The sequence below is a fragment of the Lycium barbarum genome, chromosome 11 (genome assembly GCF_019175385.1).
Source record: "Lycium barbarum isolate Lr01 chromosome 11, ASM1917538v2, whole genome shotgun sequence".
Taxonomy (NCBI): Eukaryota; Viridiplantae; Streptophyta; class Magnoliopsida; order Solanales; family Solanaceae; genus Lycium; species Lycium barbarum.
The window spans coordinates 79,767,727-79,839,815 of NC_083347.1; the positions used below are offsets into that span (position 1 = coordinate 79,767,727).

The following is a 72,089-nucleotide window of genomic DNA, read 5'->3' on the forward strand; positions in this document are numbered from 1 at the left end:
AATTTTCGGGAGAGCCCGTACTTGAATCGAAGGGTAATACAGCATCCCCAAAGGGTAGGTTTATTTCCTACCTTAAGGCAAGAAAGATGATAGCTAAAGGCTATATTTATCATCTAGTTCGGCATCATGACACCGAGGCAAAGTCGCCAGCTTTCCAATCTGTTTCGGTAGTGAATGAATTCCAGATGTATTTCCAGACGAACTACCAGGTCTTCCTCCTGAGAGGGAAATTGACTTCACCATTGATGTATTGCCGGACACTGAGCCTATTTCTATTCCTCCTTATCGAATGGCTCCGACAGAATTGAAAGAGCTGAAGGCACAGTTGAAGGACTTGCTCGAAAAGGGGTTTATAAGGCCCAATTCATCGTCGTGGAGAGCACCAGTCTTGTTCGTGAGAAAGAAGGACGGATCTCTACGGATGTGCATTGATTATAGACAGCTGAACAAGGTAGCAATAAAGAACAAGTATCCCCTCCCCAGAATTGACGATTTGTTTGACCAATTACAGGGTGCTAAGTGGTTCTCCAAGATAGATCTGAGATCTGGTTATCATCAAGTGAGAATTAGAGAAGAAGATATTCCCAAAACAGCCTTCAAAACGAGGTATGGCCACTATGAGTTCCGAGTGATGTCGTTTGGGTTGACAAATGCCCCGGCAGTGTTCATGAATCTAATGAATAATGTGTTCAGGCCATTTTTGGATCTCTTCGTGATAGTATTTATTGATGATATTCTAGTGTATTCTCGCACAGAAACAGAACATGCAGGTCATCTAAGAATTGTTCTTGGCATTCTTCGAGCTCGGGAATTATATGTAAAATTCTCAAAGTGCGAGTTTTGGCTAAATTCTGTGGCATTCCTAGGTCATGTTATTTCAGATGATGGCATCCGAGTTGACACTCAGAAAATAGAAGCTGTGAAGACTTGGCCAAGGCCTACAACGCCTACGGAAGTTCGTAGTTTTCTGGGTTTGGCAGGTTATTATAGAAGGTTTGTAGAGGGATTTTCATCTATTTCAGCTCCATTGACGAAGCTAACCAAGAAGTCGACAAAATTTCAGTGGAACGATGCATGCGAGCGTAGTTTCCAAGAGTTGAAAGACAAGTTGACCTCAGCTCCAGTACTAACACTTCAAGAAGGGCCAGATGGCTATGTTGTGTATTGTGATGCTTCTGGTGTGGGACAAGGATGTGTATTGATGCAGCATAGGAAGGTGATTGCATACGCTTCGAGACAGTTACGGAAACATGAGAAGAATTATCCAACCCATGTTCTCGAATTGGCCGCGGTTATTCATGCCTTAAGGATATGGAGGCATTATTTGTATGGTGTGCACGTCGATATCTATACAGATCACAAGAGTCTCTAGCATATCTTCAAACAGAAGGAGTTGAACCTGCGGCAGAAGCGGTGGTTAGAATTGTTGAAAGACTATGATATGGACATTTTGTACCACCCCGGAAAAGCTAATGTAGTAGCCGATGCGCTTAGCCGTCGATCAATGGGTAGCTTATGTGAAGTTCCTTCAGAAAAGAAGGAGATGGTTCGGGAGCTCCATCGATTAACAAGTCTTGGAATATGTGCAATTGATTCGGGTAGTACAGGCATCAGCATTAATGACCCCACAGTTTCATCCTTGAATATAGAAGTGAAGGAACGGTAATATGAAGATTCTCAATTAAGCCGATACCGAGACCTATCTCGTGGAAAGGAAAAGTCTCCATTTGAAGTTTCCATAGATGGGATCCTTAGATATCGAGGCAAGCTATGTGTACCCGATGTGGCAGAATTGCACCAACAGATTTTGGAGGAAGCACACTATTCTCGGTATTCTATTCATCCCGGTGCAACTAAAATGTATCATGACCTCAAATTGATATACTGGTGGGATGGCATGAAGAGGGACATAGCAGATTTTGTAGCACAATGTCTGAATTGCCAACAGGTAAAAGCTGAACATCAGAAGCCATGGGGCTTGTTACATGCAATAGAAATCCCTACGTGGAAATGGGAAGTGATAAACATGGATTTCATCGTGGGATTACCCCGTTCCCGTGGCAGGTATGACTCTATATGGGTGATCGTGGATAGGCTGACGAAAGCAGCCCATTTTCTTCCAGTCAAGACCACGTACTCAGCAGAAGACTATGCAAGGTTATATCTCAAAGAAATTGTACGACTCCATGGAATCCCATTATCTATTATCACAGATAGAGGAGCACAGTTTACAGCTAAGTTCTGGAAGTCTTTTCAAGAAGGTTTGGGCACGCAAGTGAGGTTTAGCACAGCATTTCATCCGCAAACTGATGGGCAGGCCGAGCGTACTATTCAAACCTTGGAAGATATGTTACGAGCATGTGTGCTGGATTTTGGTGGGAGTTGGGACGATCATTTACCCTTTTTTGAATTTGCATACAACAATAGCTATCATTCCGGTATTCAAATGGCTCCATATGAAGCTTTATATGGGAGGAAATGCAGATCTCCAATTGGATGGTTCGAAATAGGAGAAGCACAACTAGTGGGCCCTGAATTGGTCCAACAAGCAATAGAAAAGGTCAAGGTGATCCAAGATCGGTTGTTGACAGCCCAAAGTCGCCAAAAGTCCTATGCGGACAATCGCCGACAAGACTTGGAATTTCAAGCCGATGATTGGGTGTTCTTGAAAGTGTCGCCAATGAAAGGGGTGATGAGATTTGGTAAGAAAGGAAAGCAAAGTCCCAGATACATTGGACCCTACAAAATCATCCGCAAGGTGGGTCAGGTGGCCTATGAATTGGATTTGCCTTCGGAGCTTGAATCAGTCCACCCAGTTTTCCACGTTTCGATACTCTGCAAATGTATTGGAGACCCAACAATAATAGTTCCGGTTGATGATGTGCAGGTGACAGAGAAGCTGACCTATGAAGAAGTACCTATTTCTATTTTAGATAGGCAGGTGCAGAGACTTCGAAATAAAAAGGTAGCTTCGGTTAAAGTCTTATGGCGGAGTAGCAATCGGGAAGAGATAACTTGGGAAGTAGAAGAGAGCATGAAGTCCAAGTACCCACACTTATTCCAACCCCTGGGAGAGATCCAAGACTAAAGGCCGACGATATGAGGTATGTACGCTTCATTTTCATGCTTTTGGTCGTGTGTGGCCATGGATATGTTGATATTGTGATGTAGCCCTGTGAGGCGATGATATTATGGGTTGTTGTGACAGGTTGGTAGTGTCAAATTACAGGGGGAACTCTGGCAAAATTTTTGTAGAATTCCGAGTGTTTAACATTCGGGGACGAATGTTCCAAAAAGGGGGGAAGAATGTTACACCTCGGAAAAGTCCCCGTACATGTACACTGAGTAGACCAACGAAGGGCATAAGTGTGCGATGTCTTACTAAGTAGGGGATGACGATTCATGAATTTTTGGAAATAAGAAAGTAGTAGAATTTCATTTCAGCCAGTGGTCGTAAAATGGAATACGGCCCGTAAAGTGATTTACAGACCGTAAAATGCCATCGTCCTTCAACATTTCAAAAAATTCAACTTTCTGTCCAAAGCTTAAATGGTAAAACACGACCCAGTTTACGGACTATAAACTGAAATACGGCCCGTAAACTGTGGCCGTAAACCATCATGATCTTCAGCAAACCTTTCTGTTTTGATATGCTTAAATACGACCACGTTATACAGCCCGTAAACTAGTATACAGTCCGTAAACTGTGGTTTACGACCACTATACACCCCGACGACTGTTCATTAAAAATCAGATTTTGTGATTATTATAAGTGACTTTCTCATTCATTTTCATTCATACTTCATCTATAACCTTCAAGAAATCTCTAGAACACTCCAAACACTTCAACCACAAGAATATCAAGGAAATCAATGATCATCAACACCAAATCTATGAAACAAAGTGTATGAAACCTAATTGGAAGTCATCTCCTTCAAGAAATTCCAAAAGAAGTGAAGAAGGGTTTTGGTGCTAAAGAAGTGATTCCACTCTAGGCTTGTTCCACCATCATCTAAGGTATGTTTCATGACTTTATCATGTTATTTAAGGTATTGGAAAGCTAAGATGCTTGAAATGTAGAGGAACATAGAAAATGGGCCATTACTGAGTGAATAGTGTCACATTTGAATGATAGTTGAATACAATCATGAACGTTGATATGTTGTGATGATGAATACGTTATAAAAGGCGTATAGACCATGGAATAGGTGTGAAGTAAGAAAAATTATGATGATGAGCTAAAACCATTAAATGTGGAGAAATTGGAGAAAAATAGTGGATTTTGCAAAATATAAATAAGTGATGAATGTTGATACGATATTGGGAGTGTTGTTGTAAATGTTTGGGAGTTGAAATAGAACATGAGAAAAGCAGTAGAAACAAAGGAAACGCTGCTCAATTTTCTCTAGAAATAACGATGCGTTCTTATGGTTGATTGACTAACTGTAATGCGTATTCTCTCGTGAAAGTAACAACGTGATATTGAAGGAGAACAAGTGAACGATAGCTTAGCTACACGACAAAGGTATGTCAGGCTAGTCCTTTTCTTTCTATGGCATGAATCCATAATATGATTCTTCTCCCTTTTCATGATTCTCCTACATCCCGGAAAGCCAAGAGCCTAAGATCATGCATAGCTACATGAGTCAAGATATATGATGTGACGTTCTTATAAAGTAAATGATGTTGTTCCTTGTATACACTCACCTTATATCCTAATCCCTTCAAGGTGAGGCAGAATGTTCATAAATGCTTATAATGGAATCGAGGGTTCACGACCTTACGTCACCTCGATAGAATGCAGTTGTTCTAGAGTCCTTGTGCATGTATGATGATAAGTATATTTTGATAATCATATCATTATAAATATTTTATGATGAGCATGTCATGATTGCGTCACACCGGGCCTAGTTGGCCGGGCAGTCACCGCGAAAGCGGGCAGCTATACGATACACCATGGCCAGTTGGCATGGGCAGACACCACTAGTGGGCGGCATGAGATAGTACCCCGGACGCGGGCTAATGTTACTGATTATCACACTGCACCTATATGGTCTGGCAGTTTAGGTATATATACATATGATATGCATACATGAGATGATGATAAGCATAAAAGTAAGTCAGCATGCATTACTTTTCATATGATTCCCGGTCAGGTATAGTTGCTCCATAATTGATGCCTCCTTTACTTTCTTGATGTGTTGTTTTTTTTCATGCCTCTCATACTCAGTACAACATTCGTACTGACGTTCGTTTTCTTTGGACGCTGTGTTCATGCCCACAGGTAGACAGGGAGGCGAGCTCGATCCGGATTTTCTAGGAGTTGTCAGCTGATTGAAAGCACTCCATTGTCCGGAGGTGCTTATGATTATCCTTTCGGTACATATGTATATTTTGGGCATGACAGAGTCTTGTTCCGTCTGCTTGTATTGTATGTCAGTAGAGGCTCGTAGATGCATAGTGTGGGTTAGATGGTCTCACAAGTTTATTACAGCATGCATGTATATATTATATATATTATTTTGATGGCCTAATGAGGCATTTGTATATATATATAGACTAATTGTGTTTTCCACCCAAAAATGATTTTCGTACAATCATAAATGATAAAGAAGCATAAATGACTATGACAAGTGAGGAAATAAGGGGTGCTCGGTGGTCAGCCTTGGGTACCCGTCGCGGCCCCTAGCTGGGTCGTGACAGGCCACATCATTTCAAACCTTGGTGCAAGCACGGATACTAGGAAAGTGGAAGCTATGTTAAGTTGGTCTACCCTTAGAACCATAAAAGAACTACAAGGGTTATTGGGCTTGACGGGCTACTATCGTAGGTTCAATAAAGGGTTCGCTTCAATTAGTAAACCTTTAACCAATTTGTTAAAAAACGGGGCGTTCAGTTGGAATGAAGAGACTTCTATGGCATTTGCGGAGCTCAAACAAGAAATGGTCCAAGCTCCGGTGCTAGCATTTCCAAATTTTACATTACAATTTATGGTTGAAGTCGATGCAAGTGGGAGAGGCATTGGAGCAGTCTTAGCCCAAGGGGGAAGGCCCACAGCCTTCATTAGCCAATCACTAAGCCCAAAACATTTGAGGCTCTTAACATATGAAAAAGAGTTAATTGCATTTCTCTATGCAGTGGAGAAGTGGCGCCATTACTTACAACCTAATCACTTCGTGATTAAGACAGACTATTTTAGCCTCAAATTTCGGAAAGATCAACGAATTACAACGTCATTACAACATAAAGGGGTAACAAATATATTGGGTCTTAGTTATGAAATCCAATTCCGTAAGGATGTTGAAAATGTCGCGGATGATGCTTTATCAAGAAAATTTGACGAACCTGATTTTAATGGTATTACAACTGTGCAGCCCTGATTGTAATGGGTTGGTAGTAATGGACAGATTCGACAGAAATTGATCTCGGAGTTTCATTCGACTCCATTGGGGGGGAGGTCATTCAGGGATCTTAGCTTCTCAACATAGAATTAAAAATATATTCTACTGGCCTAGGTTATTACAAGATGTGAAGCGAAAAATCAGATAATGTGAAATCTGCCAACGCAACAAGGATGAGAATGTATCTTACCCAGGCTTATTACAGCCTTTGCCGATTCCAATAAGGGCCTAGGAGCATGTAGCAATGGACTTCATCAGTGGCCTGCCCAAATCCAAAGGTAAAGATTCAATCTTGGTAGTCATTGACAGATTCACTAAATTCTCCCACTTCTTTTCCTTAACCTACCCCTACACAGCCCTACAAATCGCCCAGTTATTCCTTGATCACATATGCAAATTACATAGCCTACCCAGTTCCATCATTTTTTACCGCGATCCTATCTTTGTTAGCAATTTTTGGAAAGAATTATTTAAAGGTTTACAAGTAACTCTCAAGCCTAGTTTTTCCTACCACCCCCAAACTGATGGTCAATCGGAAAAATTGAATTGTTGCTTAGAAACTTACCTCCTTTGTATGACCACACATAAACCATCAGATTGAAGCAAATGGATGGCTCAGGCAGAGTTCTACTACAACTCCAATTTTCACAGCTCCTTGGGCATGTCCCCTTTCAAGGCACTTTATGGATACGACCCGGCACAACCGACCTTTGAGTTGGTGACTCCAACCACGCTTGACACCGTAGACCAAGTACTATGTAATTGTCAATTGATGGATCGAATATTAAAGTACAACTTAGTCAGAGCCCAAAGTCGGATAAAGCATTATGCCGACAACAAAAGGAGTGAAAGAGTGTTTGAGGTAGGTGACTAGGTATTTCTCAAATTACAGCCTTACTGCCAGAGCTCGGTGGCAATCCGTCAGAACTTGAAGTTGTCAGCGAGATTATTTGGTCCCGACGAAGTTGTGAGAAAGTTGGGATCAGTGGCATACGAACTGAAATTACCGGTTGGGTCCAAAATTCACCCATCTTTCACGTTTTTCAACTCAAGAAAAAGGTCGGAGACCAGATCTTAGTGTCACAAGACTGGCCATACCGTGCAAATGATGGGTGGATATTGATAGAACCCATGGCAGTGATCGATAAAAGGATGATACAAAAGCGTAACCGTGATGTCGAGCAATGGTTGGTGCAATGGGCAAACCTCTCGCCGAAGGAAGCAACTTGGAAAGACCTGACCTTACTCCGGTCACAATTCCCAAATTTTGAACCTTGATTTTTCATTTCTATCAAGGTTCTTTAAGGGTGGTGAAGAGTAAGAGTCGGGTCGGGTGGTGAAGTGTAAGAGTCGGGTCAGTCTTTGGCCCTTTTATAATTAATTGGGTCTTGTCTTTTTTATTACGAATTAGGTTTGCTATGCAAAGCCTAATTCCCTTATTAGTCTGATATTATGGTCCATGTAGACATATGTCTAAGGGCCTCAATAATTATGTAGGAGTCCACGTGTCCCGTGATTAATGGTTCTATTATGTCCTTTGTTAGGTTCATTTTCTTTATATTCCAGAAGGTTGTACACATGAGGGTGTTGAGTATTGAAATGCAATTTTAATTTTCTAATTCTCTTTTGATTTTACTATTTTGTTGGGCTAGGTTTAGCTCAATCGTTACATAGCTACTCTATCTTATCTAAACAACCTAAACATGTCAGTTTCAGCAGAAATAAAGCCCCCCAGGAAAAGAACTCTGGCAAAGAAAAGCCTAGGGGTCCCTAAACACATATATAAATTACAATGAAATCAAGTAGTTCCACCCCCAACTAAAAAAATATGCACTACCCCCAGTGCATCAATGTGAGCATAAAAAAAATAAAGGGTTAGGACTACCAGAAGCTCTCTAGGGGCAGTGCTCATCCTGATATGCACCTACCGCATCAGTACCGGCGGGTGCTGGATCAATAGTGCTGCTAGGGGCCTCTGACTGACTCTGTGGGAGTGAGTCCTTTGCAAGGACAGTAGTAGCGTCTTCCTCAGGTATCACAATGTTGGGCACCGTCTGCTCGACAGGGGGAGCTATACTGGTCGATGCCCTCGTGAAATGGTAGTCAACAAAGGACAGCCATTCGGCTCTCATCATCTAGCGTTCCTCTAATTAACTTAGATCCAACCCCTCACTATCATCCCTAAATCTCGGTCTCTTGCCTCTATCCAGAACTGAGGGCTCTTCTCTTGACAGTCGCATCACTGGCACCAAAGATGCTAAATCTATCGCCATTACTGGCTGAGGAGGGTCTACAAACACTCCCCCCTCCTTCACCAGTAGCGCAAGGACCTCGTCCTTTAGTTGCGTAATATTTTTCTTCACTATTTTCATCTCAGTCACCGACGACACCTTCTCCAACTCAAGGACTCTTCTCTCAATACCATCAATTTTGGAGTGAATCTGATGGTGTGAGTGGGTGATAGATTGTTGTAGCAGCTCCATCTCCATCCGGATTGCCCGCGCTATTACCCCTTCTAACTCCTCTAACAAGCTAGCAATCTATCTATCAGCTCTGTCTGCCTTGACATAGGAGTCATAGAAGTTTTTCCTGTTAAATAGAATAATGACACCCCAAGAAGTGTTGTAGATATGGCGGTGACCCTAGGAGCAGGCGGGGACCTCGTGGTAGTAGGCTCAGTAGTAGTCTCAGGGGCTGCAGAAAAGGTGGGACCCGAAGAGGATACGGGGACATCTGTGGGAGCTGGTGCTGCCATGGTGGTAGTCTCAAGGCCCTCACAAGTCTCCTCAAGTGTAATGCCCTCCTCCTTATTCCGGTGGGATTCATACTACATATGTGCTGGTGCCGCCACACCACCTCGGGCTGCCAACAACGCAACTTTAACATATTTATCCTTGCTCTTGGTTAAGCTATAGAAATGTTTCGCCTCAAGTCTGTGGTCCTAGTAGGAGAAGTTCTTAACTCTGGCCTTCAAACAAAGACCCGTAATCAAGCACGAAAAGACAAAAGAAAGCCCAGGCTGGGTCACCCGTGTACGAATCTCATCTGCTATCAGCTTTCTTATATCCACTGCATACCAGGACATGATGGAAGCCACTAGCATTACCCATTCAATAGTAAGATGATTATCCGCCTGAGTAGGGAAGATTCTGTTTATCAAGACGCTCCACCAGAAATTGGCTTCAACTGAGAGACCTTTCTTTTTAATTCGCACACTAGAGTTGGTACGCTACCCGGGGTTATCTCGTGCAATCATTAAAGCTATTCATGGCAATTCATTCAACTGATCAGGTCTGTTTCCCCCCATTCTGTGGTCCAATTCATCAGTGTTTGCTAGTGGTTCATAGTTATCCCCGAAGTAATACCGGTTGATAGCTTTGCTGGAGAAATCAATCCTCAATCCCCTAACAGTTACTTTCAGAAGATGTATGACTGTCCTAGCTTGTTGGACTGGCATGTACCGGTTGTTTAGCTCTGTTGCATAATTGGCATAAAACTCTCGCACAATAGCCAGTATATATATGCCGGGGGGTGACTAAGGAAACCCCATCTATGGTGATCAATGACAGCCTGAATGTTAGGGAAGTGGTCCACCCCATCAAAACTGATCTGCCTCTCCTCATAGATTCTCAACCGGAACCCACGTCCTCCTTACTTGGACTCTAGCCCTTTCTGGTATATCTCCTTTAACCCCTGCACCCAGAACTGAACAGCATTCTCAGACCTCTCCTTCATTCTATTTTCATTCTGTCTTACTGCTTCCTCAGCATCAGACTCCTCTGGGCTAGTACTTGCCTCCTCCTGAGTGGGTATTTCTAGAGAGCTAGAGGATTGCTCTTCATCACTATTGAAGTTGGTGTTACTTGATGAGGACCCTTCTTCAGACTAGGGGTTGCCCGGGGTTTGGGTTGTTTTGCGCTGCCTCGTGAGTCGGGCTAGAGGGGCGTGATCCCCTTCATTCGAAGGGTCAGGAGACTGATCACAGAGTCTTATTCTGATTTGTGTCTGACCTCGTCCCCTGCTCTGTCTTGTGGCCTGGACACGATCCCGTCTAACAGTGTTTTTCGGAGTCATACCTGTGGAGTACATATTAGTATATATAATAATGAAGGTAAACACAAGGATATAATGCTCCAAATACAACAGTGATGTATTGGTGTGGCCAGGGTATTTTACGGTGAGGTTTGACGGTCCGTAAAAATTCTACGGTCCGTAAAAACTACCGTAAATTGGTCATAGAAACTTAGGACCTGGGGAGACTATTTTACGATACAAGTTACGGTCTGTATAACTTTTACGGTCCTTAAGTTTTATCGTAAAGTAGGAACAGTTAGATTTGCTATATAGAAGAGCATTCTAGGACATAGATTTATGGTCTGTAAATCCACTCGTAAAATGCCCTCTATATAACAGTTCAAGACTAATTCCCAAGTGACTTCCCTTCAGTGCCGAGCATTCAACAATGATTAATTCTTCATCAAACCCCGTTTTTATCCTCGTATCATGTCGGGGTTACTCAGACTTCACCCCAATTCATACTTTTCTTCATTTAAGCATCTTATCGACAGTTGGTGGGCATAACGAATTGTGATATCAACTTTGACATTGACAATCAAAATGTCGATCGACTCAATGGGGGTTTCGAATACTCATTCCCCATGAGTCCAATGTTTGTGCACAACTCAACCAAATCCCCTCCCCAACTAAATTCATAAGTCTATCCCCCATAAGATGAAAACACATCAATCTGCAAGCAAGGTCATCGAAGGAAGAATATGTGTTCGTCCATCTTGCCATTATGCACTACTATGTCACAACTAGGGCATGAAAGAATCAACAAAACTTAAAGAAACGTTGGTGATTAGATGAAATAAGAAAAGTACAATTCCAAGAATTCTGCTTCCTTCACTTCAACTCAGACAGGTATGTGTTATTGGTGTGGTGTGGTGATTGTGAGGGTGAGTAGTGGTGCTTTTATGTGGGAGAAAGAATATGTAACGGTGGGATAATAGGAGTAAAAGGTGGAGAGATTTGTGGGATGTGTTTAAGTGGTGTGTTTGAATTGGAAGATGAGAGGGAATTGTTTGAATTTGAGTTGAATTGGGAATAGGAAAGTGACGGGTTGGCTTGATTTTTACCCTAGCCGTGCATGTTAAACAATTACCCGAGAGGGGTTTTACGCCGCTTGTTTTACGACCATAGAATTTTTATGGTGAATTTTATGGTCACTTACCTGGGGTCATTTTAATGACATGGAAATAGATGAGACTTCTCAATCTATGCTTCCATTTGCGGTTCGTAGAAAATGTATGGACCTTAAATCCTGCAACGGTGAATTCATCTGACGATCCTTGGTTTACGCCTCAATTTATGGGCCATAAATTTTGTACGGTCTGTGAGTTTTGGCATAAATAAAGAATAGAGAGATACTTTACCTTGCCCATAGTCTACACTTCCATCTATGGTCCGTACAAAATATATGGCCCGTATATTCTGCTGTAAATCATAAATAGTGACTCCATCTTTTTGCTACCTCAATCTACGCTTCCATCTACAGTCCGTAAAACTTTTATGGGCCGTAGATTCTGGCGTAGATTGACTTCAGTTTCTCCACTTTAGCTTTTCTCCAACCTTGGCAAAACCTGGCATACAACAGAACATCAAAACAATCTAAGAACATAAATATCGCAAAAAGTAAGCATTGGTTGCCACCCACGAAGCGCTTGATTTAACATCGCGGCACAACAGTGCTGCCTATTTACTCCGGGTCAGGAGTGTAGCCATGCTTCAATCTGTGCTGATCCACGATCTTATTACCATCAATGCAACCATGGTAGTGCTTCACCCTCTGGCTGTTGATACGCTCAAATTACACCTATTAATGATATAATGCGGACGATGTCAAATATAGTAACCCAACTAGGTTGGGGTCAAATCCCATAGGGAATATGGTGTGAAAAGGTTACTAAACTCGTAGAATGCTTAATTTAGGTCTAATGTATTAATCCGATGATTTTTGTAAAACTTGGGTTTTTTTTTTTTTTTTTGTTTTTTGACTAATTGCTTACTAATTGTTTTGGGTTGTAATTTATGGTAAAAGAAACAAAGGTTGTGTCCCCTTCAGATAAGGTGTATGATCATGAGTATTGATCTTTATATACTTCTAATGGATCATTATATAAATGCACTTAACCTCTATACGAATCTCTACTATTTCCCAATAACTAAAGATTATCTCTTTCTATGATTTTCCCAAATATAAGAAAGTAACTATGAAGAACGATTAATTATGCCAAGTAAATTCTTCTTATTCCTAAGTAAATTTAATAAACAAAGTTTAAAGCTTTGAGTCCTTGTTATTTATTCTTACCAACCCTAATTATTTTCCCAAATAAATCAAGACTTATGGCTTTGATCAATATTTGCAACCATTAATTATGAATGAAGAATGAAGAATAAATAAACCTTAATAATTCATTATGTGTATGTATATCAATGACAAAACACCCATCATTGGGTTCACAACCCTAGTAAGGGAATTTAGCTACTCATAACAAAAAACAAGAAATAAGAAATTGAAGAATTCATAATTGCTTACTTTGGAAGAAAAGAGGAATTGATAATACTTGAATTGATGTTTGAGTCTTCAAAAACTAGAGAGTATTTGATGTTCTAAGTCAAGAGACAACAATATAATAACTGATAACAATTAAAACCCTACAATGAACTATTTATAGGTTTCAAAACATGAAATCACAAAATTTGCACTTAAGTCCCAGGCGGCACTTATACGGTCCGTATAACTTCTCACGGACCGTATAACACTTATACGGCCTTCATCCTTGTGTCTACAGAGAAAAACACGAACTGGCATTACACGGTTCGTATAACTTTATACGCCTTGTACAACTTGCCCGTGAAACTTCTTCAAACCTTTAACACATCCACTTATACGGCCCGTATAATATTATACGGTCCGTATAAGTGTTCGTGTTTCAGCATCTCTCTACTGCGACATTCTGTTGCTTTGCTTACTTTTGTATGACCACAGGTACGGTCCGTATAATATTATACGGACTGTGAAAATTAATCCTCAGTACAAAATTTCTGTAACTTCCAATTCTTGAACCCGAACTTGATGATTTACCTGAAACATGACAAAAACACATCAAAACAACACATACTTGCCTAAAAACAAGTAAAACTTCTCGTAAAAAAGTATCAAATGTGCCATAATTCCTGGCACATCAGTCGCGGGGCTGTCCCAGCCAGGGGCAAAGCCCCTGCGGTAGGACTGCAGTGAGAGAGGTCTCCATCTCCCGAGCCCGAGTATCAGCAAGACAGAGACCAGGCCACAGAGGATGGTGTCGCCCCAGCACAGACACAGCCTGAGGTTACTTCTGACCAGGCCGTGCATGGCACTATGGCCAGGATTCTACTTATCTTGATACCCAGTAGGCGGCAGCCGGTGTTACTACTCCCGGTGGGGGTTCACAGACTAGGGTTGGGGTGCAGACCCCTGACCATCGACCTACGCGGGCAGCATATCCTGCCGCAGCTATGGCTCCTCGCATTGATGCGATACTCGTCCCTAGTGAGGATATTAGGCCCATGAAGGGCGCCGTTATGACTGCTTCTGATCAAGACCATGTTGGAAGATTCAGGAAGTTAGATCCACTGAGGTTCTCCGGTACTTCGTCTGAGGATGCCTATGACTTATTCTTAATATGCATGAGTTGCTGCACCGTATAGGGATAGTGGAGACCCACAGTGTTAATTTTATATCTTACCACTTTCGCAGCGACGCAAAGACGTGGTGGAGGTATTTCCTGGTGTGCAGACCTGAGGGTTCCCCTCCTTTGACTTGGACTCAGTTCTATCGGGCCTTCCTTGAGAAGTATGTGCCTCGGTCTTTGAGAGAGGTACGTAGGGAGCGATTTTTACACCTTGAGCAGAGGCGCATGTCTTTGGAGTCCTATGTGACTTATTTCCTTTATCTGGCCCATTATTCTACTCCGTTGATCCCTACTAAGGCCGATAGGATTAGGCGCTTTGTTGGATGACTAGTGGGCTCTCTACAGATTCCTTATCTTAAGAAGGAGTCTATGGGGGCTTCCTTCAAGTCCATTATCGAGCATGTTTCTATGGTTGAGGGCACCAAGTCCCGTGCATTTGGTGGTGGTGACAAGTGGCCACATCAGACTGGCAATTTTGGGGGTTCTGGTTTGAGGGGCGCCGGTCAGTTTTTGAGGCCACCTCAACCATATTCCGACCGTCCCGTGCACTCAGCGTTACCGGCTTCCTCTAGTGAGCCACCTAGGCAGAGAGCTCCTGAGAGTTCGTTCTCCGGACCAGTGGACAGGGCTGCTTCATCTGGGTCTTTAGCTTCCATGTTTTAGCATTCGACTCCTCTTACCTGTTATTCTTGTGGAGAGGTTGGGCATGTTGCTAGGAGATATCCCCGACTCAGCCAGAGTTTTAAGCCGCCGAGGACTCCTACGTCATCTGGTGATCGCGGTCGGACTTCTCACAGGTTCGGTGCTCAGTCAGGCCGCGGTGCTTCCCATCGTTCTACAGGTGGTTCCCAGCCAGCTAGAGGTGGTTCCCAGAGTACGAGAGAGGGATCTCAGACTGGGCATGATGGAGCCCATTGTTACTCATTTCCTGGTAGGCCCGAGGCAGAGGCCTCGGATTCTATGATTTCAGGTACCATTTTTGTCTGTCATAGAGCAGCATCTGTGTTATTTGATCCTGGGTCCACCTATTCGTATGTATCTGCATTTCATACCATTGGTTGGGACTTGCCTTGTGATAGCATAGATATACTTGTTCATGTGTCTACTCCGGTCAGAGATTTTGTGATTGTTGATCGAGTCTACCGGTCTTGTTTGGTTACTTTTATGGGGTATGACACTTGGGTAGATTTGATGATCCTAAATATGATGGATTTTGATATCATATTGTGGATGTCTTGGCTTTCTCCCTGTCACGCGTTCTTGGACTATCATGCCAAGACGGTCACCTTAGCCATGTCGGGCACTCCTAGGCTTTAATGGAGGGGTACTCCTAGTCCCTCTTTGAAGAAGATCATTCTTTTCTTCGGGCGAAAAAGTTAGTAAGTAAGGGGTGTTTATCTTATTTAGCTCATGTTCATGATACGACTGTTGCATCTCCACCCCTTGAGTCTATCCCTATTGTGAGCGAATTCACGGAGGTATTTCCATCGAATCTTCCGAGTATGCCACCCGATTGTGACATTGATTTTTGTATCGACGTGGATCCAGGCACTCATCCTATTTCCATTCCACCGTATCGGATGTCACCTGCTGAGTGGAGGGAGCTTAAGGAGCAGTTACAGGATTTGTTGAGCAAGGGGTTCATTAGACTGAGTGTCTCCCCTTGGGGTGCTCCTGCGTTATTTGTGAAGAAGAAAGATGGGACCATGAGGATGTGTATTGATTACCGCCAGTTGAACAAGGTCACTATTCGGAACAATTGTCCTATGCCTCGTATTGATGATCTGTTTTACCATCTTTAGGGTGCTTTGGTGTTTTCAAAGATTAGTTTGCATTCCGGCTATTACCAGTTGAAGATTAGGGCAGAGGATATTCCGAATATAGCATTTCGGATAAGATATGGCCACTATGAGTTTCTAGTGATGTCTTTTGGGCTTACCAATGCCCTGGCTGCATTTATGACCTTGATGAATGGCATCTTTAGACCATTTCTTGATTCTTTTGTGATTGTGTTCATTGATGACATCTTGCTGTATTCCAAGAATAGAGAGGAGCATGAGAGCATCTTCATTCTGTCCTTGGGTTGTTCAAGAAACATAGCCTGTTTGCTACGTTTTCTAAGTGTGAGTTCTAGTTGGAGTCTGTAGGATTCTTGGGTCTTAGGGTGTCCAAGGAAGGGATTATAGTTGATCCACAGAAGATTGAAGTTGTGAGGGGTTGGGCGAGGCCCACTACTATTACTGAGATTCATAGTTTTGTGGGTTTGGCCAGTTATTGCCGTCGCTTTGTGAAGGGTTTTGCTGCCATTGCTTCGTCTTTGACCATATTGACCCATAAGGATATTCCCTTCCAGTGGACGGATGATTGTGAGGCGAGCTTTCAAAAGCTCAAGCTTGTTTTGACTACAGCCCCGGCCTTAGCATTACCCGTGGAGGATAAGGATTTTTCTATCTATTGTGATGCCTCCCGTCTGGGTTTAGGCGCTGTGTTGATGCAGGAGGGTAGAGTGATAGCTTATGTATCCCGTCAGTTGAAGGTTTATGAGAAGAATTACCCTACCCATGATTTGGAGTTGTTGGCCATGGTCTTCCCTTTGAAGATCTGGAGGCGTTATTTGTATGGTGTTCATTGTGAGGTTTTCACCGATCACCATAGTCTTCAGCATGTGTTTACCCAGAGAGATCTCAATTCCAGGCAGCACCGATGGATGGAGCACCTGAAGCACTATGACATCTTTATTTTGTATCATCCCGGGAAAGCCAATGTGGTGGTTGATCCCTTAAGTCGCAAGGCAGTGAGTATGGTGAGTCTAGCTCTATTGATTATTTCTAAGTGTCTATTGACCATGGAGGTTCAGACTCTGGTCAACAGTTTCGCTCGTCTTGATATTTCAGCCCCAGGCAGGATTTTGGCTTGTACAGAGGCGAGGTCATCTTTATTGGATTGGATCATGACTCATCAGTTTGAGGATGCTCAGTTGAGCAAGATTCGAGATAGAGTTTCGAAATATAAGGCCAAGGAGGTCGTGATCGTTTCTGAGGGCATTCTAAGGATTAGAGGACGTGTGTGCGTTCCTCGTTTTGGTGATTTGGTTCAGTTGATCTTATCTAAGGCTCATAGCTCTAGCAATTCCATTCATTCGGGGTCAACTAAGATGTACTGTGACTTGATACAGTACTATTGGTGGCGTCGGATGAAGAGGGATATAGCTGATTTTGTGGCTAGGTGTGGGAATTATCAGCAGGTAAAGTATGAGCACCAGCGACCCGGTGGGGTGCTTCAGAGGATGCCCATTTCCGAATGGAAGTGGGAGAGGATTACCATGGATTTTGTCATGGGTCTTCCAAAAACCCTTGGCAAGTTTGATTCTATTTGGGTGATAGTTGATCGGTTGACTAAGTCCGCTCACTTTTTCCAGTTCAGGTTTCCTATACCTCGAAAAGGTTAGCCAAGATGTACATTTAGGATATTGTGAGATTGCATGGGTTTCCTATTTCTATTGTATCTAATCGGGGTACTATTTTCACTTCTCATTTCTGGAGGGCGTTTCATGAGGAGTTGGGTACCCGATTGGATCTTAGTACAACTTTTCATCCCCAGACCGATGGTCAGTCCGAGCGGACCATTTAGTTGCTCGAGGACATGTTGAAAACGTGTGTTATTAATTTCGAAGGTCATTGGGATCAACACTTACGACAACAGTTATCATTCGAGTACTGACATGGCGCCTTTTGAGGTGTTATATTGGAGGAGATATAGATCTCTAATTGGTTTGTTTGATGGATTCGAGGCTCGACCTTGGAGCACGGATCTATTGAGAGAGTCCCTTGATAGAGGGAGAGTTATTCAGGCCAAGCTTTAGGCAGCTCAGAGTCGACAAAAGATGTATGCGGGCCGGAAGGTCCGGGATTTGAAGTTTGCTATTGGTGACCAGGTTCTGTTGAAGGTTTCACCCATGAAGGGTGTTATGAGGTTTGGTAAGAGGGGCAAGCTGAGCCCCAGGTATATCGGTCTGTTTGAGATTGTGGACTGTATCGACGATATAGCTTATGAGTTGGCATTGCCGCCAGGCTTGGCAGGAGTTCATCCGGTTTTTCATGTTTCAAAGCTGAAGAAGTACCATGCCGCGGTACCTACATTGTCCGTTGGGATTCTATATTGCTTGATGAAAATTTGACTTATAAGGAGGAGCCTATAGCGATCTTGGATATGCAAGTTCGAAAGTTGAGGTCAAACGAGATTTCTTCCATAAAAGGTGCAATGGAAGCACCGTCCTGTTGAGAAGGCTACTTGGGAGACCGAGTCCGACATGAGTAGCTGATATCCTCAGTTGTTTACTGATTCAGGTATTTCCCTGTTTTCTTTATTTTCTTCAATCGAGGATGAGCGACAGTTCAATTAGTATCTGATGTAATGACTGTTATACCCCATTTTAACCGGGTTAAATTAGAGTACAACATATTGGTGATTCCTATTTATTTTGTTTTAAGGAGTCGCCACCTAATTAATTTAACGGTGAATTAGGACACCTAGATGTTAACTAAGGTAAAGTTAAAACTAAACCTCTGTTAATAGTCTGCTTAACCAATGTGGTTCTAGGTAAGGGCTCTATATTATCCTAAATGGAAGGGGTTAGGCATCCTTTAGAATCCGCTAACTACGGTTATCCGACCAAACTTAAGTTAATTAATTGAGGCTAAATATAACACTTAAATTTTAAGAAAATGGGTTGCAAATGTTATTAAGGTTTTAAAGGAAAACATAGTAATGTTATTTAGACTAACTTGAAGAAATACATGGTAGTCCACTCAAAAATAAAACTTATAAATGTTGTTAAGCTTTAAATAATAATTTTATTTTAAAAATGAGACTTGCAAAATATAATGATTCGTATATAGATAGAAGCTTTTTAAGAGAAATCTAGACTTATATTTTTAATAAAATGCAAAAGGTAACAAGTTTTCTTCCTCTAATTTTATTTGGTTGTATTCGGCTAAAATATGTATAATTGGATGAATCTTGAAAACAATGTTTATAAAATATACTTGAGTTTATATTTGCGTATTAGTGACGTTTTGAAATGTATATGATAGAATAAAATATGATTCCCTTTACTTAAAATATATAGTCTTATGGAATTAATTTTAGTCTTCCTTAAACTAACTACCCATTTTACTAAAATCAAACCCATTAATTTCGCTAACTTCACTACGGTTCATCTAATCTAGTAAGACAAAATAAAACGTTAGTCATACAAGGCAAATAAAATACACAACAATAAAAATAAGGAAGAGAGTAAAGAGTGAATGGGCTAGGCCCATTTTCTCGGACTGCTGCTGCGGTCTGTTTTGCTATTGGGCTTTGACCCATTTATTAAGACCCGAATGCTGCGAACTGTTCATGCTATTGGGCTTCAGCCCAGATTTTGTTTTCTATCTATGCTGCGGCTGGGCTGACACAGGAGGAGAGTTTCGTTGGGCTTTTAGCCCAACGCCGAATACGGGAGAAGACGAGTCCCCTCGGACTCGTAAGCGATGTTCATGCATAAAAAATGGAAAGAAAAGGATTAGTATCTAATCAATGAAAAAGTTACGTATATAAAAAATGTAAACTTAAGGCGATTCAATAGATTATGTACATATTGTGTATATTCAAGTATACTTCATGTATACACATTTCACATATAGGAATACCTACTGCACATGAATTCGGAAATAAACATAACCCAAATTTAAATGAAACTGGACTGTACATGGAATCTGCCAACGCATGTTTCACTCCCACGATGATGCACATAATATAGACCAAGTATATTCACCATATTCAACCATTTGAATAATTTAAATAGGGCATTTTGCATATATGGCACAGGCAGAGTTTTAAAGAAATGCACTAGCAACACACAGCGGGTACTGAGTCTAAACATGGTAGATTTGCAGCACAATATCATTCCTGCCAATAGCTAGTAATTCTGCTCGACTAAAATACAAAGGGGTAATTATCCTTTTCTCTCCAAAATACAGATTTTCAGCCCAGCAGTACCAGTTCCAATTTCAATCAACATAGCGCATTATTCGAACACAATATTTAATATATCACGGGATATTCCAACAGAAACATGAACTATACCAGACGTAACTTGGACCAAACACGGCACTTAGGCAAACATTCTTAGCAGGGTTCTAAGCCAATATTCAATCTAAATTCGAGCAAGACAGAACAGTAGATCCTAAAGGACCAGACAATCACTATGCAATCGCTAACCGATTCACGACACACAACAAATTTTAAATGCAACTACTGTTTTCTAATCCCCTTTTCTTGTTTCAAAACTTCATACACTTAATGAAACATCATTCACGGAAATTTCACATTAGGCAGAGATTTCCCAAACTCGAGGGTCAAAAGGGAATTCATTCGAGCATTGACATAACATGCCAAACAAATAAAAGACTTCATACCAAACCTGGTAATTCAAAACAGGGATAAGATGATGACCAAAGGGGGAACAAGAAAGTAGAAGTAACACTTTCTCTTTTCATTTTAAGTGTATGAAATGATGACTGACTTTTGAACTGCAATTACTATGATAACTATAGAATCTTTCCTTTATCACATATTAAGTAAGCCAAATAGAGGAGAAGAAGATAAGCATAGTTTATACGGAATCGCGAAGTTGAAAGGTTGTGATCATACTAAGACCAAAGTTAAAATCAAAGAAGGACAGATCAAACTGATGCAAAAAAAAAAAAAAAGGAAAGCATACAAGGACACAAGTGATCTATTCATTTTTAATTTAAACTAAACTGGTGATCTGTCTCATTTTCCCTTTTTTTTATCAACATACCAGCAGCTATCTAAAAGAGGAGAATAAATAAGACACAAAGCAGAATCTGTATGCATTTTAAAAGCTGGGAGATATGGTCACACAAGGGTTTTAATTATTTAGACCATTCTTAGCTTTCTTTATCAGGAAAGAACATGACATTAACTTCTTTTACTTTTAACAAAGCATAGGATGTCGCACACATACATAAGCTAAGGAATTCCATCATCACAACATGGCACCAACAAACAGAGTGAAAGCTACACAGTTGAAGTATATTTGGGCAGAGAACTTCTTAAATAGATTTGACTTTACCAAACAAACTAACTACTTCACATCCACATTTTGTATATTCCCCAGGGCTCAAACAAACATTTGGAGGCAACTTATGTGAAAAGATGTAAAGAGATTCAACTTTCATAGATAACAACTGAAGTTGGGAAATCTAAATTATCAAGTGAAGCATCTCACTCAGGCAAATCAGCTGCTACTTATTATCACTTCAAATAGAGAACATCCCAAAGGAGTTTTACAATTAATCTTGTTAAAGTATGGATAAGAACTAAGAAGGAAACTTAGCTCCCTCCTACCCAGGTTCTAACAAACAACTTTTAGGGAAGACAACACACAGACTAACACCTTAACCTCATGCTCACAATATCAAGCTAGTACTTCATTGGATACTTAAGCACAATCCATCATTCTTATCATAATACAAACTGATATGCTTCTCTATATTACAATTTCATATTTGAATGAGTACTCAAATATCAGTCCATAGCTCATTTTAACCAATTCTCAGACATCATCGACAGAGGATTAACTAATCTAACGGAGACCAACAAATGCTACAAATCATACATGGTCCAAATAATCGACAGCCAGGCTACTCAAATAGACATTTAGTGAAAGAAAGATTGATTAAACAGCATGCTAAGGACTCCCAGTCAAGTTTACCAATAACACTCTTATAATTTTAATCAAAATGTCACAATCTTGTTAGCATATTTTACCATAATCATACTCATAATATTTGACTAATAATCTTGGTTTAAAAATATCGGCATCCTAATTATCTACTAATCCCTTTGACTAAACTAATGACATAATTTCAATCTTTAACCATACTTACTACTATAATCAAAACAACATAATCATCCTAATCATACCCGCTGCTAACAGAAAATTAAACACGCTACATAATCAGTATAACAACATAAATAAATGATTGAACAAACAGAAATAATTAAAGGAAATTAACCGACCTTTTTCGAGTGCAGCGAAATGGGGCTCGATCCTTCGATCTACCCTCGAAACTACCAAATCCGAGCTTGCGAAGCTCGAATTCATAGCAACAACAGAACAGACGAAAAATTGTTTGAGTATTTTTTTATTCGATATTTTGAACTATCACAACGAGTTGCAAATTTGATTTTTTGGAAAACTTTAGGTGACTCCTAGATCGGTTCTGAGAGCCCCCTTATTCGACTAGCAAAACGATTATTTATAGGATCCCTTCGAGTTTGAGCTAGGGTTTTCGTTTTTGAAGAAGAGAGAGAGGAGCGGGAAGAGGAAAGGAGCGGGGGACAGAGGGAAGTGGGGGACAGAGGCGTGGGGGACAGCGGGAAGTGGGGGAAGAGGAGCTTAGGAGAGAGATGATGGAGGAGAGAGACGAGAGAGAAGGGAAGAGCGAGAACGAGGAAGGGTGGCGACTAGAAAGGAAATGGAAACCTAAACCTAATTTCCTTTTCTTAAACAAACGGGTCGGGTCAGGTAAAAATGATTAATGTACTGGGTCGGACTCAAAGGGGTAATGGACTGGGTTGGCTGAAAATATGGGCTGGGTTAATTAAAATGTGGGCTGATTTTATGAATTGGTCCGAAAATAGTATGGGTTGATTGGGCTACTACATTTAAATAAAAGACTTATTTAAATAACTCTATACTAAAGTGTGTTAAAATATTACTTAATATAAAATATGCAATTATTCATGCTTAGATAATAAAATTATATGCCGTCGTAATAGCCGTGCAATAATATTTCGAAAATCCACAGTAAATAAACACTATTATTTAATTATTCGAAGATAAATGCGATGCGTGTGCGTAACCTGGTAAAAAGTGCTGAAATGACACAAATGTGAATTATAATGGTACTGGTAACATAATAATAATAATAATAATAATAATAATAATAATAATAATAATAATAATAATAATAATAATAATAATAATAATAATAGCTAGTAACTGTAATACAATAGTGAAACGCCGGTATTGATAAGAGGCTAATAATTATAGTAAAATATAAATATATATTTTTAATTTGTCAAAAATATTAGAAGCGTAAATAGGTATTTCGGAGGAGAGGCGGGACAAAATTGGGTGTCAACAATGACCCGTTAGGTCGTTATAGTCTTTTCGGTATTTTTACCTTTTTTCGAGCATTGGCTAGCACATTTGACCCGAAGTTGACTTTTGACTAAACGGACCTTTTTTGAAAATTCATCTATTTCGAGAGATCTGGATGGTTGCTTATAACTTGTGTGTATTCGGTTCGGTACCCAATGCACTCAGATGCATTTTGGGACTTGGGTTGGGAAATTGGAATTAAGGCGTCGGGGATTGACTCGGTCCCAAGACCTCCGTTGGAATTTCAAGGCCACTAGCATGTTCGAAGCGTATTTTTGTGTGGGTCTGTGTATGTGGTTTGTGAGTAGATGGCCTCGAGAATGGCTCGGGATTTCGATTAAGACTTAGAAAAATTGGAGGAATTCTGGTACCTGGTGCCCGATATGGCGGCACCATTGGGGCGGCCATGTGTATGTTGGCTAGACTGCTATGGCGGCCTGATGGGCGCTATAGCAGAGTCACTAGTGCTGCCCCATTACCGCCGTGACGGTAACAGGTCTGTTATTTCATTAAGTGTGATTTAAATAACCCTTTAGACGCTCATTATTTCCCATCTCGAAATTAGAGCTTTGGGGAACAGTTCTTGGAGATATTCTTAGAGGTAAATCTTACTTATTCCTCTACTCTTCCTTTAATCATAATCATCCTAGATTTCCCCTTTCCCTTTAAAAATCCCTTAATGATGGAAGTTGGAAGAGGGTTTTGATGAACACTTTCTCTAGGCTTAGAAATGATAAATTGATGATGTTTATGTTAGATTTTGATGAATCTAAGCTTGTTAACCCTATATCTTCCATTTATAGTGTTGAATTTCGGAATCAAAGAGTTAGGGTTTATACCCAAATTGGGAGTTTTGCTTGAAATCAGAATTTAGGCAAATCCTTAAGTTGAATCAGCAATTAGTGGTTGGGTTATGATAACCTAGTGCCTAATTTGATATTTTGCTTCTGAATTTCCCGTTTTGCCCTTGTGGGATCGTTTCCCCAATTTCTAGGGTTGGAATTAACCTAAATTAAATAGTAGCAATATTAATATCATTCTTCATGATTTTTAATCTAGAATTCGATTGTGCTTAGACTACTTTGGTTCTATGGTTTAGCGGAAAGGCAAGGCAGAAGAGTGAGTTGTTGGTGTTGCGGTTCGGCTATCCAGGTAGGTTATGGCTTACCTTTGGTGAGACTTTGTATAGCAAAGCGCATATTGAGATTATATTGTCCGAGACAGCATGTGAACCTTCGGTATGAAGTTGGGTTGGATATTGCCTTAGGTTGGGCCATGTTGTGTGTTGGGACTGGCCACCCCGTTGTGTTGTGTATGATTGTTCTATTGTGTTGGCTTGATGCCATGAGTCATCGGTAGATATTGGATTCTGTTTTATCCTCTTGATTATGATATGTTGGCATACCCACTGCTGGTAATTATATTCGGATATATTATTGGCGTACCCGTTGTTGGTACTTGTGATTAGGTTATATTACTGGCATACCCACTGTTGGTATTTGTGATTCATATACATTGTTGGCGTACCCATGGTTGGTACTTGTGATATTGAGCATGATTATTGATGATATTTGAGGAAATACTTGACGAGCTGGGATCAGTTTTACTTGAGTGACGTGAGATGACTGATGTCCGATGTTCATCCCGAAATCATTGATTGTGTGAAATGGATACTTGATGAAACTCTTTTACTTGAGTGATGTGAGATGGCCGATATCTAATGTTCATTCTGGAATCGTTGTTGCATGGCCGATTTTCGATGTTAGTTTCGGAACGTTGATAGTGCATGGACTCCGTGGGTCCTATGGGGTGGTGCTGGTGAGAACTCCCCGTGGGCAAAGATCCGGGGTCCCGTCTGTCTGTTGGGCAAAGATCCGGGATGGGTGGCACTTAGACTTCGCGAGTCACGCTGGGTTGTGCTATCGAGATGTCGATATTTCCGTCCGGAGTACATGTGTACACCGCATTTGCATTGCATTCATACATTATTGCATTGCATTGCATTATGACTTAATTGAGATGTTTGGTGTTGTATTGTGATGTTGGATTGGATTGGATATATTCAGACTTGGCTATTAGGGATTAGATGTTTTACATAGGCGATGACGGATACTTGGAATTGATTACATTGTCTCATACTTGTTGGTTTATTTGCTTATTTGCTTTATTATCTAAGCCATGTTAGCTATGCTTAATCGGCCGATGATGCCTACCAATACTGTTGTTTGTACTGATCTACACTTGTTGCATTATTTTATGAATACAGAGTATCAGGTTGGATCCAATTCTGTGACGCGTGGCTGATAGTCGCTTCAACTCTATTCTTAAGTTTCCACAGTGAGCATGGCCATCCGCTGCCTTGAAGACTTTCTTATCTTTATGTCCTATTCTATTCAGAGACATATACACTTTATGTATTAGTATTCCATATTGTATTATTTCCCTTTTAGATGCTCTTGTGTTATTCAGACTAGACCCTGGGGGTGTTATCGTCATTATGCACTATTCTACTACTTATATATATCGTGAGACTTATGTATTTATTCTATTTCGTTGCTTAATTTCATTATTTACGTATTTATTCATTGTTGGGTTGAGGGTTCGCTTAACGAGGTGGAAAGGTAAGTGCCCGCACGACTTAGGCAAAATAGGTCGTGATAATAGAACCTTAGAAGATTAGGCCTTTTGAGGTGTCTAGACCTTTTGGAGACCCGGTGATAGCTGACGAGTATACATGAATTATGTAGTTATCGTCTGTAATCGTCATACCGCAGCAGACTTGATTGAGTTGGATATGGTGGACTTTGATGCTATTATAGGTATGGACTAGTTGGGTTCTTGTTATGCTTACGTTGATTGCAGAACAAAGATGGTTCGGTTTCAGTTTCTAGAAGAGGTAATTCTGGAATGGAAAGGTAATACAGCTTCGCCGAGAGGTAGGTTTATTTCCTATCTCAAGGCGCGGAAGATGATCGCAAAAGGTTGTGTACATATGAGTATGGCGAGGCCCTATCCCGACCTTGTTATGTCATGCACTCTATTAGAGGCTTGTAGACAGTTATGGTACAGTTAGACATTGTATGGTCCCCTCGGCCTATATTTTGTTGTATAATCAGCTATGATGGCCTAGTCAGCTTGTACAGTTTTTTCCAGCATATTTATAAAGTATGTCCTTTTCGGGCTCATCCCTTTCTAGCATATGTCTCTTGTGATCTTCCAAATTTCCATCTGATGACCCTTGAGGTCCACCCGTGTTTATGATTATGATATGAAAGCATGATTCGTGGTGCTGGCATGTAGGGCCCGGGTGCCCGTCATGGCCCTAAGGTTTTGGGTCGTGACACCGAGTCTTTCGGGTGTGATTTGGATCGTTGGTTGAAAATCTAGTATTTTGAAGAATTGGAGTTGACCTTGGTCAACACCGGCTCAAGATGACCTCTGTTGGAAATTCTGAGTACCTAAGTAGGTTTGTAGTGTGTTTTATGATCAAAATGCATATGTGTTCGGGAGGTTCCGGATGAGTTTCGGGTGTTGAATCAAAGATAGGAAGCGTATTTGGAATTTTCTGGTGTTTGGTTTAAAATTGTGCTTCGTGATCGCGACCTGGGGTGGCGATTGAGATGAAGAAATTTTTTAGGCAAAAAAAAAATTGCCTTCGCGATCGTGATGTGGAAGTTGCGATCTCGATGAAGAAAAAAATGTCTGGATAGTGTTTTAAAAGCCATATCAGGATTTAGAGTATTTTGGATATATTTTGAGTTCTAGAGCTCCATTTGAGGCGATTTTGGTGGCTAGATTCTCATCTTTGAAAGGGGGTAAGTATCTAACCTTTATTTTGGTGTTTTCGCATAATTATTTCTACTGGTTATCATTTTTATCCGTGTTTGGGTTGTAGAAATTGGGGGTTTGAGCCCTAAAGTTGGGAAATGATAAATCATTAATTTAAGGGTAAATTCATGGATGAAATTGGTTGATTTTTTTGATCTAGAACCTATGGGCTGTGGGTAAATCGATTTTTACAATAAAATTCCAGTTTTGCCCTTGTGGGCTCAGGGTTGGCTTTTTGGGTTCGTTTTTGCATTCTGAAATAATGTATATCAATATGGGTATCGTTGGACTCGTCTAACCTCTTATAATAACATTTTGACTATATTGAACTCATTTGGCCAATTTAGATGTGGTAGAGATTCTGGAAGGCTTATTCTTCACTCGGATCGAGATTGGGATTGTTTGGAGGCATGGACGAAGAGAAATCCATTCATGAACTACGGGACTTCAAATATAAGGCAAGTTGAGACTTACTAGACCCTTTATGTAGTGTTTTGTGTTGGTTAATTAAATTAAGGGGCTTAATGGGGAATTTGGGGTCCCATACTCGTGAGGTGACAAACACTTGTGCAGGTACCGGTGTATCTGTATGGGAAATTAAAATATAAAACTACTGTAATTGTGACGAAGACTATGTGTTTAGCCTTCGAGCCTTGTAGATGATGTTTTAAATCCATTTAGGCTGGTATGGTTGTTGACACCCAATTTTTGCCTTACAAAAATTCAAATTGGCTGGTCAAGCTTCTTGAATCGCAAACAGATTAAAAGAATTATTCAGAAAATCCAAAAATACTTTTTAAAATAGCTTTTGGTGATATTTTTCCATTTCATTGGCAAAATACCATAATATATATTATATATATGTTACATATAACTTTTAAGTATAAATTATGTCGATTTTTTCAATTCAAAAATCAATTTGCACAAAAACAAGGTTTAATTAAATAAGCATTTTTATTATCAATTTAAAGTCAATATTTTATTTTGTTAAAGTAAAGAAGCTTAATTAGTTAGTTGAATAATTAATTTAGCTCAATCTTATTTCAAACCGTTTTGATTTCAAAGAAGGATTTTAATTGACATAAGTTGATTTCAAATTGATTTAAATTGGCTACGGATTTAATGTTTTGGTTAAAATTGGAATGAAAGGGTCATGATCTAAACTCACCCTTAGCCATCTTTTAACTCCAAGAAAGCAGCCCAAAGTTGAGCCCAATATCCCCAATTCGCTCAGCCCACAATAGCACAACCCGACCAATCATTTTAAATGCCCAAAACATATCGATCATCCCAGTTAGACGAACCCAGAAAACACCTAAGTCTCTGATTTTCTCTAGCAAATTAACAGCTCACTTTGGCATGTGGTATTCTCCTTTTGGCGAGATTGCCATGCGCTTTCTACCATATCAGGTCTTGTGTGTGTTTAACCTTAAAACGGAGAACAATTAAATTTATGCGTGATGCCAAAGATATGTGGATAAATTCAATTCAAGATTAGATGGTGAGATATATAAATAAGTGAATAGAGAAGCATATCTGACCAACTTGTTAAGTGTGTCTGGCCTCGGGTATAGATACCGAGGTCGATACCCTTTAATACGAATTTACACGAGGTATAATAAAAATGAACTTAAGAACAGATGGGAATGGGTTTAATAGGATTCTTATGATTGTTAATGTAAACTATTTCTCTCCTTGTTATTGCCAACCCCCTTCATGAATGATAACCTCCCCCTTATATAGTAGAGAAGTTTCAACCCTAGTACAATTCTAAATAAAGCAAGTAAATCTGGTAACAGCTGTTTTGCCGAGATCGACGCCGAAATATTCGGTTGAGGACAGATATTTCGGTCTCCCGCTGATGGCAGTCAATCGCCCTTCCTTTATCGCCTCATCCCGGCTCGAACTCGAAGCCTCGTTCCCGGTGAGACGGTCGTATCATGACCGAGCATAACAGTAACAACGGGAAACCGAGCATGCCTGTATCCTCGGTTTTACCCGTATACAAATAGTTCCCCCATTTCCCGAGGTACAATTATTGATGGTGGGGAATTGACCCAAATAAACTGAGCAGCCGCCTCCAATTTCCTAGGACAGGACCTTTAAGTCAAACCTCACTCTGCCCGATGCTAGGTCATTATTACCCAGCCACCAAATCATTTTGGGGAATCCTCCTTGTATCAGAATCCTTGATACGCTACAAGATCTCTTCAATCCCTTTCTATATAAAGCCCATGTCTTCTTTCTTTTCCATGCATCTGCACTTCTTCAAACCTCACTTTGTTCCACCTTAAAACCTACTGATATTCCTGCATTGAGCCCATAATACTCTTCAGATCTTCAATCTTCTTGTTCCAGGGTGAGAATACCTTTTGTTAAGGAGGACCTTCTAATCATGGTTTACGTACCGTTGTTGACTCAGGGTGAAGATCAGCATTCGTTCATGCCATCGACTAGAGCCGCTGGCTCTGATAGGGACTTAGAATCTATTGTTGCTAGTATTGTTCTGTCGGGTTTTATTTATACGAATGACTGCAAAGTCCTTCACAATCTTGACCTGGTGGAAGATTTCGAATCTTGTATCGGTGATAGCACCATTACTACGATCAGGGAAGATTGCCATCTAGGCACAGACGTCGATCTTCTCCCCGTTGGGGAGGGTGTGAAAATAAATCATCACGTTGCCGGTTACTCGTTATCATACACTTATCCCTTTGCCATAGGGTTCACCTTCCCTGTTCATAGAATAATCGCGGACTTCTGCCATCGATATCGAATATGTATCGGGCAGATCGCCCCGCAAATTTGGAGGCTCGTGCTCTGTATTGAGAAGTTGGCCAATGCGGACGGAGTCGCTTTTACCCTCGATCATTTGCTTCATTTATATATACCTCGGGTGATCCGAGGGGGAATTATTCAGTTGCTTCCCAGGGGAAGCTGAAGCCTAATCGACCCCGAAGACGATTATGATCAAGGATGGCTTTATCGATTCATGATGATACACACGGTTCAACTTCACTGTCAATCGTCTGTCGATTTTCCCGAAGTGTGGAACCCTTCACCGGATCCAGTTGAGCCCACGCTTGAAACTGCTATTTTTGAATGGGTGATTGCCCTTCTCCGGGCTTCTCGTAACCTAGTCCGTTTTTGGAGAAGAATGACACCTGAATGGTGGAAAGGCAAAGACCATGGTAACTTCTTAATCTGATCGTTTCGATCCTTACTTCCTTGTATTATATCTTAACTCAATACCTTTGGTTTCCAGGACTTCGGACGAGTTCCAAAGGAAAATCGGTAGCCGAGGACATAGTTCGGGGAAGAAGAACACCCGCTCCATCGAGGCCACCTAGACAAATGGAGGCCAGAAGTTTTCCCATTGTGCATTCGGGGGTTGAATCTCGAGTTGGAACTCGCCATATTATAGGGACCCGTCGGGAAATGCCTTCGGGTGAAACTACACCAGTGATTGTGCTCGATGAAGAAGATTTACCGGGATTGGATATCCCTGGGTCGTCCACCTATGGTGCAAGTCACGGGGACATCTAATCGGTATCACCCGTCATTGCCGCATCCCGTGGATAGACTCGGAGATCTCATCCTCCGAGTTGTTAGGTTGAGTAAGGGTGTGGCTGCCTTACTTTTGTTTTCCAATTACTAGTCGTAGAATAGGGTTTCTTCTGCTTTTTTTGATGTATTGATGTATCCGGCACAGTCGGAATTCTATGAAATGGAAAAAATATTTAATGGAATCTTGCAAATTGGTTGTTATTGGACTTTATTGAGCATTCCATGCGTATTGTTTGTACCCAAACCTTCGTATATGCCCTTGTTATATTCGATCAGTAATCACTTATTCCATAATCCGAAAAAACCCGACATGTTTTGCTACCGGCCACCGTAATCGAGCATCTTGTTGTTAAACTCGGCCACGACTGGTTTGAAACAACATCCTTTGTGACATATTCGGAAGCTTTACTCGATCACGGAGGTGTTCGTTCGAGGTCCCGATCTAGGTCTCTTTGGAAGGTCGACCCGTTTAAGAACGATCTGTTGGTTGAGTGGATGCCCCGTCTCCTTCTCGTGTATGCTTCCCATGATTAGATAGGATCAAGGTCACATCCATCACATCTGTCTGACATCGACACGTGTCGAAGCGCCATTGGCTCTGAAGCTGGTTGCGGAAGGTAAAACGTCTCGGTCCCACTCTATAAAAGCAAGTTTTCCCCTTCTTTTTTCACTTTTCGACTTTTACCAAAGGGAATTTTTACCTTCGTGTGTTCTGAATACGTTGATCTTCATATCTTCAAACCTTCATATCTTCATATCTTCATCCTAATTTCCTGTTCAATCTTCAAGCCTTTATTTAAACCTTCTTATCTTCATACTTTCAAAATGACGAGCAAATCTTCAAAGGCTAAGGTCGGTGAGACGTCTTCGGCTCTTAAACCAGAGCCACTGCTGACTGATTTCGTTCCTCAAGACTGTTCGACCATTCGGGACTTCAAAGTCGAGAAACCTTCTCAACAGGGGGATCGAGGTGTCGAAATATCAGCCTATCTGTGCACGATACCCCCGAATAAACTCTAACAAGTCAAGGAAGATTGTGGTTGGAAAGGTAAGGAGGTCGTTATTCCCGACCAGGTTGAAGCCATATCGACCTACGTGGAAGGGTACTTAAATGTTTATACTTACCCTTTCACGTTCACCACACTGGACCCTGTGGTTGTCGATTTCTGCAAGCGGTACGAGATCATCCTCGGCCAAATTCACCCGTCATTTTAGAGGATTGTTGTGCTCCTCCGTTATTTTGCTACAAACATGAACATTCCGTTCACGGTACACCACCTACTTCGACTATATAGCCCCTGTGTCTTCAGAGGGGGAATGATAAAACTCTCAAAACGAGCTAGAAAAGAGCCATTCTTCGGTCTGGACGAAGATAGAGACCGAGACTGGCAGGGCAGGTTTGTCCGAATCAGGACAGCGGGTCTGATTCCCGCTGATAAATTATCGTTTCCCGAGAAATGGAAACCAAAACGTAAGTAACTTTATGTCGATGCGATTCGGCCGCATGACTGCACCGATACTGAACCTTTTTTATTTATTCGTGTGTATACAACACTTATTCGAACCCTTGGTGTGGTTCCTAACCTCGACCAGTGGATTGGGAAAATATGTTCCAAACTTACTTATGCCGAACGTACCTGGAGGAGTTTGTCCCGGTCCCGTTGGGAGGCCGGGACCCATGATAAGTCTTCCCCTTAGAGCGTCATCCTTTCTATTCTGTGCAATATGCCACGTTAGTTAGGTAATGACTGTTCCTCTTTTTGCTTCACAGATTTGTCAAAGGCCACCAGAATTCGGGGCCAGGAAACTGCCGAGACCTCAGCTGATGAGCAGGATATCGAAGCTCCCGGTCAGGGAGACCTAGTCGAAAGGAGGAAAAGAAAATCCTCTGAATCATCTCGAGCTCCTTCCCAGTATAGGAAACGATCGAGGGTCGTTATTCGAGAGACCTCGTCGGAAGATATCTCGGCCCGTGCTTTGGACGCTGAGGTTGTTGGTCAATTATTGGACCATTCTGACGACGACGATCAGGCGTTGGGTGAGCATGATTTGACCGATTCTGTCGCAATCACTCCACTATTGGTGGAAAGCTCAAGTCGAATTCTGGCTGGGTCGACTGGCATCTCGAGGACGACGGATGCAGGGATCATCGGATCGAAAGTCGGGGCCTCCAATCATACTTCTACTCGAAGTGCTGAAAAACTGCCAACCGCAGTAGCTGGATCGAAGGCAACTTCATCGGTATCAGGCTCTAAGGTACCTACTATTCTTCCTTTGTACGGTATTGGTTTCGTCCTTCCGATACAAGCTGTGGCCTCATCTGAAATGATAATTTGCATACAGGATTCTCCGCCGCCATTAGTGGATATTCCTGCCGATGACGAAAAACCCAAAGGCAAGGTGATCGAGCAAAGGGCGGCCGGTCATGAGGGTTATGAAATACCCGCTCCGGGTATGTCGGGTTTCGAGCATTTGCCCATCCCTGTAGCCGACCGTTTCGGGGTTAATTCTGGTCCCAGGTTGGAGAAATCGTTTTCTGCCCCTAGTATCGATCCGAATCGGAAGAGGCTAATCACTTTTAAGGTGCCGGCTGATATGAACATGTTATCGGGTCCTGCTGGGGTGTCTAGCTATCTGTACCCTCTGGTGTCCCAAGAGGACCGTAAGAAAATGGCCGAAGTCAGCGAATCGTGCCTTTTCAATGAGGCTCAGCATGCATTGAATCGGGTAAGTCTCGTCCTTATGTTCTTTTTACTCAGCTTTTAATTTCATGCCTCATTTTAATAACTGTTCCTTTTTCCCTTATAGGCTTCTGTGCTTCATCATGCAAGCTTCGATTGGCTTAGGCATGAAGTGGGCTGACTCAAGGAGGAGCTCAAAAGTAAGAGTCAGGAGGTGGACGAGCTCATGAATCTATATGAGCAGAAGTTGCGATATATCTCGTCTCTCCCTGATCTTTCTATGCTTAAATCGGATTTAGCAGCGGCTCGAAACGAAGCTGCCGAGGCCAAACGGGAACGTGACCAGTTGGCAAAGAAGGTAAAGGCTTTTGAAGTTTACAATAAATCTTTAATAGCCGATGCTAAAGCCCTTGCTTCTCAGGCCCGAGCTTATGTTGGCCAGATTGATCAACTCCGGGCAGAACTTAATGGGATCAAGCCCGAGTTTGATGCCCTCCATGAAATGATCATCGGTGTTGTAGCCGAATGTGATGTTCTCCGGGAGCAACTTCGGGCGTCAGTGGAACAAATGAATGGCCTTAGCTCACCACTTGCTGCAGCCAAAATGGTACGGGATCGATTGAACCGGGTCATCACCGATATGCAAACTGAGCATGGAAAGGTTCTTAACCAGATCTCGGGTTATGACGACATGTTAGAGCAGTACAAGGCCGATGTCACTGCTGTCGAAAAGGCCAATAATCTTAGAGATGAGTATGAGCGGTGCTTGTCCCGAAAGAAGACCCTCGAAGAAGTTCAAGCCACTGGTGTGGACTTATCAGATCTGATCGAGAAAGCCAAGAAGCTTGAAGCAGAAGCAAAAACTGCGTTCGACCCTGAGGATTCGAATATCGACCTTGAGTCAGTCGATGAAGAGGCCGAGGGGTCAGATGAAGATTAGGTTCGGGGCCTTATCTCCATTCTTTTGTTTTTACACCTTTGTTTTGATGCCACTATTCCGAGCCTTTGTAAATCTACTTTATGTATGTATGAATCAAAATTTGTATTTGATATTTGCAAAGTACTCCTCGGTTCAATGCTTGTTCGGTTTATGCCTTCATTATAATTTGCCATATTGTTTCAGCCAGGATAAAATTCAAATGGTAACGGCCCATGATTGGGTTTTAGTCTGTGTTGTCGTTAGTCGTTGCTTTATTCATAATTTGCAAGACAGACCCGATCATGGCAATTTTGCGTTTTTAGATCGTGATCTTTAACAGTCTTAGGTCGCAGCTTTCGAGCTTGCATATGTTTTTTAGACCGAAGTCTTTAACTGTTTACGTCATAGTTTAGACCGTAGTCTTTAACTGTTATGCCATAGTTTTTCGGTATTTGGCAACATCAGATCCTTTTGATCGAAGTAAGTTTTTTATTGAAAAAACCGGCCAGAGATGCATTTGCAATTGTTGCCACGGCAAGAACAAACTAAGTGGACACGATTTAATCGATCGTTTGGTTCTTACATCTGATCATATCGTTGAGGCTTTGGCTTTTACATAGTTATCATTGAACTCATGGTATAATAGTCCCCTAGTATTCGAGTCCGAAGTATGAGGGCTCGGGTACTATTAACCTGGTATGTGCAGCCCCGGTCTCCGGTCTTTGATTGATATGCTCTACATGTGTAGCACGATGTTCGGCGCTGCCTCATTAAAAACCTTGTCGAAAACCCACTTCGGGACAAAACGGTCGAAGGGAAAAAGAGTGCAACACGTGCTTTCAGCCCTAACTCCATGACTTTCGAGTATCTGCTGTACTGTTTCGTTGTCCCTCGGACTGTATCCCTGCATGGTTAGATCGAGAGAGAAGAAAACAAAAGAAAAGTTATTCGTACCTTTAACAGTAATATCGTTTTATGTGTGCCACATTCTAGTTGTTTTTCAGCTGTTGTCCGTCTTCATTCTCGAGCTGATAAGAACCCTTTCCGATTATTCCAGTGACTCGGTACGGTCCTTCTCAATTCGGAGCTAGTTTCCCTTCGTGAGGGTTTTTTGTATGAAGTGTGACCTTCCTTAGTACCAAGTCCCCAATTTGAAAATGTCTGAGGTTGGTCCTCCGATTATAATACCTTTGCATGCTCTATTTTTGTGCGGCTATGCGGATATGAGCAGTTTCCCTTCTTTTGTCCACAAGATCCAGATTGACGGACATTGCTTCATGGTTAGAGTTCTCAGTGGCATAACGGAATTTTAAGCTTGGCTCACCAACCTCGACGGGTATCAGGGCCTCGGCTCCGTATACAAGGGAAAATAGAGTCTCCCCGGTGCTCGACCTTACCGTTGTGCGGTAGGCCCATAAAACCTCGGGCAGAACCTCCTTCCATTCGTGCTTGGAACCGGCTAGTCTTTTCTTTAAATTCTGTAATATGGTTTTATTGGTAGACTCGGCCTGACCATTCGCGCTCGGATGGTACGGGGTTGATAAGATTTTCTTGATTCTGTATTCTTCGAAAAACTTGTTGCCTTGCTACCTATGAACTGCTTCCCGTTATCACACGCGATCTCCGCTGGTACCCCGAATCGACAGATTATATGGTCGTAAATGAAATTAATGACCTCTTTTTCCCTGACTTTCTCGAGTGCCTGTGCTTCGACCCATTTAGAGCAATAATCAGTCATTAGTAAAGTAAATTGTGTCTTACCTGGGGCCCATGGAAAAGGTCCCACTATACCCATGTCCCATTTCATGAATGGTCATGGGGAGAGGACCGGATGGATTTCTTCCCCGGGTTGATGTATTGACGGGGCATGCCTTTGGCATTCGTTACATTTTCGAACGAAGGTTTTGGCATCCTCCTCCATCTCGTTCCAGTAGTATCCTGCTCTGATCAGCTTGCGGACCAATGAATCAGCTCCCGAATGGTTTCCACAAGTGCCTCCGTGAACTTTCCTCATAACATAGTCGGTTTCCCCTGGTCCTAGGCATCTCGCTAAGGGGCCGTGGAATGACCTTCGGTACAACTGGCCATCGACCAAACAAAATATAGCCGCCTTTTTTTGGAGGGCCCTTGATTCCTTGGTATCGAATGGTTGCTTTCCTGTTTTGAGATAGTCTATGTATTTGTTCCTCCAATCCCAAGTGAGGCTGGTCGAGTTTATCTCGGCGTGGCCGGTCTCTATGACTGATTTTGTCAACTATACCACAGCCCCGGAGGCGAACCCTTCTGATTCGACTGAGGATCCTAGATTTTCCAGGGCATCCGCTTCATTATTTTGATCCCGGGGTACGTGTTCCAAAGTCCACTCCTTGAACTGGCGGAGGACAACCTGCAACTTCTCTTGATATTTCCGCATTCTGTCATCTTTGATTTCGAAGGTTTCATTCGTTTGGTTGACCACCAAGAGAGAATCGCACTTGGCCTCTACGATCTCGACTCCAAAGCTTTTAGTCAGTTCTAAACCTACAATCATAGCCTCATACTCGGCTTCGTTGTTAGTTAAATCAGCAGACCTAATAGATTGTCTTAATATGTCACCTGAGGGAGGTTTGAGAACGATCCCTAACCCGGACCCTTTCACGTTAGACGCACCATCCGTGTAAAGGGTCCAGACTCCCGTACTAGTCCCCGAGGCAAGAAGCATCTCCTTGTCGACGTCGGGGATCATGGCCAGTGCAAAATCGGCCACAAAATCCGCCAATATTTGGGATTTAATTGCAGTTCGGGGTTTGTATTCAATATCATACCCGCTAATCTCCACAACCCACTTTGCTAGTCGACCTGAGAGTTCGGGTCTATGCAAGACGTTCCTTAAGGGGTAGGACATTACGACGCATATGGGATGACACTGAAAGTAAGGTTTTAATTTTTTAGATGCACTTAATAAAGCCAAAGCAAGTTTTTCCAGATGTGGATACCTGGTTTCGGCATCACTGAGGGTTCTACTTACATAGTAAATCGGGTATTGCGTACCTTTCTCCTCTCGAACCAGGACACCGCTCACCACTATCTCGGACACCGCCAGGTATAGATACAACTGCTCGTTCGCTTTTGGTGTGTGGAGTAGAGGTGGACTTGATAAGTATCTCTTGAGTTCTGCCAAGGCCGTTTGACATTCGGGGGTCCATGCAAAGTCAGTCTTTTTCTTGAGCAACAAGAAGAAACGGTGACTCTTATCCGAGGATCTGGAGATGAATCGGCTCTGGGCAGCTATCCGTCCTGTTAATCTCTGTACTCCTTTAATGCCGTTTATCATGGTGATATCTTCGATTGCCTTTATCTTATCTGGTTGAATTTTGATTCCCCGATTTGATACCATGAATCCGAGAAACTTGCCCGATCCGACTCCGAAGGCACATTTTTCCGATTCAGCTTCATGTTGTACTTTCTTAATATGCTGAAAGGTTCCTCCAAAAATTTCAAATGGTCCTCTGCTCGCAGGGACTTAACGACCATGTCATCTATATAAACTTCCATGGATTTCCCTATTTGGTGTTCAAACATTCGGTTGACTAAACGCTGATAGGTGGCACCGGCATTTTTTAAGCCGAAAGGCATTACATTATAGCAATATGTGCCAAACCTAGTTATAAAGGAGGTTTTTTCTCGATCCTCCGGGTCCATTTGTATTTGGTTGTACCCGGAATATGCATCGAGAAAGCTCAGCGTGTCGTGAACCGCGGTAGCGTCGATCATGCGATCGATGCTAGGCAAAGAAAAGGAATCCTTCGAGCAGGCTTTGTTTAAATCTTTATAGTCTACGCATATTCTAAACTTATTCCCCTTTTTAGGCACTACTACAACGTTAGCTAACCAATCTGGGTATTTTACCTCTCGAATGGACCCTACATTAAGGAGCTTGGTTGCCTCGTCCTTAACGAATGCATGTTTCACCTCGGGTTGTGGCCTTCTCTTTTGTTTGACTGAGGGAAAACTTGGATCCAAGCTCAACTTGTGTGTCGTCATGTCCGGTGGAATACCTGTCATGTCTAAATGGGACCAAGCAAAGCAATCTGAGTTAATTTTAAGAAACTCAATAAATTCTTTCCTGAGCTCGGGGGTTAACCCCGTGCCCAGGTATACCTTCTTTTCTGGTAGATGGATGAACAGTGTGACTTGCTCGAGTTCTTCAATGGTGGACTTAGTGGCGTCAGAATCATCGGGCACCACAAATGCTCTCGGTATTCCGAATTTTAACTCTTCGTCTAGCGTGTCTCCGTTCCGATCTTCCAAAGATTTCGGGATCGGGATCTGTGATTGCTAGTTGGCATTTTTCTCTTCACTCTGATCTGGCGCCTTTATAGTCTTAACAGATTCTTCAACCGCGAACATTTCTTTTGCGGCCTGCTGTTCACCACATACTGTTTTGATACCTTCTGGAGTCGGGAATTTCAATACCTGATGCATAGTCGAGGGAACCGCTCTTACGAGGTGAATCCACGGTCTGCCTAGCAATGCATTGTATCCCATATCTCCCTCTATCAAATAAAATTTCGTCTGTTGCGTAGTTCCTGCCATACTGATCGGTATAGTGATTTCACCCTTCGTCGTTTCGCATGCCATGTTAAATCCATTGAGGACCCGTATAGCCGACACGATCTGATCTAGTAGTCCCAGCTGTTCGATGACTCTCCATTGGATGATATTAGCCGAGCTACCATGATCAATCAACACACGTTTAATTCTAAACTTATTAACAAGGACATATATTACCAGTGCGTCATTATGCGGCTGGGCGATGCCCTCCATGTCCTCGTCATCGAAAGTGATGGGGCCATCGGGGTCATCGTTTCGGATACGCTTTTCCTTTGTTATGGAAATTTTTGTAAGCTTCATAACCGGTCTAATAGGAATGTCAGTTCCTCCCATGATCATGTGTATCACTTGCTGGGGCTCTTCCGGCCTATCCTGCTTATTGGAATCTAGGTTTTTAAAATGGGTTTTTGCTCGTTCACTTAGGAATTCTCGAAGATGCCCCAAATTGAACAGATGGGCGACCTCCTCTCTCAGCTGTCGACAATCCTCGGTTCGATGGCCGTGAGTATGATGATACTTACAAATAAGACTTTTATCCCGCTTCTCCGGGTCAGATTGGATTGGCCTCGGATGCCTTGTTTCTTTGTTTCGGATAACGGCTGCCGCTAAGGTTGCTACATCAACGCAAAAGTTGTACTCGGATAACCTTGGAGTTTCTCTGTTTCCCGGAGCTCTATCGATAACATTTCTGTTTACCAAACCACAGTTATTTTGGCCCCGATCATTCCTTCGATCGTTTCTCCTATCATTCTTGCCCGATTTGTTGTTACGCCCATTACCCCTTCGATCGAGCGGGTAAGGCTGGTATCTGTCATATGATGATCTGGAATCTCGATCTGTCACTCTCCTTGAGCGATTACCTCCTTTACCGGAATGCCATGATACTGAAGCGGCCCTCAGAATCTTATCGTCTTCGACCCTGATCTTCGACTGATACCTGTTGTGCACATCAGCCCAGGCGATTGCCGGGTATTCTACCAAGTTTTGTTTTAATTCCATAGATGTGATCGAGCTCCTCGAGCTGAGCCCTTGGGTGAAAGCCTGAACGGCCCAATCGTTAGTAACTGGAGGTAAGTCCATGCGCTCCATTTGAAATCGAGCCACAAACTCGCGGAGGGTCTCATCATCTCGTTGCTTAACATTGAACAAGTCTGATTTTTGAGTTTCGACCTTGATGGCCCCGACATGGGCCTTAACGAAAGCATCAGCGAGCATGGCAAATGAATCAATCGAGTGCTCGAGCAAGTTATGATACCAAATCATAGCCCCCTTTGACAGAGTTTCCCCGAATTTCTTAAGTAGCAATGATTCCCTTTCGTCATCGGCGAGATCATTGCCCTTAATAGCGCACGTATACGCAGTAACATGCTCATTTGGGTCCGTTGTCCCATTGTACTTTGGGATATCGGGCATGTGAAATCTCTTGGGGATTTTCGTCGGTGCCGCACTTGCGGAAACGACATTTGAACAAACGTTTTCGAATCCGGTCCCTTCAACACTGGCGGAGCCTCCGGAATCTGATCAACCCTCGAATTATAGTTCTCCACCTTCTTATCGTTTGCCTCTATCTTCTTTTCACTGGATTCGACCCGTTTGGTCAATTCTTCGAGCATTCTAATCAATTTGGTACTTTGTCCGGGGTGGTTCTCGTTATCCCGTGAGGCATGTCTTTCCTCCGTATACTGGGTCTGTTCTGATGGGGCAATATCGGATGCCTGACCCTGATTTTTCAATTGCGCTATAATCTCTTGCTGGGCCTGCAATTGAGCCATGGCCATGTCTAATTGGTTTTGGAGCTGTTGTAGCATGGCCCTGTTATTCTCACCGGCCGGTACGTTGCCCACTGATGATCCGACTTGAACAGGATTAATGGGGGGCGTGTTGTTGTTTGGTACGTCCCTGTCGTCATGCTCATGATGGCTTGGTTCCACTTGGAAGTTGACAGAATGGGAATCCGACATTTCTGGTATACCTGAAATCAAACCTTCAAGAACAAGTGTAAAATATCGAGTGTGACCAGAATGTTGTATTGAACCGCCACTACTATCTAAGGCCCCACGATGGGTGCCAAACTGTTTAACCTTAAAACGGAGAACAATTAAATTTATGTGTGATGCCAAAGATATGTGGCTAAATTCAATTCAAGATTAGATGGCGAGATATATCAATAAGTGAATAGAGAAGCAGATCTAACCAACTTGTTAAGTGTGTCTGGCCTCGGGTATAGTTACCGAGGTCGATACCCTTTGTTATGAACTTACACGAGGTATAATAAAAATGAACTTAAGAACAGATGGGAATGGATTTAATAGGATTCTTATGATTGTTAATGTAAACTATTTCTCTCCTTGTTATTGCCAACCCCCTTCATGAATGATAACCTCCCCTTTATATAGTAGAGGAGTATCAATCCTAGTACAATTCTAAATAAAGCAAGTAAATATGGTGACAGCTATTTTGCCGAGATTGACGCCGAAATATCCGGTTGAGGACGGATATTTCGGTCTCCCGCTGATGGCAGTCAATCGCCCTTCCTTTATCCCCTCATCCCGGCCCGAACTCGAAGCCTCGTTCCCGGTGAGATGGTCGTATCGTGACCGAACATAACAATCACAACGGGAAACCGAGCGTGCCTGTATCCTCGATTTTACTCGTATACAGTGTGACCGAGAATGGCAATTCATTCATGGCATTTGGATGTTTGCTCAAGTAAAACAAATTCCAAACGGTAACTTGATGTTTTTTTAAATTTTCTTTGGGGTTTTGTCTTTTCTTTTTCTAATACAATTCGACGGACCTCAATTTTTTTTTTTTCAAATCCGAATTTCAAATGAGACTCAAACGAATTTTCAACTCCCAGCAGTCCCACATCATTTTTACAAGATAAAACCCTAGCTTCATTATCAAAAAAGGTTTGAACACCCCCCAAGTTCTAAACTTTTCAATTAGTTGGCTTAAAACGAGAAATTTTCTCTTATAAATCAAGTTCTTAAATTATCGAAGCAAGTTAAAATAAATTTTTTGAGTTTTAACTAGTTGTTGGTGAAAGGTCGAAGGTGATCCACAACTCTCATAGCCCCCGTCATTGCATCGAAGAAAGATAATATTTCCTTCCTCATCTCAGTCGTCTTTTCAATTCTGTGTATTTCGATTCTGTAGTTAGAGTAGTTTAGTTTAAATCTGTCTATTAAGCTACTAGTTACGTAGTATAATTTTCTCTTTTTAGTTCTTTCTTTATTTCCTCTTTATTTTGGTATTTAGTTTAAATCTCAGTTATGTTTGTTGCTGGCTAAAAATTTGATATGAACTTAGCATGATCATATTTCGTTAATAGGTATATTTACTGTCGGAAGGGGAGCCTTGGCGTAATTGGTAAAGTTGCTGCCATGTGACCAGGAGGTCACGGGTTCGAGCCGTCGAAATAGCCTCTTGCAGAAATGCAAGGTAAGGCTACGTACAATAGACCCTTGTGGTTCGGCCCTTCCCCGGACTCCGCACATAGCGGGATCTTAGTGCACCGGGCTGCCCTTTTTTAGGTATATTTACTGTCTTAAAATTCATAATAAAAGCAGGGCCTAGTATGAAGATTTCTGGTCTTGTTTTGGTTTAGGAAGTATTAAACCAAATCATATTACATTAGGTTGTCTTGCTATTTTTATTACCTGTTGAGTTGGGATAGAGGTATAGAAAAAATAAGAATTTAGTTTCAGCATTCCACTTTCCATATTGAATTCCCTTAATGCTTGCATTTCATTTTCGGTAGCCTAACTGGTTTGTTGGCATTTCACTGTTTCTCATGTTTTCCCTGTGAGACTTGTATGAGTGTTGTTTGTTTTAATCCCCCTCCTCTGCTATTTTATTGATCTATTTTAGTCTTTGTAAATTGGTGCTATGCCTCAAAAAATTAAGATTTAGTTCTTCTTTGTAAGCTCTATTAACTCTTGAACCATGACTTGAAGAGGTAGAAATGTAGTCTTTTATCATAGGAGGTAGAAATGTAGTCTTTTATCATAGCACTCCTAAAGTGCTAGTCTAAAACTGTTTCTAGGGAATTTCCTGCTGAAGTTTTTGCTACTAACTTACGTCAAAAAAATTGTTAAGTTCAAACAGGTCTTGTTCAGTTTTTCTTTCACTTTCTCGTTTAACGAAACAACATGATGGATAGTGTGGCCCCTTAAGGTTTCTCTGCTTTGTGGTGTTGTGAGATTAGCTCAAAAACATGAAGATGTTTTAGTGTTGGTGGATTCAGCTACTGGTTATTGTCCTTTCCGTGTCGTACTCATTCGGACCAACTGACCATTTGATTTTTAAGCTTCTTGAGGTTGAGATCAAAAGCACTTTCTGTAACTGAATGCTAAATCAGGGTTGGGCTTGGTATGTCTTTAAAACCAACTTGCTAAAGAATCCCCTTTTGAACCTTTTAGTGCCAAGATGATAGATTTATTGATATGATTCCTAGTTTCTTCATTGTCTCAACATCCCTTCTTTTTTATTCTCAAGACCATTGTGATTTTGTCTCTTAGATGTTAAGGTGTAAGGTTAATTTCTTATGAGAATCTGGAACCTGTTTTAAAATGAATGGAATGTCCTACTTCTCAATTTGGTTTTCAAAACTTTGCCTAAAGCTGATGTATATTGGTGTGTGTAAAGAACAATATGTTTTTTTTTCTTTCTAAGTAAGTTAATAATGACTTCTGTGGTAAATTAAACATGCCATGAGGTGTATAATTTCACTTCATAACAGTCCTAACTCCTAAAAGGATCTGTATTTTAAAGATTCTATATTCTCTCTTGTTGCCAGTTCAGGGAATATGTTTGCATCCTTTGTGTATTTTGTTTGTACCCCTTCTTGAGAGATGGATAAGTTTGATTATGAGAAATTGGTTTGGTTAACTTGGCTAGTGAACCAATATCAGGCAGTAGTTTTTTGTTAAGATTTAGTTTCTAAGAGTACTTCCTTTACGTATCATAAAAAAGGCATTTTTTTTGTAAGAAGAAGAGAGTGTTTCTTCACATCTTTAAATAAGTGCACTCCTTCATGTTGTAAAAGTTTGGTTCTTGCATAATATCTCAGATCTTCAAATACTATATGAAGTGAACATGATGCCTTAGTTTTATCCATACATAGCTTATGTTCATGTGATATTCGTGGAGATTTACTTAAGTCTGTAGTTTAATAATTTTCTTCTCCCTTATTTCGCTTAGAGTAGTTAAATGCCTAACTATAGATGTTATTTCCTAGAGTTAAATATTCTCTTTCCTTCAAACAAGTTGCAGTTGAGCATAAGGCTCCTTTTCTAGTAGTTGAAATCATTCTCTATTTAGGTCTTAAACTAAATATAGGTTGAATAAAGATATTATAAAACAACGGGGTTTGTTTGTGATAGCCCTCTCATGTGCATTCAAATTCAAGTTACAATAAAGTTAAGCTTTGTTAAACTTATCTAAATGTGGTATAGGTCTGTCTTAGGCCTTAATAGTAACAAAAATGTCCCTTTTAAAGGGATTTCAGTTTTTTTATAATCTTATCAGGAATATTGTTAGCCTTTGTGATATTCATATGTTTGATCTAGGTATACCTAGAGGTTCTAAAGCATGAGGCAAATGCATGTTATGCCACAGTCACAAGATATGACAAGCAGATCCTTCTTTGCCTAAGACATACCTTCTATCCTATGCATTATTTTGTTAAAACTTCTTTATGTTTGTTTGATACTCATCCTTTACCCCTGTTTTCTTTGCATGATCTGGGGAGTTTACATCCCAAAATCTCCTTGAATTGCTGTCTTGTTGCTGCTGCTGTAAGTTGCTGACCTTTTGAACAAATTATTGTGTTCTTGAGATGCCACACTTAAGAGAGTTGTTGGCTGCATTTGGGACTTTGAAACTATTGCTATGTTTGGTTTCCCATTGGGGTATTTGGTCAAATGCTTGCTGCATTTTGAGACTGGACCTGCTACATCTTAAAGGGTCTAGGGAGCTGTGTTTGAGGTTCATTTTGTTAATAAAAAGCTGTTATGTTTAGTTGATTGATCCTGAGAATAGATACCTTATTTGAGTTGTTGTATTTAGACAAGCTATTGCTTTAAAAGAGGAGAACAGCTGCTGCACTTTGAGCACTTGTTTAATTGCTGCACCCAATACTTGGAAACAAAGGCTGTATGTGAGTTTGAAGTTTGCTATCAACTGTTGCTATACGTGGGTTGATTACTGCTAGTTTGCTACTGCATTTTGGCTGAACAATTGCTGCATTTTGAGCCACTGTGACTTGATGAGTGTTTGGCATTGTGCTTCAGGGGTAAATTGCTGGTGCGTTTGGACCATTTGTTGCTGTGTTTTAAAGCCCTTTTGCTGCTGCATTTCAAACTAAATTGCTGGCCAACTGTGAACCAGTTTGCTGTTATGTCTTGAGCCAAACTACTACTAATTTTGGCCTTTATATTGCTGTACTTTTGAGCCAAAAGGTGGCTGTATTTCGAGGGAAAATGAACAGATATTACACTTGAGTTATTGTGTTAGAGTAGCTGCCACATCTTGAGCCGAATCATTAGCATTTTGTGCCCACTACTGCTGCTTCGATTGAGCTGATTTGAACCAAAATGCTGCTGTGTTTTAAGCTAAATAGTTGCTGCACTTGAGAACACTTGTTAGGCTTGATGCTTCAACTGTTATACTTAAGAACAGCTTATTCAGCTGCTGCTATGTTCTTTAAAAAACTGATTGCTACACTCGATGAAATTTTACTAATTTGAACTTGATACTACACTTGGGCCGATGAGAACATTTATTTTGAGGCCATGCCTTGTCCGAAAAGGTTATCCCTCGGTTTAGGCAACGATGATCTCACGGTGATATCACGAGGTAGGAACCAACATGCGCTTGGCAAGGCAACTATAATGGCCACTAGTTTGCAGGCGCGACATGATTCGGGTTCCTTTGCCATATTCGGAACCGTGAGTCTAAGCCTCCGTAATCAAAGCTCTCAAAGTTTGATACGAGTCCGAGGGATATTATTATTTATGTCCCTAAACGTCGCCCTACGGGGTGGTGTTTTGACTAACTACTTTCCTTTTTATTGTGCGAGGTACCAATAAAACAAGCACGAAAAGCAAAGCTTAAGGACGAAGTAAAAGGATCGGATGCTTAGAGCTTTGGACGAAGACTAGAAGAGTATGGGGTTTGGGCCCAAGGCCGACAAAGCTAAACTTTCTTCCCTTCTTTATTTTTGTATAAAACATGCTTATTTTATATGTTTACATTCACTTTGTATGAACATGCTTTTTTGTAAATATTTGTATAGATATTGAAACCCTTATAAGTTGGAACTGAGGATTCAAATAGATGATATTTCAAATTGTACCCAAACGATAAAAGAGTTGTATTCCATTTGATTAAAGTAACTAAAAGTGAAAGAATGTTTTCTTGTACAAAAATTTGATTAACTTTGAATATATCTTTAAAAGTACATTTCATAATTTGAGAAACTTAAGAAAAGAAAGTAAAAAGAAATATTTGGGCTAGACCCAACTTAATGAATTCAGATGAATGGGATTTCTTTCTAAGCCCGAATTGGGGAAAATAGTTCCAGGCATACGGTTGACCAAAGAGATAAAATGTGGATAATGTATGAATTAATAAAAGACTATACATATATGTATACATATATATATTTTCTTATATACAAACACATGGCATTAGTTTTAGATGGGATATATCCAGTATACTATCCTTATAAGTAAAAGGACAATATTATTTTTACTTGGATATTTTAAATCTGAACTTAAACTATCCTTATTCAAAAAGGAAATTCTTTAATTCTTTCAAAAGTCGATATGATATGTCACGACAGTATTTTTATATAGGGAATTAAATAAAACATAAGCAGTTCATACAAAATCACACATTGAAGCTCGAAGGTCAACCGTATGCTACGGATCCTTAATACTAGGGGGCCTAACACCTTCCTTAGGGGATCACTAGAACCCTTACCTAGAACTCTGGATTACGAAGGATTTTTCACTGTATTTGAATAAACCCGTCACCACTGGTTTTCCTAATTTCCTAAAAATATTAGGTGACGACTCTTTTTCAAAACAAATCCTAAAGAGCACCAAAAAACTCGTAATAGCTTTCTGAGCGCTAACCCCGCCCGCGAAATGCGAACCGTAACAATGGTTGTTGCTTACTTGTGCTATGATAGCCATGATTGGTCGATACTTGTGATTATATGAATATATCTTGCATTCATCACTCCACATCTCGTCTAAGTTAGAAAAAAAAAGACTTGTCTTGATAAATTGAATTAGTATTATGCATTTGCATGGTGTATGCATATCTATTACATACATTCATGATATTATTGGCATCTGATTGATGAGGTACAGGAAAGGGGCCTTGGAGGCCAGATATTGGATATGGTACATGGACGGAGTGATGATGATAGTATAGCCTAAGGGCTGGTACATGATGATGATATTACAGCCTAAGAGCTGGGACGCAATGGAAAATAATTCCAGGTGGGTATATGGACCTTATGAGTCTCTCATAGGTCACGTGAAACCTACTGCATGAGCATGTGTATAGCGTTGCATATTTGCATTGCATAATATATATTTCACTTGCATTACGTATTATTTATACTTGTCGATGTGATTTCATGCCGTATGTGCTTTGAATAATGTAAAGAAGGAATCTTTATGGATTTCCTTAACTTAAAGGATGAAAAGATTGAATCTTTATGACGATACTTGTTCTAAAAGATAGAAAGGCTGAATCTTTATTAATATATTGCCCTAAATAGTGTAAAGGTCGAATCTTTATGAATGTTTGTGCCTTAATTGATGCAAAGGTTGGATCTTTATAACTAAAATTGCTTAATTTAATGAAAAGGTGGAATCTTTTTCGGTTTAGATGCCGATTGGGTAAAGGTTTGAACTTTATTGCTATACCTATCCTAATTGAGGTAAAGTTGGAAACTTTATGATGAACCTTGAAAAGTAATGGACTCTATGACTTGGTTTGGCTGTAGAATTTTTACTTAAATGGTTGAAGTACATATAAACTGTATATTTTAACTAACCAACAGAGAAGAGAAGTATCAGAACTACCAGCCCTTGCCATCGCTATAGTTTAGGATTGGTCAACGATGCTTCTAGGTACACGTGCTTCCCTTACTCACTTTACACTTGCAACACCTTTTGTGTGCAGGTACAGATCAGAGCACGAGTTGAGCATCGAGGTTCGGTTGACCGTTGGAGCGCACTACCTTAGAGTCCAGTATAAGCTGCTAATGTCTCCCCAGCACTGGATTCCATCCTATCTTTAATTTCTGTCTTCATTTATTTTAGACAGTTTCGTAATAGCGTTTAAGAATTGTAATCATATCTTAGAAAGCTTTTGTACTTATGACTTATGGGGTTGGGAAGGTGTTTGACTTAGACATGTATATAATTAAGTCATTAAGAACATTCAGTACTTTGGGTGTTTCCTTTGCTTTTTTCGCATTTACTTTATTATTGGGGTCGGTTTGACTTGGGGTTCCCCTACAAATTTAGGGTAGATGCCCTCACGGTACAAATGGGATTTTGGGTCGTGACAAATTTGGTATCAATGCACTAGGTTCACTGGTCTCATGAGTACAAGAGCAATGTCTAGTAGTCTCGTGGATCGGTATGATGAACTCCGTAATTATATTCGAGAGGCTATAGGACACTTAAGAAACTTCCATTCTTTAATTCCTTATCATGTGTATGTGATTCGGTTCAAGGTCTAAACTTTTTTGTTTCAATCTCACACTAATGGTCAGAACACGTTTTTGGGTTCGCACACGAGCGGCTGGATGAGACATCGAGCGGTATGGTACGAGATGTGTAACCGTGATAAGGATGCGAGATCAAGTTCAGATTATAGCTATGACTTGACGACTCAATTGGGAGGGGTTGTGATTAGACTTTTAGTTCAGTGATATCCCTAGGAAATAGGAGTGATGGTACGAACGATTGCAGGGTCGCCATGTCTTCAACGAATAGTTACTCGAAGGTCGAAGTATTGCATTTATGGTATAGCTGGTAATGGGAAGAGAGTTTGATGGTTGAATTTGTATGGTTAGCGAAGTACCTAAGTAATAGGCACTGCGACTCTAAAGACTGCACTCAATGAGGTTTGACATATCAAGGATGACTTACTGGAGGTGTGATTGGTGTGGGAATGCTTCAACGTTATCCATATTTTGCAACAGTCTTATGACGCAGGTGTATCAGTGACAAGTCAACGATTCAGTAATGGAAACGTACAAATATAGGCATCTTGAAGACAAGTTTGAACTTGGGAGGAGCAACTGGTCATATGATAGGATAGTGACCATGGTAAGGCTGCAAGAAAAGTGATCCTTAGTGATGAGATTCGAGGTGGTAGGACTTTTTATGGGGTTATGTCGAGAGTTTCCTTTCTACTTACGGAGTTGAGTTGTACTAAAGAGAATTCAAATAGTTCGCATTTGCGGCAATCGCATTGCGACCGGAATATCGCATTAGCGACCTAATTCTCGCATTTGCGACCACACCAGACACCAGCGACAGCCCAAACTTCGTTTTAGCACCCGGAACCTCCCAGACACAAACCATACATGCATTTCGAACCTGCTCGCTCACTCAGAATTTCCAAAGAGGTCATCTTGACCCGATGTTGATCAAGGTCAATTCCAATTCTTCAAAATATTAGATTTTCAACCAATGATCCAAATCACACCCGAATGCCTCGGGATCCGAACCAACAATCCAACTAAGTAAATAATCACATTCCGGACCTAATGGAATCGACAAAACTTCAAAAATGATGCATTTAGCCCCTATGTGACTTTGGTCAAACTTCCTCATTTCCGTAACGTAAGAATTTCCAGTTTTGCTTAAACTAATCAAAAATTCACCTGATTTCCTTGGGAACCACGCCACCCATCCCGCAAATCATAAATACCAAAATGAAACTACGAAAAAGATATTTTGGAAAAAACAACCCTAAAAGCTAAAAACGACCAAACGGGTCGTTACATGTAAAATTCTACTCATGTTGAAATTCTAGAAGCATTCCATTCTGACAAACAAAAATACTTTGAAGCCGTGTTTTCTTTATCTAGAGGGCTCCTTTATTTTATTTTGAATAAGCTGCCTGTTGTGTTAATTTAGGAGATACTCTTGTTGAAGAGCTTTAAATCGGATCCTACCATGTTTAGATTCCAAATATTATCAATTTTGAAAAAGCAGTACCTATTGAATGTTGGAATGTCAGTCTTTCTACATGTAATTTATTAATTTCCTTTTATCACATGAATTTTCTCGCAAAGATTAATCCAGTGCAATATTTTCTTTCATATTGTGACAACTATTGTCAATTTTGATTTATTCAGTATCCTCCGATGTACATGTCATCCAATGTTTTTGTCCTTGGTAAAAAGCACTTCCTAGTCGAGATAGTGATAGATTAATTGACGCGGTATATTCAAGAAAAAATGTGATATGAATTATAAAATAAAAGTTACTGAAAATTATTCGTAGCGAGTCTAATATAATAACCTAGATAATAGAATAATAACCTACTATTGGTCAAATTGTAGTAACATGGTAAAATCCTTTACACGGCAAATGCATGCAGCTTAAATTTATTTGCTTCTTGTGGTTATTCTTTATTGTCAACAAAGGGCAATATTTTTGTCATTCAACCACAACTTAAGTATCTTTAAAATTGCCTTTCATTTTTGGTCCTTTTCTTCTTCATTGTTATAGGGAGATAAAGTTCTAAGATTAGTTCTACAAATAGGAAACTGCTAACTGAGGGTGGTACTTCAACAACTATTGAGTGAAGTTGACCTCTGTGTTTAAGTTCATGCATGCATGGATTGGATATATACCTGTCCTGGTAGTGGATATGATGTTCATTCCTACCTAAACTTTGCAGCCAAGTTTAGCCACACATTATTGAACAGTCAACATTTTCTCTCTAATTCAATTTAAAGTTAATTTGCAACGCGTTTTTTTGTTGTTGTATATTTACTGTTGATTTGGAATGACTTAATACATTGACATCTGGGAGAGCCTTGACATAATTGGTAAAGTTGTTGCGATGTGACCAGGAAGTCACGGGTTTGAGCCGTAGAAACAGCTCCTTGCAGAAATGCTGGCTAAGGCTGCATACAATAGACCCTTGTGGTCCGGCCATTCCTTAAACCTCCGCATAGCGGAAGCTTAGTGTACCGGGCTGCCCTGTAATACATTTACGTCATCCTAAATTTGTCAGTAAATTTATTTAGACATTCGTACTACGCTTTGTCCTAATTGAACACCTGAATATATGATAAAGTGTTCCTATTAGACACTTTTGGTTCAAACTTTGAAAAACAAATTGCATGTTCTCTAACTGTCAATTACGTAGATAAGTCCACTTAAAATATGTTACATCATTAATTTAATTATATGCATTCACCTCAATAACTCGTAAAACCTCAAGCATGTTTCAATTGAGTTTGATGTGTAATTAAAGTGGATGACATATTTATTTGGTTAACATAACTACTTGATAAATGCTTGAGAATATGCATAATTATTTCTATTTAAAATTTGAACCAAAAGTGTCTAATAAGAACATTTTATCATGTGTTCAGGTACTTAATTGGGACAACCTATAGTTTAAATGTCTAAATGAAATTTATTGACAAATTTAACGGGCGGTCAATGTATTGAGCCACTTGGAATTCCTTCCTCTATTCTACCTTAGAATCTTGTAAGTTGGACACCTTTACTTTCGTCTTCGTGTGCACGTAGATATCTACCTTAAATTTCTCATTTTACCTTAAATGAAATGATTTATAACCATAAAATTTTAATGGTTTATTTTAGAGTACGAACTACAAGTTGTGATACTTATGGTTGGAGGGTGTACATGCACATATGCCACTTGTTTCCCTCCAAGTTGCAAACATTACTTTCCATTTTTGGTTAGACAATTCATTTTAGCCTTTGCCTCTTCTTTGTTTCCTGTTCTTAGGTTGGAAACTTATTATTCTTTGATTTAAGATATTTCAAGCTCTCGATTCATAAGTACCATACAATGAACCATCAAAAGAGTACTTTCAATCTTTATCCATTACCTAATATTTTGAGACTTATAACTAGTACCAATTAATCAAGCCCTAATCATGCTTGATCATAATCACTAGTTTCTCGCTTTTAATTGTACTTTTGATCTCTTGTAATTCAATTGTGTGTGTGGTCCCATTACATAATACTTCTTTATTACAGTGAGATTATTTTATAACTCTATAACTGTGATCACCAATGGAGTAACAATACAAATTTTAGATAACACATAAGTAATTAAATGATTTAACATTTAATAACACAACAATAACATACTAAGTGTAGTCTCATAAGTGGGGTCTAGGGAGAGTAGAATGTATCCAGACCTTATCCTTACCTTTGTGGGGGTAGAGAGGTTGTTTCCAATAGACCCTCAGCTGTTTAATAATTCATTGAATTTATTAAAATTCACAAGAAAAGGATGCAAAAAGTGCACTTTTTAAATTAATTGAAGGTTAAAGTGTTTAGCCATATATTGCAAGATCTAAAATCACTATCATTCTTATCTTTCAAGGACTAAAAGTGCAAATGTCAAAAGTTAAACGTCTTTGGAGTGATAATGGATTGGATTTTGAAATTAAAGTTAAATCATTTCTTCAATAGAGACGGCACGGTGAGACACACACTTGTACGAAGACACCACAATAGATGGTGTTGAAGAACGTAGGAACAAAAAACTTTGTGATAAGACACGAATTATGTTTTCACACTCATGTATTAGCAAAGATGTTTGAATTGACGCACTCAATACAACTTGTTAATTGATCAATAGATCTTCATCCACAACTATTGAGTGTAACACTCCTTTTGAGATATCTGGTTCGTATACTAATTAGTTAAATTTGAGGATATTTGGTTGTCCTACTTATTCTCTGTGAGGGATGAGAAACTTGAGTCGAGGGCGAAAAATTGCATATTTTTAGGTCAAATGAAATTGGAGTGAAAGCTTATAGGTTGTGGTGGAGAATTCAAAAGACAATATTATTAATAATCAGTAGAAGGTGACACTCAATGAATCTACCTCATTGGACAATCAATGGAAAAGGCAATAGTCGAAACCCATTACAGTGTCAGTAACCGCTTAAATATAGAAATTTAATCTCCTCTAACATAGCCTAGTAGTTCAGAAGTAGATAGAGTAAAGGAGGTGCAAAAACATGATCAAGATGATAATGATTATGTGTTTGTGCAACAGCATTCATATAGCATTGCAACAAGCAGAGCGAGGAGAGTGATCAATTGACCATCAAGGTATGCAAATATAGTTGATGGAAATCCTCGAGTATGTAAATTTTGTGGAATTTAATTCGCCAATTGCAAAGATTGTTATTGTGGTTGAGCCTAAGTTGTCCAGATGTTATTTCGAGTATAGAAGTAGATAATGAATTGGTGTTATGGTTGAAGAAGTTGCTTGAGTTTGTTATTAAGAATTGGGCGATGGATCATATGTCTAGTGTTTCATATTCGAGTGTTGTGGTTAGCATTATGTGTGTCATGATTTGCGCACGCCCTGACATTTAGCATGGGTTTGGTATTGTGGTTTAAATACATTGGGTGCTCTGGTAAAGAACATCGGTAGACATTGAGGTACATCTTGAGATACTTTCAGGGTATTGAGATGTGGGTGTGATTTTTGACAAAGACAAATTGAGCAAATCCGTAATTGGCCATGTTGGTTCAGATTATGCGGGGATGTGAATAAAAGAAGATCTCTAATAGGTTATGTTTTCGTGTAGTGTCATCAGCTGGAAAATAACTTTGCAGTCTGCTGTAGCGTTGCTTGCCATAGAGGCTGAGTATATGGAAATTAAGGAAGCTGAGAAAGAGGGTATTTGGTTACAAGGCTTGGTATGTGATCTTGGATTGGCTCAGAATTAGAAGACTTCAGTGTTTTGAGACAGTTTAGTTCCATTCATCTTACTAAGAGTCATGTTCCATGAAAGAACGAAGCATAATGAAATTAGACATAATTTTATACGAGACATCGTATTAGAAAAGGTTGTTGATGTGAAGAAAGTGTATACAGATAATAACCTAACTGATATGATAACTAAAGTAGTCCCAACCAATTCAACTTTAGTGATTGCCTAGACCTTGATTGATGTGTCCTACTCAGTAGAGCCCTTGCGAGGACGAAGGGTAAGGCAGAGAGATGTCGTTCCTATTGAACATGTAAACACAGTGTTTTCTCATTTATAATAGAAAAATCTCCCAGCTTTTGTTCCATGAAGGTAGCTTGGCCTCGTTAAATTCTTGTATTACTTTTTCTTCTTTATTTGCTTTCTGTGTATTAACACACGATCCTCCTCCACAACATGAATCTTACTTCAATCTGGCCTAGCTGGGAAACCATCCCAAGTCACTACAAAATATAAAACATTACACGAGCATACTTTTATGCGCGTTTTTTCTTCACCAATCAAGAAATTTTAAGAATAGTTGTGGATAGTTGACTACTTGAGGAAACTTCCATCGAGCCGCCTCCGACTGAGAGACATCTAGCTCATTCCAATCACAAGCAGATTGATGAGGGTTACATATATCTAGATGCCCTTTGTTGGCAAGGACAATTGAAGTTTGAGTCAATGAGTGTTAGAAGCAAATCTAGGATTTCTAGAATATTGGATGTGCACCACTTAAAAAATAAGGGAAAAAATGTAGCAAGTGAGAAGTGATCCCTAATTCTCTAGATAAATAACTAAGCATTGGACCAAGTGTACCATTCAATCTTTTTGAAGAATGGGTGTCAGCAGTTAGTATTATATCACTTCTAGAATATATGTACGTATAATATCTAGTTTTACAGAGAGACCATGGGTTTACATGCCTTGTAATTTACATGTAAATTCGCCTCTTATGAGTGTGAGTAGCATTAACGGCACGGATTCGGAATTTATGTTTTATGGATTCAATTTTTAAGATTTTTAATATTGAATCTATTAAAAATTTGAAATTATGGGTTCAATCCTACTATTTATTAATATCTTAGTGAATTCTTACACGCAAATTTATATTCACATCAAAAGTATTGGATTCAAATGAACTCGGTCGGCACTATAAGCCAGCATCCACCCCTCAAGAGCAGAGGCGGACCCAAGTAGAAGGGTGGGAGTGCACGTGCATATGTATATATATGTGTATATACCTTGAAAAATTAATATATATTTAATTGCGCACTCTAACAAATGAAGGTGTCTTTGGGCAGAAGCGGATCTGGGATTTGAAGCTTGTGGCTTCCCAGCTAGCAGTATTTGTTGTTACTGGTTATACAATCCTAATTGGTTGCAACTCCTGCTTTCCTTACATGTCACCTCGGATCGAACCCGAATGTCACTTTTAATGATTTTTTTGAGCCTATTTTTAGGAAAACAATAAGCGTTAAATGAGCTCGTCCAGATTCGAACCTGCATTGTCACCACATGTTGCACAGCCTTAGCCACTGAGCTATCTCTTTCATTTGCTTCACTGTGTTAAATTTTATTTATTACACATATTTGACCTATATACTTGTATTTTCGTCACTGCTACACTATTAATGACCGGTCCGACATGGTATTATCCCTCAGTTGTCATTAAATTTTCGTTGGCATTTATGTTAAGATAATGATGTCCTGCCGTCTTAAAATCCTGGGTCCGCTTCTGCTCAAGAGCAACATGAGCTAGCTAAGCGAGGATTATTATTCACCCTTTGACGGATGTTAAGTTAGGAATCAAGGGAGAATAGTGGAAAATGGGAATCTTGCCATATTGGTGAAGAGTAATATGAAAGAAAACGTGATTACATGTGAATGTGAAGAATGAGTATAATTGACAGCACCTCTTCCTGCTATTGCTCCTTCATTTTTGCCTAATTCCACTCGTTTTTACGATTTTCAAGATCCAACATAGTTTTTTTTTTTTTTTTTTTTTTTTTTTTTTTTTTTTTTTTTATGGATTATCATTATCCTGTCACCATTGCAAATGGATATTACGCAATACATTTTAACATACGGTATAAGATTATTTGTCTTGTTTTAAAAGTTACTATATAATTTTACATATTATGGGTAGTTATATTTATTATCTTTAATGAGAATTAAACCGTATAATTATTCTGATTATTATCAATGTATAGAAGTTAAATTCTAATTTTATTTTATTTGGAGACAGGTTCTTGTTCGTCACCCCAACTCTACAGAGGTGTGTGAGAGAGGGTGGAGAAAGTACTTGGAATTAAATGGACATTTTTCACGAGTTATACAACAAGTATTTGAAAAATTTGCTTCTAATATCATAGCTGTAAGTGGCCGGTTACAATGTAAAAAGCTGTGTCATGTGACATATGATTGAATTCTATTTCTTGATTCAAGATTCCCACACAAGCTTCCCTATGGAAAAGGCACAAGATGCTACCTAGAAAGTGCGGAGCTAGAAGCACGGATACGGATACGGATTAAGATGAACTCGATAACTTTTGTTCAATAATAAATTTGTGTTAAGAAATTAATTCACGATAACTTCTTGTTTAAATAATATATTTATGTTAAGAAATTGATTAAATATGTGCAAATATTAACTTTAAAATACAGTTATTACCCTTTGAAATCGTCCCTCTAAAATCTAAAATCAATAAAATTAAAATCTTGGCTCCACCTCTGCCTAATATTAAAAGGGGAAAAGGGTCAAATATACCCCTCTACTTTGTTTTATTAACTAACTTTGCCCTTCGTGAACGAAAGTGAACAAAAATACCCCTGCCATCTATAAAGTTCACACTTATACCCCTATTTGGATGGAAACCTCAAAATCCTCTTAAATTACCCGATTTCAACAAAATTACCCACATCCTATGTTGACCCGCCCCAACCCGCCTATCATCATCATCATCAAGCTTCTTTCATGGAGAAAAAAGGAAAGAAGCAAAAACACATTTGAGATTAGTTGAGGAATGAGATTAATTTCTTTATGGTTGTATAATGCCAGAGTTTACAACATCGGCAATCGACGTTTCCAGTTTTAATGACTTCTAGAACTCCCACAACTACGCATTTAATATATGAAGCACAATTTATAAGATCAGCAAAACACAAATTCAATGCGCACCATTCTACTTGGAATTGAACAAGTACTGATCAATCAGCTTCATACATTTAGTTTCAACGAGTATTTATTTCATAAATTCCAGTAAGCATGTGATTCCTAAAAGCCAATTTCACAGGCAGCTGAGCGAATATCCAGATTCTTGTTGATAAAAATTTACAAAAGATATTCACAAGCGGCTGAAGTTCTTCTTGATTACCATTAAATAAACCATAAGTATGAGTAAACACTTTTATTTAGATTCAAGCAAACAACTGCATGATTGAAAAATACCAGTTTGGTACCAAAAGAATCAGCTTTAGCCACCCCATAACAAAAAAATACGTTGATTAGCTTACTTTGCTCAAAAGCTCCTTTTTTTCATTAAAAAGCTCTTCTTCAACAAGAATTAGTCTACCATATTAGTTGAGGAATGAAATTAATTTCATTATACATTTATACTTGTAGAATGACAGAGTTTACAAGGTTTAAGCCAATTGATCTTTCCTGTTTTAAGGACTTCTACAAAGTTTAGGCTTATCTCATGGTTATTCTTAAATCACAAGTCCCACAATTAAGCATTTGATTTTTGGGTACCACAATTATTCAAATGGATTTTGGGGTTTATCAAGCGAGTTTTAAAGGTGAAATGGATTTTGGGGTCTATCATTTGGGTGTGTGTTTTTGCTTCTTTCTTTTTTTCTCCATGAAAGAAGCTTGATGAAGGTGATGATGATAGGCGGGTCGGGGCGGGTCAACAAAAGATGTGGCTAATTTTTTTGAAATCGGGTAATTTAAGAGGATTTGGGGATTTTCATTCAAATAGAGGTATAAGTGTGAACTTTATAGATGGCAGGGGTATTTTTGTTCACTTTCGCTAACGAAGGGTAAAATTAGCTAATAAAATAAAACAGAGAGGTATATTTAACTCTTTTCCTAATTAAAAAAAAAAATTGTTAAATATATTGGAACCAACTTTGCTTTTTGTACTTGATCAAACAGAACATATCTCTTACAGCTCATTATATTATGTTGATGCTTAGGACTTAAGAGATGATAAAATAATCTTAAACATTCAATATTGTTTATGGACCTTAAAAAGAGGGAGATTGAGTCGGGTATGTGTGCTTGATACTATGGAAGTCATTTTTTTAAATATGACTTATTCTTTGAAAAATATTTCCCTTATAAGGATAAATTAGGAATTTAAGTGGTAGATTTTGTTTTGATTTTCAAATTGGACAAGTAAAAATGGACATATATTTTTATATTGTGGACAGGTAAAAATGGACCAGGGGAGTATTAATTAACAAACCTATTTCTATTTTAATGAGTGTTTTGAGTGTTAAAATTTGATAATTAGGTATAATGTTGGTTAAAGTGATGATACGAAGTTAAGATTAAAATGACTGTGAAGGAAAATGATTTCTATCGGGGAATCTTCGTAGCTCGGTTGGTTGACTATCTAAATTTCACCTGGTTAGTGAGGGTTCGATTCCCCACCTTGTAATTTTCTCCCCCATTTCCCCTTTCTCTATCCCCTATGTAATAAAAAATTTAAAAAGAAAATATTTCTGCCTAAAAAGTAAGTAAAGCCATTTTTACCTTTGCTGAAAACATTTTCTGGAGACCAAATACCAGAAATAATTTATTATCTAAAACTATATTTTTCCAGAAATAATTCCCTATCATACAAAACACACCCTTAGACCTTGTCTTGGTCACACTGTTCACTTGAACAAAGGGTCGTTTTACAAGATACTATTTCTTCCCCAATTTCCGATTAATTTTCTTCCTTTTTCCAAGTATTTTTTGTCAATAAATGTGACTACCTCTAACTTTACACCGTTAAGGCTCCATATTTTATTGGAGTGATGCAGGTTTTATGACTAGTTATATTGCAACTTTGCAAATATACATATTTGGTTAAGGGAATGACAACTAGCAGAACTGTAAAGAAATGGAACTCTTCAACAAGGAACTATTTTCCAATCGCATAGATTAAATACCCATATTGTTAAACCAATACAAGTATGATATGCATTTCATCTTTAGTTAATCATTGAAAGCAGTTGAAATATCAAAGAATGTATACATAAATTTAAAAGGTAGTCCGGGTCAACCTCAACACGAAAAAAGCATGTTATAAAATTATTTAGAGTTTAATTCAACTAACGTGTACGATCAAACTTCTCCATAACAACATCGTTTGTCCGAATATTTTTTGGTTGTTATAAAAAAATATTGTTATAAAAAATATATTATATAACACAACACGAAATATCTGTTCTAAAAAAACTTGGCAGTTATAGTCAAATGTTGTTATAGGGGATGACTATTATAGAGATGTGTATATATTTGTTATAGAAAAATATAATTTTTCACCATATTTAATTTAATCACGAGCGAAAACTCAAGAGCCAAAACTTTACACAAAATTAAGATGCCTACCACCAAGAAGTATGTTTGGATGAACAAAATTTTTTATTCTTTGCCAGAATTCTCGAATTCAAGCTTAATAGTAGAAATTTTTATTATTCGGACTAGTAGGTATCTGTTATAGCCTATAGGGTTTGTTCTAATTTTCTACCATGATTAGAATTACTTTCTTTGAGGATATTTTTTTAGTGGAAAAGTCTCTTTCATATTTGACTAAACTTTTTGGACTTCAAAAGATCCTTTCTTTTCATACAACAATATACCCCCTCTTTGAGACAAAGGGAGTATTAATATCCATAGTCATTAAAAGAGTCTTATTTAGAGAGGAATTTTCTCTCTTTATAGTTTTTTATATATTTTTTTTACGGAAAAGGCTCGTATATGCCATCGAACTATCAGAAATGACTCATTTATGCCACTTATCAATAGTTTGGCTCATTCATGTCATTGTCGTTACCAAAATGGCTCATCCATGTCATTGTCGTTACCAAAATGGCTCATCCATGTCATTGCCGTTAACAAAATGGCCCATCCATACCATTTTCATTAACGTCAGTTTTACAATTCCAGCTATGACACGTGGCCTCCAATTAGAAGCTATGACACTTGAACATGGACCTCTAATTGGAGGCTTTGTGTCATATTTGGTATTATAAAACTGACGTAAATGAAAAATGGCATGGATGAACCATTTGGTAACGACGATGGCATAAATGAGCCATTTCTGATAGTTCGATGACATATTTGAGCCTTTTCCTTTGGTCGTCTTCATTCAAACATTTTCAAACTCCTATATTCATCTTCTCTCTTCTGGAGCTTTTTACTTCTCATCTTACAACTCACATTGCCTGTTGATTTGCTGCTTATATTTACGCAAAAAAGGAACGATCCTTACCAATCCCTCCACCAGTCGATCTCGTGTGCTGCAGCTTCTTGTTTGAGTGTTACTTCCTCCTTTTGCTTTTGCCATTCTTGGACTCTTTAACTGCTTCCTTTACTCTTTCACCTTCCTTTCCGAATCCACTCAACTTCTTCTCTTCATATTTCAAAATGTCTGAAACCACTTCCCATGATATTCCCTCGGTTTCATCTCAAGGAACCGAACCTGCATCTCCGGCTAAAGCAAAGAGCACTTTCGAACCTATAGCCTCGGACATTATACTGGCCAAACCCAACTTCAACAAAGATCTTGAGGTCGAAAAGCCTTCTTCGGTATCAGATAGGGGATATGATGTGAGGCGATACCCCCCATCCATTACTGAAGAGAAGCTCGACATAGTCCGGGCTGATTACGGGTGGGACACCAGTCCGGTTCGGGTTTTTGCACCCGGACCAAATGAATCTGTCACCAACCACCGGGAAGGTTTCTTGTACGTGTACACTTACCCTTTCACTCTCAAGCTTGACCCTCCGGTCGATCCGGTCATCCTGGACATGTGCCGAACCTACGACGTGACCTTGGCACAGATTGGTCCGATCATTTGGAGGGTCGTAGCATGCTGATGTGGCGTGGTTTTACGCCACAATCGATGCTTTTTGACTCTAAGTTTTACTTGTTTTTAAGCAAGCCTATGTGATTTTACGTGTTTTTTAGTGTTTTTCAGGTAAAGAAACAGATTCGACACAATCACAGTTGAAGTGCAGAACCAGGTCGTAAATTGAAGTTTACGGTCCGTATTCTACAATACGGGCCGTATTCCATGGTCGTGTTAAAGGATCCTGGAGACAGAATGTCCAGCTGAGAAGATGGTGATTTACGAGCTGAGTTTACAGACCGTATTTCAGTTTACGGTCCGTATTCCATCACGTATTTAGTCATTCAAGCATCTGGCAGGAAGTCTGATATTAGCAAAGTGAAAGACGACCAAGCAGTTTACGGACCGTAAACCACTTTACGGTCCGTATTTTGGAAGGATAAGTTGCACACAGCTGAGAGAACGAGTTGGGCGTAAACCATGTTTACGGTCCGTAAAGTGATTTACGGACCGTATTTCATCATGACGGGACTGAAGTGCAAAATCTGTAACTTATGTATTTTCAAAACTTATAAATAGCCATTGTAGGGTTTTAATAGTCATCATTCATTATATTTTTGTCTCTTGACTTAGGATATTAATTCTCTCTAGTTTTTGAAGATTCAAACATCAATTCAAGTATTACGAATTCCCTTTTTATTCCAAAGTAAGCAATTATGAATTCTTCAATTTCTTATTTCTTGTTCTTTGTCATGAGTAACTAAATTCCCTTACTAGGGTTGTGAACCCAATGATGGGTGTTTTGTGATTGGGTTTGTGATTGATATACAAATAATGGATTATTAGGGTTTAGTTATTCTTCATTCTTTGTTCATAATTAATGGTTGCAAACATTGATTAAAGCCATAAACCCTAAATTTATTTGAAAAAATAATTAGGGTTGGTAAGAATAATTAACAAGAACTCAAAGCTTTAAACTTTGTTTAATAAATTCACTTAGGAATAAGAGGAATTTACTTGGCATGATTAATCGTTCTTCATAATCACTTTCTTATATTTGGGAAAATCATAGAAAGATATAATCTTTATTTATTGGGAAATAGTAAAGATTCACATAGAGAACAAGTGCATTCATATAATGATCCATTACAAGTATATCAAGATCAATACCCATGATCATACACTCTATCTAACGGGGACACAACCTTAGTTTCTTTTACCATAAATAGTCACCAAAGCAATAATTTAGCAACTAGTCATAGAAAAACCAACTTTTACACAAATTATCGGATTAAGACATTAGACCTAGAACTTAGAATCTACGACTTTAGTAACCTTTTCACACCATATTCCCTGTGGGATTCGACCCCAACCTCGTTGGGTTACTATATTTGACAACGTCCGCGTTATACCATTAATAGGTGTAATTTGAGCGTATCAAATTTTGGCGCCGTTGCCGGGGACTACGGTTTTGAAATTACTAAATAGTGTTTGCTTTGATTAAAGTCTTTTGCTTATTCCATCACACCTTGTTTTCTACTCTGTGTAAACTAGGTGAACATGAATCAAAATCAGCAGAATCAGCGTGCTGGTAATCAGGTGAATCGGTTGAACAATCAGGCGAATGAATCTGATGATGAGATTATTTTTGCTGAACTTGTTCAAGAGGAGGACTATGCATCTGCTATTGTTCAACCTCGAGTTGGAGCTGCTACAGTGAAAATTGACTCATCTTTATACCAGCTGTTGAAACTTGAGGGATACATTCGGAACTCTACCGAGAATGACCCTCAACGTCATTTGCAGAATTTTGTGGATGTGTGTGCTAATCACATCCAGAACAATGTTCCACAAGATGCTATTCGGTTGAGGTTATTCAAATATTCCTTAGCTGGGGAGGCAAGAACATGGTTCGAGAAGCTGCCCCGAAATTCGATTACTTCATGGGCAGAAATGGTAGCTGTTTTTCTTACAAAGTGGTACCCCCTAGCAAGAAGGCTGAGATTCGCGACAAGATATATGAATTCAAGCAGCGACCGGGGGAACAACTATATGAAGCCTGGGAGAGGTTCAAAGAGTATTTGCAGAAGAGCCTGAATCATGGTTTTCCGGAAAATATATTGATGGAGAAGTTCTACATAGGGTTAGATCCAGTGACACAGTCAGTAGCTAACAATGCAGCTGATGGGTGTTTTATGAACAAGACCTTTCGACGAGTGACCACCATACTTAACAAGCTGACAACTCATAATCAGGCTTGGCACTCAAACAATGCTGAAGTGGTACCATATGGTAGTGCTATGCTCCAGAATATAGTGAAGGAAAATCAGGATACCCAACAAACATTGGCAGAGCTTGCAACAAATATTTCCTTGCTGACGAAGAAGTTCGATGAATCTCAGATCAAAAAAGTAAATGTTTGTGAGGATGATGTAGTTTTGCCAAAAGGGATGTACCATGCTCATGATGGTCCATTCCTTGATGGGCCACCCATGCAGGTTGAAGACGCCAATTATGTTAATAACTCTCAAGGGGGTTATCAAAGACAGAATTACCAAGGTGGCTATCAAAATCAGAATCAATGGAGACCTCAGCAAGGTCAAGGTGCTTACAACAACTCTGAGAACTACAACAATAACTATGGTGGTGCGAACCAAGGGAGCTACAACAACATCAACAATTTTGGGAACAAGAGTTCCAATCCTTATATACCACCGAAAGGGCAGTCATCAGAGCAGGGTAGTTCGAAAGTTGAAGCAATGCTTGAGAAGATTCTGGTAAATCAATCTAAGTCTGAAAGGACTTTATCTGGGCTGACAGAAATAGTGGGTTCTCATACAGCGGCTATTCAGAAGCTTGAGTCGCAGATGAGGGATATTTCTAGAGAGCAGCACCCTCCTAAAAAGGGAGGACTTCCAAGTGACACTATTCCAAATCCCAAGAATGGGGGAGGCGGTATAGACCGTGCATTTGCCATCACTACTAGAAGTGGTAAAACAATACAGGGGGCTGCTGAGAAGGTGATTGATCTTGAGCCGATAGATGAAGAGAATGAGGTGCAGTCTGAAGCACCCATTATTGCTGATGAGATTCCTACTAACAAGAAGGATGCTGAGATTCCAGAGATGGCGAGGGAAGCTGATAACACAAGCAAGCAAGCTGTAAAAGGGGCTCTCCGCCCTTTGACACAGCTCTTCAAATCTAAACCTCCTTTTCCTCAGAGGTTGGTAAAGAAGAATGAAGATGCTAAGTTTGAGAAGTTTTATGATCAGCTGAAGCAGTTATCTCTGAATTTTTCCTTCTTGAAAGCTGTCAAGGAGATGCCCGGTTTTGTGAAATATTTGAAGGAGTTGCTGACTAAGAAGAAGACGGTTCAACATGAAACCGTGAGTTTGAATCACACTGTGAGTTCCATTATCTCAACCACAACTGTTCAGAAAAAGGGAGATCCTGGGGCGTTCACCATTCCTTGTTCTATTGGGCACCATGATTTTGCTCGCGCTTTGTGTGATAATGGGGCGAGTATAAATTTGATGCCCCTTGCTATATATAAACAATCAGGTTTGGGGATGCCAAGGCCGACTACGATGAGGTTGCAGATGGCTAATAGGTCTATCAAAAGACCTGTTGGGGTGGTTGATGATGTCATTGTGCGGGTTGGTGAATTTTTGTTGCCCGCTGATTTTGTGATTCTTGACTGTGCTGTTGATCAGGACATTCCTATCATTCTGGGTAGACCTTTCCTTGCTACAGGGAGGGCTTTGATAGATTCGGAGAAAAATGAAATCAAGTTCCGAGTCAACAATGAAGAAGTGACTTTTCAGGCTAGCAAAGGGATGAAGTTACTAAGTGCTTACGAGAGTATTTCGGTAATTGATTCATTTGATGTTGTTGATGAAACGATGGAGTTCAAGATGGAAGAAGAGAGTTTGGGTGAGGCTTTAGCTGGTATTCTGATGAATTTCGATGCTGAAGACATGGAAGGCTATGAGGAGACAGTTAACTCACTTGTTGGGTTGGGCTCATATACATAACACCCAAAGAAGCTGAGTCTTGATCTGGAAAATAGAACAACTCCTCCAGCAAAGCCTTCGATTATTGAGCCACCTAAGTTGGAGCTTAAACAGCTCCCATCTCACCTGAAATATGAGTTCCTTGGTCCCGACAATACATTACCGGTGATTGTTTCAGCCTTATTGACTGAGGAGCAGAGTATGCAGCTTTTGAAGGTGTTGAGGGAGTATAGGCGTGTTATTGGTTGGACCATAGCAGATATTCGAGGTATCCCATCTGGAATCTGTGAGCACAAAATTCAGTTGGAGGAGGGCAGCAAACCCAATGTAGAGCATCAGAGGCGACTAAACGAGAATATGCAAGAGGTAGTCAAGAAAGAGATCATCAAATGGCTAGATGTAGGTGTGGTTTTCCCGATTGCTGATAGTAAATAGGTGAGCCCGGTCCAATGTGTTCCTAAAAAGGGCGATATCACTGTTGTGCCAAATGCCAAGAATGAGTTGATCCCGACCAGAACTGTCACCGGATGGAGAGTTTGCATGGATTACCGCAAGCTCAATACAGCCACTTGCAAGGACCACTTTCCTATGCCCTTCATTGATCAGATGCTTGACAGGTTAGAAGGGAGTTCTTACTATTGTTTCCTCGATGGGTATTCGGGCTACAACCAGATCAACATTGCTCTGGAAGATCAGGAGAAGACCACTTTCACTTGTCCTTATGGGACATTTGCATTTAGCCGGATGCCTTTTGGGTTGTGTAATGCACCAGCCACCTTTCAGAGGTGCATGATGTCAATTTTCTCCGACATGGTGGAGGATTTCTTAGAGGTGTTCATGGATGATTTTTCCGTGGTGGGTGACTCATTTGAAGATTGTCTTGGCCATCTGGGTCAAGTGCTGAAAAGGTGTGAGGAGACCAATCTGGTGCTAAATTGGGAGAAATGCCATTTTATGGTGAAGGAAGGAATCGTCCTCGGTCACAAAATCTCTGAAAGGGGATCGAGGTCGATTAAGCAAAAATTGATGTGATTTCAAAGCTTCCTCCACCTATCTCAGTCAAAGGGGTCCGAAGTTTCTTGGGACATGCTGGGTTCTACAGGCGCTTCATCAAAGATTTCTCTAAAGTTGAAAATCCCTTGTGCAAGCTTCTTGAAAAAGAGGCTAAATTTGTGTTTGATGAAAAGTGCCAGAAGGCGTTTGAGGAATTAAAAGAGCGTCTCACTACTGCTCCTATTATTGTTGCTCCTGACTGGTCCCTACCATTTTAACTGATGTGTGATGCTAGTGGTTTTGGAATAGGTGCGGTGCTTGGGCAGAGGCACAATAAAATTATGCACCCGATCTGTTATGCTAGCAGAACGCTGAATGCTGCACAGATGAATTACACAGTGACGGAGCAAGAGCTGCTTGCCATTGTGTTTGCCTTCGAAAAATTTCGGGCCTACTTGTTGGGGTCCAAAGTTGTGGTGTATACTGATCATGCAGCCTTGAGATACCTCATAGTAAAGAAGGAAGCAAAGCCGCGACTGATTAGATGGGTGCTCTTGCTGCAAGAGTTTGACTTCGAGGTGAAAGACCGAAAGGGCACTGAAAACCAGGTGGCTGACCATCTCTCTCGGCTTGAAGAAGCTGGGAGACCTTCTGATGAGCTTGATATCGATGATGCTTTTCCAGATGAAAGGGTGTTGGCGGTTTCGATGGAGGTAGCACCTTGGTATGCCGATATTGCCAATTATTTGGTGACAGGTATAGTTCCCGATGATATCAAAACTTATCAAAAGAAGAAATTCTTGCGGGATGCTCGGCAGTACTATTGGGACGAGCCTTATTTGTTCCGAACATGCGCTGATAACATTATTCGGCGTTGTGTTCCGGAAAGTGAAGTGATGGCAATTCTAAAGGCATGCCATGACTCTCCTGTTGGGGGTCATCATAGTGGAAACCGAACTGCAGCCAAGGTACTTGAGTGCGGGTATTACTGGCTTATTATTTTTCATGATACTAATTTTTTGGTGCGGTCCTATGATCAATGTCAAAGGCAAGGGAATATCGGCAGAAGGCAAGAGATGCCTATGAATTTTGTTATGGAGGTGGAAGTGTTTGATGTCTGGGGGATTGACTTCGTGGGACCTTTTGTGAGTTCTGGTGGAATGAAATACATCTTGGTAGCTGTGGATTATGTGTCAAAATGGGTAGAAGCGGTGGCTTTACCCAATAATGAGGCCAAGAGTGTTATGGGGTTCCTTAAGAAGAACATATTTACTCGTTTTGGTACTCCGAGGGCGATAATCAACGATGGTGGATCTCACTTTTGCAATAAAGCGTTCGCGGGACTGATGGAGAAATATGGTGTAAAGCATAGGGTGGCAACGCCTTATCACCCTCAGACAAGTGGACAAGTTGAAGTGTCCAATAGGGAGATCAAAGGTATTCTAGCAAAGACAGTGAATGCCAATAGAACTGATTGGGCCCGCAAGCTCGATGATGCTCTATGGGCATACCAGACTGCCTTCAAGATTCCAATTGGGACTTCACCCTTCAAGCTTGTATTCGGGAAAGCTTGTCACTTGCCGGTTGAACTTGAACACAAAGCGGTGTGGGCGCTGAAGAAGCTGAACATGGATTGGGAGGAAGCAACCAAGCTGCGGTTGTTCCAGTTAAATGAGATGGATGAATTTCGGTACCAGGCGTATGAGAGTGCAGCCCTCTATAAAGAAAGGATGAAGCAATACCATGACAAGAAGTTTCTGAAGCGAGAGTTCTACAAGGGCGACTCTTTATTACTGTTTAACTCTCGGCTGAAGTTGCTACCGGGTAAGCTTAAATCCAGGTGGTCTGGTCCGTTTGAGGTGGTAGGTGCCTCACCCCATGGCGCGGTTGAATTGAAGTCCGGAGATGGTACTCGGACATTTAAGGTGAATGGGCAGAGATTGAAGCACTACCACGGAATGGTTTCGGAGGAGAGGGTTGTTGATCGCTACAGGTTGAAACACCTCGGAACGAACAATGATCTAGTATACCAAGATAAGGAGTGATTGGTCACCACCGTCATGCCACGACGTTAAATCAAGCGCTTCTTGGGAGGCAACCCAAGTGTAATGTTTATTTTTCTTTGTTGTTCTTCGTACATATAGGGTAATGGTTGTTTTGGTGCAGGAATATATGACAGAAAAATTCTGCTGAGATGCAGGTAAGTTCAGTTGTCAGACACTGTTCTGCAACATTGCAAAAGACGCCTGAAGTATACGGACCGTATTTCACAATACGGCTCGTACCACAGGGCGTATTTAACAATGCTGCAAAACAGTGAGCACTGTAATGTAACATGCTGGTTTACGACCACGTAGGACGGACCGTATTTCACAATACGGTCCGTAAACCTGAACGTAAACTAACATGAGACAATACAGTGTACTGCCCGATATAACATCTCTAAATACAGGCCGTAAATCAATTTACGGACCGTATTTAGAACAAAAAAAAATAAATATAACGCAGCAATTTAAATAACCCCCCCCCCCCCCCCCCCCACGATTTAAACCAGGGCAGATGAACCAAACACTCTAATCGACTTCCCTCTATTATTTCTCTTTTCACAAATCAATACACCACGATCTCCTTCCATCTTCACGTCTTCTTTTCCATTTTCTTCCATCCCCACGACTACCCACCATTAAACCATCACCTTCCATCTTCCTAACCACCAAAATTTCTCAAACTCCACCCACAAACAAAACCCAGCCCACCAACAAATTTGTATTCCCTTCTGCCCTAGGTTTAAATTCTTTGGTGATTGCAGTGGTGCTCTAAAAATCTGTGCTCTAGTGGTCTGATTCATCATTGAAAGGTATGATTGATGGTCCCCATTATTTTTTTTTTCGTGATCTTGAACTTGGTGGTAAGTGATTGTTAGACTGGGTTTGTGAGATTAAATGCATAATTACCTTGGTTAATGATCTAGTGAGGGATAGAGGTGTTCAATCTCTTTTAATTCTCGTGGGTAATTGTTAATAACACCCAAATGGGTTGGAGGGCATTCCATACTTCAAAAATTGAAGTTTTTGGTCTGCCCACCAATGGCTTGACACTCGCGGGAATTATGAATATTGATAGAAAAATAGGTGAAGTCTGAGTAGCCTAAACCCCAACACAATGTGAAACCGAGATATGATATAAAATTGTGAAATCAAAATATGTGTCTGTCTGTGGTGCGAATTACGACTGCACAATACGGACCGTATTGCACTTTACGGTCCGTATTTAAGCATGTTAAGTGACAGAATGACATCCTAAAGGAATCCCAGTTTACGATCTAACTTTACGGACCGTAAACCAGTTTACGGTCCGTATTTAAGATTTTACCAAGGGACAGAATGTTCTGAAGATGATTGCTCAATTTACGATCGCAGTTTACGGACCGTAAACCAGTTTACGGTCCGTCTTTTGTGTTTACGACCACAGACAGAACATGTATTCTGTGAACAGTCATATATTCTTATCTTTGGTTGATTGTTCCATGATAACTGATATGTGGTGTCTTTTGCAGGAATGGGTCACAAAAGAAAGCAACGAGAGCGGGGGCCCACAACACAGGCAAGGAAAAGAGAGCGCGCTCGGATTCAAGGTTGATAGATGAACCTTCCACTTCGGAAGGGGAACAATCAGGATCCGAGTACGCTGAGGTTATACCACCACCAAATGTCCGGGGGGGCCCCACCCAAGACAAAATGGCAACCACATCAACCCTGCCCTCACCCATGACTCCATCAAAGTCTACGTCGGAAGCCTCCCAGTCTGAAGAGGGGGATTCTGACGCGGAAGCATCAAGCAGGGGGGCTGCCACCCAGACTCCACCAGAGAGTGAATCAGCAGGGCCTAGTGAGGGAAGTGATCCGGTTGATGGTACGCCGCCTAAGGGGCATAAGCTGGTCGTCAGGACCAAACAATTGGATGAAGAAAAACTGCGGTTCTCGGTAAAAGGGTCAAAGGAGTTGTATGACCAAGGGATGGCCGGGTCTGAGAAAGGTAGGCAGCCGTCGAGGAAAATATTTGAAGAACGACGACTGATTTTCGATGGTATTTCAGCTCACCCGCAGCTGGATTAGACCATCAAAGGATACAAATTAGATGCATTCACTCATGAGCCGGGAGAATATGCTCCGCATATTGTGCGGGAGTTCTATGCATCCTATGGGGCCATTTTGGTGGACTTTGCTGCGGTATCGGATCACTCCAACACAGGCAGATAATACCCTTTCCACCAATCAAGCAGTCACTATTGCCTCCTTCATGTCGAGATACCCGATGGATATTGGGGAATTGATAGCTGAGGAGGTGCATGTCCGGGCACACAAGCCAAACAAGAACATGGTCTTTCCGTGCCTTATCACGGCATTGTGTCGCCGGGAAAGAATAATTCCGCTTCCAGAGTGGGACGGTACCATTACAGCCGCACATGTGAGGGATTGGAGGAAAAACAAGCCGGTAAGCAAAAAGGACCGGGAGGCAGATCAGTCCGGTGATGATGACGACACTCAGTTAGAGTTGAGTCCGAGCCGTGCTTATGGGATTGATCCAGTAGGGTCCGAGTTGGGTGCTGCTACTACTGAGCCCGAGGTTACCATGACAAGTGTTTCTGGGACTGTCCATGCTCAGGAGGCCGCTGCCACACTTGGTAGTTCTGAGGCAAGACCTCCACCACCACCTTTGGCCACACAGGATCATACTTCGGGGTCCGCCACTGCTGATCCAGAGCTGGGATTGCTGCACTTCAGTCCTGCTAACTACAACCAGATTGCAATTAAAGCGGTGCGGACCGAAAGGCAAGTAGACAAAATATTGCTACAATTAAGGCCAACGGTGAAGAAAATAGTGCAGCAACTGGTTACTGAGGCAACCATAGAGATCCGTGCTGAGTTTCAGAGAAAGCACGAGGTGTATCAGGATAGGCTCGAAAGCTTTGAATCGAGATTGTTGACTCGAGAGCAGACCGCACCCGGAGGGGAGTATAGTTCCTTGAGGAGTGAGTTGGAGAAGCTGAGAATGGAGCTTGAAACACTCAAGGGGCACGGGATGATAGCCACACCAGCACCAGCACCACAACCCATTTTGCCTACCACATTCAAGGTGTTGGACTTGCTGGATTCTGAGGAGGAGACGGAGGAGGCCGAACCCTCTGTTCGCAATACTGGAAAAAGGGTCCTTGACTCATCTGAGGACCCGGAGGAGTTGGCTAGCAGATTAAAGAGGAGTGAAAAGGAAGACCTGCAGCAGGCGATCTTTCAGTCACTAGTTGAGCCGCAGCGCCAACCAGGAGAGTCCTCCAGTCAACTGCCGGATGCGGCGGGCCAGTCATGAGGTGCTCACAGCACTAAGGTACCATTTCCTTTCCCTCGTTCTTATAACTGAAGCACTGAGACAGTGCTTGATTCTTGAGTTGGGGGTGGGACTAATTGATAGAAGAATAGTGTAAATAAGTGTTTAGGAACCCCCTCGGCTTTTCTTTGCCAGAGTTCTTTTCTTGAGGGGGGTTTTATTTTGTTGAAACTGGCATGTTTAGGATGTTGCTTAGGTTGAATAGAATAATTTTGACGTATTTTGGTGTTACTTTGTAACTGATGGCATGTGTTGTAGTTTGTTGAAAATTTGGACCCCTCATAATTTTTGAAAAATGCATACTTAGAACAGTTATTGTATGACATGATTGATTCTTGATATGACATTGTGATTATTGGGGTGTTGTGTGTGAGGAATGATTACTTAGGAGGTCACAAGTGTAAAAATGATTGTCCTTATGCCGATGTGATTGTGAGTCGTTAGTTTAATTCTGTTTACGCATGTATAATCTAGAACTTGCCTGGTTGGTCTTGTTTGAAATACGAAAGTTAGTTTGGTTGTGAAATGATCTTAGGCTTTCTTTGTGTTAAGTCACTGTGCCTAAATAAGCCTCTCCAAAAGCTGAAAATATCACTAGTGTCCCTTTTTGAGCCTTTTTGACCTTTTTCTTGGTTA

At 40.5% G+C, this 72,089-nt stretch overlaps 1 protein-coding gene and 1 long non-coding RNA gene across 2 annotated transcripts; one reads left to right on the forward strand and one right to left on the reverse strand.

Moving 5' to 3' along the window:
- Nucleotides 1-38,687: 38,687 nt before the first annotated feature.
- LOC132619942 (uncharacterized) lies at nucleotides 38,688-40,376 on the reverse strand. Its single transcript, XM_060334687.1, has one exon. The coding sequence runs from the start codon at nucleotides 40,374-40,376 to the stop codon at nucleotides 38,688-38,690; it is 1,689 nt and encodes a 562-aa protein (XP_060190670.1).
- A 1,115-nt stretch (nucleotides 40,377-41,491) lies between these two features.
- LOC132617020 (uncharacterized) lies at nucleotides 41,492-48,448 on the forward strand. Its single transcript, XR_009573529.1, has 2 exons — nucleotides 41,492-47,479; nucleotides 48,171-48,448. It is a non-coding gene; the product is annotated as an uncharacterized LOC132617020 (long non-coding RNA).
- The last annotated feature ends 23,641 nt before the right edge of the window (nucleotides 48,449-72,089 follow it).

Coding starts and splice junctions, on each gene's coding strand:
- LOC132619942 (XM_060334687.1), bottom strand. CDS start 40,376: ATGCCCGATATCCCAAAGTACAATGGGACAACGGACCCAAATGAGCAT.